This window comes from Solea senegalensis, linkage group LG20 (genome assembly GCF_019176455.1).
Source record: "Solea senegalensis isolate Sse05_10M linkage group LG20, IFAPA_SoseM_1, whole genome shotgun sequence".
NCBI classification, from domain to species: Eukaryota; Metazoa; Chordata; class Actinopteri; order Pleuronectiformes; family Soleidae; genus Solea; species Solea senegalensis.
The window spans coordinates 14586943-14651098 of NC_058039.1; the positions used below are offsets into that span (position 1 = coordinate 14586943).

Consider the following 64156-nt stretch of genomic DNA (forward strand, 5'->3'; position numbering starts at 1 on the left):
TGTCCCGAGCTCCAAACAATCGCGGTTGTTCCGTGTGAGGTGGAGAGGTGGAGCTGTAAATAGTAGAATTTCGGAGCTAGTTATGGCATTAGAGTTCAAAGTTTTATTGAAAACGCAGATGAGAGGAAATGTTGGTGGTTTGCGCTGGCAGAGTGCGCACACGCACGCAGTGACTGCTTGAAGAGCGCTCTTTTCTTCAGCCAGGGCCTCGTCTAGTTTTACACAGGGACGGCTTCGCAGCAGCGGACTCATTACTCATTTAAATCCCCAGATGCAACGACGGGGAACGTCAGGGTCTCACTGTAAGTAAAGTTCTGTGTTTTTTCCCCCAGCATTGGACAGAAAAGCTTTTACCTACAGACTTTAAAACATCTGCAGTCATTCGGTAATGAGCTTTGAACTCGGCCTACACTGTCAGGATTACTTGATCAAAGGCTGCACATCCAATCAGAACCATCAGAGTAGTAAAAAGACATATGAACTCATCTTTTCTGGTAGAAACCACCTCACCATGGGGACCAAAGCCCTGTCCTAATAAGGCAGAACCTGGTTTTGAGTAGGCATGCAGGCTGAAGTGACTCATATCCATTTTTCATTCTGTTGATGTGACTCAGATCTGATTGTTTTCAGGCTCACAGAAACCCGATTGCCAATTCAGATATTCAGATTTGTGTCACGTCAGTGTGTTTGTTCACTCACTTAACCCTAAGTTGCTCCTGACGGACTGGGCCGGCCGAGCGGGAATAATATAAAGTATAAAGTATATGAGTCTAAACCATAATACAAGACCCTGACCTGAGCTGAACACTCAGATCTGGAGTATGGAGCCAGACCACAAGGTTGTTCCTCACTCATTTGAAAAATTGAAATCATTGAGTAAAGACAGCCTGTCCATGCTGTGTGCCTTCACTCAGATCCAGTTATTTGAAGTATGAAATATAGCACTTTAGATGCTAAAGTCAAATTATTATGACCCCGACGTGATTTGAACACGCAGCCTTCTGATCTGGAGTCAGACGCGCTACCATTGCGCCACAAGGTCCTTGTTGGAGTACTCCTCGAATCAGGCATGAGGGTATGAGATATACTAAATAGCTTCACGAGGGCATTTCTTTTTAATGTTTTAGATATGGCCAGTTGGTGTAACAGAGGAGGACACAAGGGATAGGACAAGATGGAGGGAGATGAAAGAAGAAGAAGCCTTCAGAAGATCTGGAGTAGATCTGCACTACCATTGCTCCACAAGGTCTTGATAGCCAGGTCTTACTCAGTTTCTGAGTTCAAATAATTTGTTAAGGATGGCTTCTCTGAACTACCCAAGTATTAGAATATACTATGAAGCTTCACAAGGGACCTGCTCTTTGAAGTAAGAGGACACGAGGGACAGGACGTGATCTGCTGTGTCGACCCATAAAGGGGGACGCTGAAAGAGTTTCTCTAAACAGTATCACTTTTTGAAGTATTAGATATATAATATGTTTCTGTAGTAAAGGACTTATATGACTAATGTGGACGTCAGGTCTTTGGAAGTTCTGCTTGGTTCTTGTTGCTGGATATGACTCAGTTGCAATATTTAAGTATCAGAATGATCCAACATTAGGTGTTAATGCATGACATATCTATCAATCTGGCATGGGAAGGATTACATGTGTTTAAAGTCAGTCAGTCAGTCAGTCATCATCTAACCGCTTTATCCTCCACCAGAGGGTCGCGGGGGGTGCTGTGCCAATCTCAGCTACATCGGGCGATAGGCGGGGTACACCCTGGACAGTTCGCCAGTCCATCGCAGGGCCACACACAACTAGAGAAAAACAACCATTCACTCTCACACTTATGGTCAATTTAGAGTGTCCAATTCACCTAATCCCCACATTGCATGTTTTTGGACTGTGGGAGGAAGCCGGAGAACCCGGAGAGAACCCACGCACACACGGGCAGAACATGCAAACTCCATGCAGAAAGGCCCTTGTTCCAACCGGGTCTCGAACCCGGGTCTTCTTGCTGCAAGGCGAGAGTGCTAACCACTACACCACCGTGTAGTACAAAATTGTGGTACAAATTGTGGCATTTTTTGAAAACATATGCAAACATGTATATGCATGAATTAGATACTCTGACCCTGCATGTTTCAGAGGTTCCAACACACCTGATTCATGTGGCCTGCTCGTCATCGAGCTCTGATAACGAGCCATTGGTTTGAATCAGGTGCGGTGTAGAGGGCCAACTCAATCTAAAACATGCAGGGCTCGGGGTTCCTGAGGACGGGGATTGGGGAAACGCTGACTGAGATATACTAATGTTGCTTAAATTCAGGATTTACACGACCCTTCCCTGACGTGATTTAAACGCTTGTTCTTGGTCGCTGGTTTCTCACGAGAGGAATCGACCTTGAGAGAATGATTAGAACGTCCATAGGTTCACCAATGTTCTGCGTTGTTGTCAAATTTAAGAATTCAATGAACCCTATAATGTTCTTTTGTACCTACACCTGCCTGGATGTATGTGTGTATTTATATATATATATACACACACACACACACACACATATATACATATGATGACCCATTTCCTGCATCTGTAATCACCATCATTTCCCCACCTCCTGCACGAACAGCACTGTTGTGTGCAGTGTGAGGCGCACACGCGGTAACTACTCGGGGACTACAGCGGTTCGTGGGCATGTGAGGAGGACTGCGCTCATCATGTTTCCGGTGTAACGGTGGCAGCTTGACGCAGCGTTTTCCTGAGCCCCGGGGTGCCACTCCTCCGCGGCTCCGCGGTGCTGCCTCCTCGCCTTGGCCGACCCCCTCCGGCAGCCCGACGCGACGATGCGCTGTTGCCGCTGCAGGTGATAACATTGCCGGCGACATCCACACCAGCTGAGGCGGATGGAAAGACGCGACGCCTGTCAGCGGAGAAGCGGTGCAGAGCCACTGTCGCGCTCCCAGGTGCTGTAAAACTTGCTCACCCTGAAAACTGCTCCATGATGTGGTGCTGTGTCATGTTCTGCTGGGTCTTACTGTACAAATGCAAGTGGTGCAGTGCTTTTGAAGGCAGCCAACAGAATGATCTACCTCAGGCAGGGGGAATAGATCTTTTTTTTTCTTTTTTTTAAATAAACAAACAAAAAACACGATATAAATACACACGCATAATATAATTATGCCTTAAAGCTGCGTCAGATTTTCTTGTCAATATTGTGTTATTTGGCTTAGGAGCATACACTTAGTAGTGAATGCATATTTTATTAATGTTCCACAGCTTAATGATCCAGGGAGGACTTGTTGTTCTAAACTTTGAACCAAATTCCATTAAAAATGTTGCTAAAAGTAATTTGAATTGCCTTTTTAGCAAACTCCACAGAAGAATACAATGTCAAACACTTGCATTTAAGTATGATATATGTGTTCTGGTGAATTCGGCGCAGTTTTGATAACAGTGGTTTATGTGTTTCCCCCACAGATGCTGTCATATCAGTGTTGACATGGTGTTGTGTGATTGTGGGGCATCACAGTGAGCTTTAATGGCCGTGTATGAGTGCACACACAAGGCTTTAGACTCTGGGTTTGATGATAAATGCAGATGATAAATGCTGAGTTGTCGTCCACTCACAGTTTGGACAGATCTCCATCATATCCAGCATATCCCTCCCTTCCCTTCCCTTCCCCTCCCCTCCCCTCCCACCCTGCACCTCCATGATCTGTGTCTGCAGACCCAGAGCCTGGCGTTTGTGTGGCTTGTGCAGATGTAAGCACTGCAGACATCACAAGTGGAAAATCTGTAGCCCCGAGACTCAGCAGAAATTATTTTTATTGTCGGTGATTGTGACCGAAAGAAAAAACTGGGTGCTGATTACGTTATTTGCAAAGACTTGAGTTCCACTCGCTGTGCTGCTGCTGCTGCTGGTGGTGCACAGTAAACACACAAGTCATCTGAATTAAGATGTGTCCCAGTTAGAGCCTCGCTCCGTTGACGTACACACTGAAATGAGAAGGTGTGGCCTACGACCTCACTGTCAACTTAGAATAAGACACTAACAATGTGTCCTGAATAGGTCTCAATACAGAAAATGACAGATACAGGTCGTCGATGTACTCTTCACCAAGCTGTGCGTCCCATGTCTGACCCGACTAACTTCCTATATCGTATGAATACATTTGCCACTTTACCTCACCAGGAGACAGCTAATGTTTTATGATTATGTGTGTTTGTGTTACTTTGTAGACCCAAGTCAGGAGAGACATTCGACTGCTGCCTCTATCACTAATTTCGAACGTGTTACTTTGTCATTTTGTTGTTTTTAAAATCCAATTTTTTGGGCATTGTTGAGGTAAAAAAACGTTTTGATGCGGGAGAATGAGTGGATTACAAACTTCAGTTTCCAGTCATTAAAGATTTTCTAATGGGGACATAAAGTTAAATTCGGCGAGTCTTTAAAATCTGTTATAATACGTGTCCCCACTGGTTTTCCACTGAGAGCGAGTCTGTCTTATGTCTCACAGCAGCGGGGACAAACACTTTTTGACACTTTAGCAATGATCATGATGTAACTCCAATAACAGTGGCTCTATGTTGGGTATGAGCAGCATTGTTATGGCATTGTTTGTCCATTAGGGGACACTGTGAGTCCAGTGGCAGCGCACATGCAGCTGAGCTGACTGCTGCAGAGCAGAATGCAGCAAGCGTTCATGGATCTGTGGCTTTTAGATCATCCGCCGCGGCTGAAACTGAGGTGAAGCCAGTCGATAACTTTATGTTTTATTAAACGCGTTTGATTGTAATCAAAGTTGTGTCAGTTTGGCCCGAGACGCTGTCGTTTCAGACCCTTGTGATGTCCAGTTAAAAATGTATTTCTGGTTCATTTATTGCATCACTTCTTGTTTTTATTTTGTTGGGAGTAGAGAGTAAAATAATGAAAGCAGACTTCAGATGCTGTACTGACCATGTGTGTTTGATTTAATCTCTTCATGCTCCACAACCTGGACCCACGCCTGTCCTCTGAACTTTGGTTCTACTGTGACGTCACATCACGGTGAGTCTATCTCTCTCTCTGTGTGCTTGGGAGTTTGCCGGTGTGTGTGTGTGTGTGGCCTGCATGTGTGCATGTGTCCACCAGAGCGCAGCAGAGAGCAGAGCAGCGGAAACGAACGAACAGGTGGTCGATGACTCAGGGCGGATTATCATCATCATCATCATCATCATCCAGCATCCAGGATCCAGAAGAGAGAGTGTTTTGCTCTCATCCACATGTGAAACACAGTCGTGATGGACGTTGTTTGTGTCACAGAGGAGAAGATGACGTCTTTTATGAGCTCACAGTCGTCTACAGCATCTTCTCCTTTATGGTACACACACATAATGTGGATGTGTCTTTCCAGTTCTCCAGAGGAAGCCAATGCAGAAGTAAAAATATATTCAATTGCCACTGGGGGGCGACCTCTTTAAATGGAAGTCTAATGCTGTGTTTCCATCATGGTACAGTTGAGTTTGATAGAGTACGATATGGTTTGGAATGGTAAAGTCCTGGTTCAGGCTTGCGTTTGGACTGACAGCAGTACCTTTACTCTGTAGACGACAACGGACAACAGCAAACCTGTCTCAACGAGACGTCACGCTGACTGTAGTGGTGGAGCCGGGCTAGCTTTAGCCATGAGAATAAAGTCATCATTTCACAAGAATAAAAGTCATAATTTTTTACGAGAATAAAGTAGTAATTTTATGAGAATAAAGTTGGAATTTTACAAGAATAAAGTCATAATTTACAAGAATAAAAGTCATAATTTTACGAGACTTAAGTCATAATTTTATAAGAATAAAAGTCATAATTTTACGAGAATAAAGTAGTAATTTTATGAGAATAAAGTTGGAATTTTACAAGAATAAAGTCATAATTTTACGAGAATAAAGTAGTAATTTTACACGAATAAAGTCAGAATTTTACAAGAATAATGTTGGAATTTTATGAGAATAAATTCGAAATTTAACAAGAATAAAGTTGGAATTTTAGGAGAATAAAGTCATAATTTTATTCTTTCACAATCTTTTCAAACTCCTGACGATAAAGATAATGTGGTGCTGATGTGACAAATAGATGAAGTATTTCTTTATTTGTAACTTCACAAAATGCTCTTATCTTGATGCAGGTTTGTAGCTGATTAATTGAGATTTTGTTTGAATACTAATTACGGCTTTATTCTCATAATATTACGACTTTATTCTTCGGGTTTGGCCCTAATACTCGTAATTGTACCGAAGAGTGGAATGGAAATGGAAAAAAGTATGTACTGTACTGTACCAAACCAAACTAAACCATTCCACTTGAAACGCGACATTAGAGAAAATTATTTGGGGCTTTTCAGTCTGATATAAAGGGCACACATGTTGGTGCAGTGGGTAGTATTGCTGCCTAACAGCGAAAAAGGTTGTCGGATCTGGGGTTTGACGAACGGCCTTTTTTGTGTGTGTGTGTGTATGTGTGTGTGGTGTGTGTGGAGTTGGCACATATTTCCCATGTGTGCTTGGGTTCTCTTCAGGTACTCTGGGTTCCTCCCACAGTCCCATGTCATCCACATGAGGGTCACAGGGGGGCAATAGGCGGGGTCACACCATCCACTCCAATTTACCTAATGCCCATATTACATGTTTTTGGACTGTGGGAGGAAACCGGAAAACCCGGAGAAAACCCCAAAACATACCAATTATGGATTGTCCTGTGATGGACTGGTGAACTGTCAGGATGTCCCCTGAGGACAAAGTTGTTAATAAATGACTGAATGAATGAATTTTTTTTAGCCGATGTTCCGTCTGACGCAACAAAATGAGTGACCGAATCGGGGGTATTATGGCTTATGTAATGAGGTCATGGCACATTTAATTAAGATTTGACATTTTTTAATATTTTTTAGCGACACGCGACTTTAACGTGACAGCGATTTCGATCAAATAAAGCATCAATCTGTCCCAATACGAGCTGTGTCATAATGAAAGTCTCATTTCTGGATTATAGGTGAATGATAAAAGCCTCTGAGGTGATTTGTCTTCACAGAAACACACCGGCAGAGCTTGTTGTGCCCGCGGTGTTGTGACCGGGTTGGTGACCATTGTTACTTTGGCACTGAGGTAATTGAGTGGAAGTCAAGGAGGCAATTAGAGAGCACATGCTCAGCTGGAGGCCACAGAGCAGATGTCAGTCAGAAAGAAGGAGAGAGAGAGAATGCGATAGAGCCGTGTCTTTGTTCACTTTACATTCATCTCGGTTACGAGGGAAAAACCTGGCGGCACAGTCACGGTAATTGACAAAAAAAAACATCATTTCACATATAATTTGCTCAGATAAAACACTTGAATGCCGAGAACCTGGACTCCAAAATCTTTTACTAGGTTATGAATTTGGAGATCAAGTGTCAGACAGCTACTGAAAACCTAAACATGTTCTTTTTCACTTCAGTTTGAACAAATCGCATAAAAGTGAAGTTAATCTAGAAGGAATTTTGACCGTGAGGTGAAACTTCCTCCTATTTCATGTCAAAAAATGTCTGCTGTGGAAATATGGAGTGGAAGGAAAAGAAAAAAAATCTCAAAACCAGATGAGACGTTTTCAGAGACTCTGGGAGAGTCCACAACCAAGGAACGGAGTGGTTTTTGTGTTCCTGTATTTTCTGACTGTTTCTTAATAAAGAGACGGAATATCTTTGCTTGAAGACTTCTGTCGTCATGTTCACTCTCTCATTATTTATATATGAGGCGTTTTGTCTGAACACAGGTGGTAAACTTCAGGGAGGGACGCACAGTGCTCACGTGGTCGTGTTAGTTTTGGATCGCGCTGTTCCCTCTGCTCCTCTCTGGGGGGGGGCGGGGGGGTGTAGAGCCTCCACGCCGTGTCTTCACCTCAGCAGACAGTCTGGCTCAGCACCTGCTCCTCACACTGGGGGGAGGGGGCGCCCTCTGTTAGTGATAGTGTGATGGAGAGAGGAGGGGAGGGGAAGGGGGAGGGGGGCCGTGTGAGGGCAAAGGGCGGCCTTTTGTGTAGTGATGGAAGGGGGGAGTGTGTGAGTGACTGTACAGGGAGCGCTGTGCCGAGCACACCCCTCCCAACACACAAAAGCTCTCAAAAGTGGCTTAGATATGCCGATTATAACCATGATGACGCTGTATTCATGGAGAACCACGCGATGTAGCTGCGGGTTCAGACTAACTGTAGAAGATTCTCTGGCGGTGTTTTGTTTTCCACTGAATAGAAAAACTCAGAGACGTAGAGAGACGGAGCTGTGCCTCAGTCACTGCACGACGAACCGTTAAAACGCTTATTAACACATTTAAGACGTACTTTCTGCATGCGCTTCTTATCCAAACATGTCCATGTGGGGACCTTTGTGGACAAACGGGAGGACGCCGACAGTTTGAGTCGACGTGGACCATAAACACTTTCCCCTTCAAGTCGGTCATGTTTTGGTCAAAAGAGGCAACGAGGAAGACGAGCACCAATCAACAGCAGGACATTAGGGTTATGGACAGTAGGACTTAGGGGTTATGGACAGTAGGACATTGCGGTTATGAACAGTAGGACTTAGGGGTTATGGACTTAGGGGTTATGGACAGTAGGACGGGGGACGATAGGACAGGGTTATGGACAGAGGGTTATGGACAGTAGGTGGACTAGTAGGACTGGGGTTATGGACAGTAGGACTTAGGGGGTTGGGACGGTAGGTGGGGTTTGGACTTAGGTTATGGCTATGAACAGTAGGACTTAGGGTTATGGACAGTAGGACACAGGGTGGACAGTAGGACTTAGGGGTTAACAGTAGGACTTAGGGGGTATGGACAGTAGGACATTGGTTATTGGACAGTAGGACATTGGGGTTATGGACAGTAGGACATTGGGTTATGGACAGTGGGACTTAGGGGTTATGAACAGTAGGACTTAGGGGTTGGTGGACAGTAGGACATTAGGGTTATGGACAGTAGGACTTGGTTATGGACAGGGGTTATGGACAGTAGGTTAGGTAGGACAGGACTTAGGGTTATGGACAGTAGGACTTAGGGGTTATGGACAGACATTAGGGTTATGGACAGTAGGACAGGGGTTATAGTGGACTTAGGGGTTAAGACAGTAGGACTTAGGGTTATGGACAGTTATGGACATAGGGGTTATGGGTTAGGACAGTAGGACATTATGGACAGTAGGACATTAGGGGTTATGACAGTAGGACGGACAGTAGACTTAGGGGTTATGGACAGTAGGACATAGGGTTATGAACAGTAGGACTTAGGGGTTATGGACAGTAGGACATTAGGGTTATGGACAGTAGGACATTGGGGTTATGAACAGTAGGACTTAGGGTTATGGACAGTAGGATTAGGGTTATGGACAGTAGGACATAGGGGTTATGGACAGTAGGACTTAGGGGTTATGTGAGGAGGTCCACTGATACAGAAACAAAGAGACAATGAAGAAGACAATGATCACCATGGACAGTAGGACATTGAGGTTATGGACAGTAGGACATGTGTGCATGAAGAAAGCATTTGCAGAAACTATGTTGTATTTATGGAGCTTTTACACTCACTTTTACTGTGATTTCCAACACAAAAACATGGAGAACTTTCTCAAAACGACAAGGAAAAACTATTATTTACGTTTCCTTGCGTGTGTGGATAGTAGCCTCAGGAAAGAGAAACCCGTTTACACCAGCGTGTCTTCAGGTGTGTTAGTACAGAGGCAGATTACGTCTACACACGTGCATCTGCACGCAGGTCGTACTGTATGTGTATGAAAATAACACACTGGCTGTTTGTCGTGTTTGTGTGAGCGTGTTATTCATGTTCTCACACTCAGCTCGTCACCTGTTGTCCTGTAGCTGACATCCACAGCACCTTTACTACATTATTGTTGTCCCTTATCCTCCGTGTTATTGGTGTTCATTGTTAAAATGTTGTTGTTGCCAGATCTGGTCACACAGAAGCCTCTTTCACAGGCACTTGTGTGGACGTGTGACTACTACACTATTATGTAAGATGGTGTTGGGTGATTGTCTCTCATAGTCATTCTCATATAAAAAGAAACTGTATTATTACATAAAAACACGGAGCTGAGGCTCGTGTCGGTGTATGTGAATTCAAATAAATCCATTCTCCATCTTTTTTTCTCTCATGCACTGTTTTGCAATCGCTGTGTAAAAAATGGAGGCATTGATTTTCTTTTTCCTTTTTTATGGCACAGGGAACCTTGGTTACTGATTGTGGAGGTTTGCCACGAGCAGCAGCTTTGAGGGCTGTGATTGGACGAGGCTGCTGCCTCCACTGCTCCCATTGGTCACTGCCACAAAATACACTTGCCTTATTACATACAAGGCTCCACCCTGCTGTACAAAGAAGGGGGAGCCATGGGGGAGGAAAGGAGGACGCCTGAACCCTACGTGTTGTCTTACAGGCTGTGTATGTTCAGCCTTGCTGGTTTTTCAATTTAAGTTTGTTGTTGTCTGGAATATATATGGAAGAGGATTAGGGCCACATGTAAAAAAAAGAGATGGCATGAATTCTGAGATTAAAGTCAGAATTTGGAAAATGTAAAACATTTAAATATAAATGTTAAATCTAAATACAGAAATTGAAAAAAGTCAGAATTCTGAGATTAAAGAAAAAGTCAGAAATCTGAGATTAATCTCAGAATTATGAGGGGAGAAAACTGAATTTTGAGCTTAAAGACCACATTTTGAGATTAAAAATCAGAATTCTGGAAAAAAAAGTATTTTTCTTTAATCTCTCAATTCTGATTTTTTTTATTTCACTATTCTGACTATTATACTCTCACAATTCTGATCTTTTCAAATCATAATTCTGACTTGTTTCCTTCTGAGATTAATCTCACAATTCTGTATTTTGTTTTCTATTTTTCCTTAGAGTTCTTGTCTTTAATCACAATTCTTGTTTTTAATCCCCTCAGATTTTTCCCCCTCAGAATTCTGAGATCCAAATTAGAATTCTGATGTTTTTTCTGTCTTTAGATTTAACAAATATTGCAAGACCTTTTTCAAACCGCTAGTGTTTGAAGATAAATGTGGCAAAAAGTACCTCAAACATTTATATTTTGTTTCCAAAAATGTGCACATGTGGCCCTAATCCTCTTCAGTAGCTTTACACGCTTTTGCGCCAGCATCATTGCGCACACGACGCAGCCACCTTCACTGCGCCTCCGCTGTCTGCCTGTCAGACCGCGCGGAGGGCGCACAGATCCCCGCACGCTCTCCTGGTTTTTGCTCCTGGTACCTAAACACATTGTTAACGTTCGGCCGCCGGAGCTCGCGCTCATCAATGACTGTGTGAGCGGATGGTGTCGGTGAGCAGCGGAGAGCGGACAATTATCTGACCCTTGTTTCTTCCGCTGGATGATTTGAGGTGGAGCAGGTGAGTGAGTGAGTGAGTGAAAGAGTGAATGAGTGAGTCACACGTGAAACTGTGTCCACTGGTGTTGACACTTTCACATTCAGCGCCATTTGCAGACAGGTACACCTACCGCCCCTTTATTGTCCCCGCTGGATTCTTCTTTTTTATCATTACTAGTAGTATTAGTAGTAGTAGTAGGCTTGTTATTATCATTATTATCATCATTTTTATTCTTCTTATTGTTATTGTTCTTGTTGTGGAATAAATGGCTCAGGAAAATCTACATTTTGAGTGTTTACATGAGTAAAAATAAAAATGTGAGCTGTGATGATGAGAGACAGAGCAGATCTTCTCTGTAAACAGCGCCACATTGTGTATTTGTGATCATATTATGGTCGAATAATCGGTCGCAGAATCCTCTGTCAATATTAGTGATGATCACCGTCTTCATGTCTCCAGCTGTTGTGTCATCATCATCCACGGGCAGCAGGCTCTAGTCTCTGTGTGTGTGTGTGTGTGTTTGCGCGCGCGTGTGTGTACATTTGATTTCTTACATCTTTTTGGACCTGACACTGACAGTCCTCATGAGAACCTAGACCTGGTCCTAATTGGACAGAACCTTCTCTCTGAGGCTCTGTCTGGTCTAAGTTTGGTGAAACGTGAGTTTTGGTGAGGTTAAGGTTTAAGGTCTATGTCTATGTGTTATAATAATAGTGTATATGTCTTTTTAAATCCAAACTTTTAACATATTCATTCAGAGGGGCTTTTAATACGTTTATAATCGGTACTTTCATGCTTTGATTTATGTTTCATGAATGCGTCTGTTTTTTAATGCTGTGTGTCTGTCGTGCTTTTATTTTGTAAAGCACTTTGGTCACCTGTGGGCTATATAAATAAAGTACGTTACATTACATACATTACAGTTTTGCCTCGGGCGTCCATTCATAATCTGGGGTTTCATGATGGCAGCAGATTCCTATTTTTTCACTCCCTCTAAGGTCCTTTTAGGACACTTCCCTTTACTGTAGTTGTAGTGGCTCTAGCAGTCATTGCTCTTTTTGTCTTTTTTCCCCTTGTGGTGATGTTGTGCGACATGTGTCATGTGTCCCCCTGAGGTGAGCGTGAAAGTGATCTGATGTGATTCTTCCTCCCGACTGAGCGCAGAGATATGACGCGGATGTGAACTGAACGGCAGCATCTTTGACCCGATTGTAGACTAGCGAGTGTCAAAAAGGTCCAGTATGTGACATTTATTATGTTTATGGGAAGTAAGTTTGTTTCTGTAAGTGTATAATGGCTTTAAAATAAAAGTAGTTTGATTCAGAATAAGTCGTACTGATGTACTGTAGGCAAGGCCCATGCAGGACACAGGCCGCCATGTTTCTACGGCAGCCCAAATGGACAAACCATCCAGAATTTGTATATTTTAAAAAGATTGACATACTTTGTGGTATACTAAAGCCACTGTGATATATGTGCAAACTTGTGGCTGAAATTTCAAACTTGTACCTTTTTAAAAACATGATATTAAGCCTAGAAGTGCATCATACTGTCTGAAGTAATCACGTTATGCTCCATCAGAGGGTGCTGTGAGCACAACTTGGTCTCAGATCCACCTTGAATGCCCGGTTTGGGTAGGGGTGGGTCAGAATATTGATTCGGTGACAGATCGTCGTTCTTCCTCGTGCAATAATCTTTATATTTTAGTTAACAAATTAGAGTTTAGAGAATGAGTTTACAGTGAGATAATGGTGGAGAAAGCTACGTTAATAGATGCCCCATCCACTTGCAATACCTTAGGCACTTACTTTGTTCCCTTGGAAGGACGTTTTCACGTGTTCGTCGTGTTTGTTCTTTCTGGTCTTGGGAAAAAAAAAACACCTGTTCACCTCCTCTTGTCTTGTCAACTTGAATAAACATTGACATAAAAGATGTGGAGGAAGAAGAATCAGTGACGTAATAATAACTGGAAAGTAAAGGAAAAAATTGTGACTTATTCTTACCTGCAGTTAAAACCACAGTGTGAAAGAATTCGTGACATCTCATGATGAGACTCTAGATTCAGGGAACTATGGTTGCTGTAGAAACATGGCCGCACAAGATGGCTGCCTTCGTAAAGCAAGACCCTTGTCTAAAGGACACATGAGTGGATATTAACCCTTAGGATCGCCTTCAAAAAAGTTACGTTAACACACTTAGAGCACCAAAATGTGTTCATAAAAAATATATAGTTTAAATTTTTTTACATACATTTTTTTTTTTACAATCAGTCCTTTCCTTATCATATATTAACAATTTCTTTTAATTTTCAACCCCAAAGTTTTTGTCACACACAGTGGTTGCGTTTTCTTTCATAGGTGAAAAATATCGATGAAAATAGTGATTTGAACGGGTTTCAATGTGCACATTTATGTACTTAGGTGTGTTAGTGTGAGTATTTTAATTAATGTTGTTTACAATAGACTAAAATATAAATAAGAAATACATCTTGAACTCTGGTTTATTCATGACCAAAAATCAATATTACATTTTAAATATTCAAATATATATTTTAATGAAGAAACCTGTTTTTTATTCTTTATGGACAGGAAACAATTCTTAAACGGAGAAACATTTCATACACTTTGAGGCAAAATATTGAAAATAACGATAATCGTCATACGTTTAACCTTTGTTATATGGATAATGAAGAATATTATATCACTGTGTATAATGTTATTGCATTATTGCTCAGCCTTACTCAAAAGTCCATTTGCAATCACTTGAAGGAGCTCAAACATCTCCAGTTCGTCTTCTGTGACATTTGCACAGTTTACAAACACATTGTTAATTTTTTATTTAGTTTTCACAGCATCTTAAATGTGATTATTTCATCACCGTCTCTGATTCCATGTCTTTACCCTTCGGGTGTTGTTGGCAGAATGACCCTTTACTGCCCTCTTGCCCCCGCACAGATTCTCTGATATGTGTTATTTTTTTCCCTTTAAATATAATTAAATATTCGCCTTCATGTGGGTCAGGCCAATTCTCACTCTCTGGGTAGTTGTCGGAAAAACTTGTGCTAGCAGAGCAGCTGTGTGTGTCCGTGTGTCCAGCAGTGACTGACTGACATCCGGCTTCCTCTGCACAGCAGCACACAGCAGCTTTTAATCCCACACAGGGCCCCGATTAAATTTAAAGCCGCTTTCGAATCCTTAAGCTCACTTTCAGCACAACTGACACAAGACACCACGTAGTCACAAACACAAAATATGCTAAAGTGTGTTTTTTTGTTGTTGTATTCCACTCTTAAACTTTTGAACCAGTTCTCAACCTGAACCTTCAAACTGCTCAGGCGTGATTTTTGGTTTTTCTATCACAAATGCCAATCTTTTAGAAATCGGGGCAGTGTATGACAATATTAGTGCTGGACAATGAATAATTTACTAAATATGAAAGAGCACATTTTATCAAATTGCAAAGGTGGTGATTTAACCTTTAGAACTCAGAGAATTAAGGCTGCTTTTCCTGTTACCAAGTTTAAACTTATATGATTGTTAGTATACAGTTATATAACCAGCTGTTTTCTGCTGAGGACAGAAATCCAGATGCAGATGATTGAGAAAGGATAAATAATATTATATTCAGGTTTGCACACTGTATACAGTCATGGCACATGCCAGATGTTCATGTAGCAGCTGGGTAAGACTGTGACCTTTGACCTCATAGCAGCTCAATGGGGAAATAACATTCTGACCTGTAGAGAATCGTGCAGAGTGAAGCAGCAGAGCTGTGTGTTCTGTTTGGACGGTAAAAATGACAAATGATTTGTGTTCAGCATCAGCAGAATCTACTCTATGTGGATGTCTTCACACTGTCAATGGATTTATGGTATGGAGCAATGATGTATAGAAGATGATTATTTATGATTATGGATAATAATAATAATACATTTTATTTGTAAGTGCCTTTCAAGGTCACTTCGAAATAAACAGACAAAAGTTAAGATAAACCTGTCCTTCATTTCTTTTCATTCACCTGGGTCCTCATTCATCATTCACCTGTCCTCATCATTCATTCATCATTCATTGTTCTCACCTCATCATTCATCTGTCCTCATCATTCACCTGTCCTCATCATTCACCTGTCCTCATTCATTATTCAACTGTCCTCATTCATCATTCACCTGTCCTCATCATGTCCTCATCGTTCACCTGTCGTCATCGTTTACCTGTCCTCATCATTCACCTGTCCCTCATCATTCACCTGCCCTCATCGTTCACCTGTCCTCGTTGTTCACCTGTCTCGTTGTTCACCTGCCCTGTTTCACCTCGTTGTTCACCTGCCCTCGTTGTCAGCTGTCCTCTTCGTTCACCTGTCCTCTTCGTTCACCTGTCCTCTTCGTTCACCTGTCCTCGTCGTTCTGCCCTCGTCGCTCACCTGTCCTCGTTGTTCACCTGTCCTCGTCGCTCACCTGTCCTCATAATTTTAAGGTTATGATATTGTTTTTATATCAGTCTGATCTTTACTTCTGAAGCATAAACATCTCATTCAGCTGACGAGCAAACCTCCAGCTCAGAGCGGTGCTGCTCGTATGGAGTGAAAAGCTGCAGACGCTGGTGTTATTTGTGACACCTGCTTCAAACTGCTGCTCAGAAACATACGGCCACTCAACAATCAGCCACAGGAATGTGAACCACTTTTTTGTGTGTGTGTGAGCTGTGGATTTAAAAAAGAAAAAGAAAAAAAGAAGTACACCTGGAGCTGTGGAGCCCACGCGTTCACTTTCCCCTGCCCTGTCAGCACTAATGCCGCTGTGCCAGCATCCACGCTGAACCACAGGCTGCCAGTAGCTGTTGGAACTTCACATGGCGGCAAGCTGTCCACCCTTCAACCTGCCAGCTCACCTGAAAATGTTGTCGTAGGAGACAAACAGTGAAAAAGTGCTTCGAGAAACTTAATTACACCCTGTCACCTTTTCACCGTTTGCTCTGGAGCAGATTGTTAAAGTTTCTTAAACCCCTGAAATATCATGAAGACATAAGTGCAGTCATCTCCCATCTAACGCAAGTTACGTGACCCGAAGGTCGCGTGCGTCACACCTCTATGCTTCTATGCAGTAAAGTTTACAGAGAGTTTGATGACACTACAGTGTATTGTGATGAAGTTACTGAACGTTTTTTGATATCATTTTTCGGGTGTTGCACTTCGTAGACGGTCCCTTCACTCCGGGCCCTGAGTGGAAGGAATGATGCACAGATTGACTGGGTTTACTTTAGGACTCTGGTTATGTCGAACAAGGACCATCACAGAATAAACCAAGTCACACTGTACTGTGTACACACACACACTTCATGATCTGTAGGTATGCAGTCATTGTCTTGTTAGAAGCTGAACCTGAAGGTCTGAAGTTCAAAGGCCCATGGATTCAAAGTTGTCTATCTTGTAGGACCAGAACCTGAACCTGAAAACCCCACGGATGTGAAGTGGAAGCTTTTTGTTGTTGTAGTAATGTCAGAGTCCCAGAACCTTTTCTTTATTTTTTTTTGTTGAAATAATAGAGCAGCTCAGGACACAATTGACTGTTGTCTGTTTGTCTAATCTCACCTCTGACTGACCATCTGTTGTCATGCTGTCCATGCATCACTCAGACAAACAGTCAGACGTGAGACAAAACTTTCTGTTCCTGCTTGAGTGTAAACAAGATGTCAGTGAAGTTTATTTAGCTCTTAAAACACAAATATGACTACTTCTGGATCCGGGATCCAAACTGGATGAATTCTGTTTTTCCTCTTAGCTTATTATTTTTGCATCCACCTGTAATTTCTTTTAACGATACTTTAATCCTTTAACACCTAAGCCTCACAATGTCCCCGGGACAGAAAATGTCCTGTGAGTTAAGTTCTTTTGCCCATTTTTCCCAGAATGAGTGTTTTAACAATTTATTAACTGTAGTTGTACACAAACACCAGATTGTGTGTGTTAACTTTGAAATTTGAACAGTGTAAAACATATTTTAAATAACATTTGTTTGAGTCTTAACCATATATGACTTTGACGTGCAATTTCTCAGCTTTCAGAAACTGTTGGAATTTTTACGATAGCACAAACCGTGTTTTTTTCAGGTTTTAATTGTCATTTGTATTGGTCTTCAGGTTGTTTATAACACAATTTATAAAACAGCGGTCTGAGTACACTGCCTTGTGGGATCCCACAATCAATTTCCCTCACAAAAGATATTGTCCCACCCAGATAAAACTAATTCAATTATGTGTGAGATCATTTTTGTGTCACATGACGTCATTGTTACAAAGGCTCTACAGCCCGTGTATTAATCATATGGACAGTAGGTTAATTAGAAGATCAGCGGGTTCAGTGTCCGCTCCTCATGTCCAAGTGTCCTCCTGAACCTTAAATTACCCAGACAGATCTGCCATTAGTGCGTGAGTGGGACATGATAAAGGAGCTCTATTTATATCCACGAGTGACTGTGACTCAGAGTGTAAAGTGCGTCGAGTAGTTGTTAAGACGAGAAGAGAGCTTTTGAAAATCCGGTTCACTCCTATGTTATCTTTACTCGGGGCATGGTTTTTCATTTTTTCATCATTACTTCTTAATTTTTGTTTAAATGGAATTGTTTAACTTTACAGAATCGAAGGAATAAATACTTTTAATATTTGAACTTTGGAGAATAATTTCAACCGGTGTGGCAAAACACTTGACCTTGAATCTGCAAAGTAATCAAACTTGAAGGAGATATACGATATACAGTTACGATTCAGCAGTTACGGGGGGGGGAGCTGCTTATTGTTGCATAGATTTTCCCCACGCTGCCGTCTCGCTTTTCCTTAATCTTCCCCGCTGACGTGGTTGTTGTTACCGCGGCAACAAGATGTCCGACTGATGTGGCGTTCCAGGTGCCAGCTGATGCAGCTGATGCAGCTCGTGCAGCCACCCACCTTTGCTGCTGCTACTGTGATGTAGTGAGTGACTGTGTGCAGCAGGCGTGAGGCTGTAAATATCATCAGTCTGCTGCTGCTGCTGCTGCTGCTGCAGGGTGAGGGGCCGCGATGAAGAACAAATGACTCTGACACACAGAAAACATGATGCATGTGTGAGACCAGCGAGAATCACAGCGGGCTCAGCTGATAAATGTTGCCATCAGCACCTCGTCTCACTGAGACAGTGGTGTTTAACCGTGTGGCAGTAAAGACACAAGGGAGGCACTAAAGTGTGAATATCTGGCTTGTGCAGCTCAGGCTGCCGTTTAAAGGTACAATAGGCAGGATTTTTTGAAAAAAAAAAAAAATAGAATTGCAGGCAAAGGTCCTCCTCATATGTGATCTCTGTCTGTTTTTATAACTTGATCCTGTCCTCTTACCTCCACAGCTGTTGCCATGACAACAGACGAGGCAGAGAGTCACCAGAAGAAGCCGAGGCAGCAGGAGGAAGCCGGCCAGGACGCCCGGCCGCCCTCACCAGAGGAGGAGCAGCAGCCGCAGCCGCAGCCGCAGCTCAGGCCTCGCAACCGCAACTCTGCCAGCCGCGGCCTCTCGCGCCTCTTCTCCTCCTTCCTGAAGAGGCGCTCGCAGTGTGAGAGCGAGGGGGGCGAGAGGGAGGACAAGCAGGACGAAGAGGAGGCCAAAGCGCCCATCGCCGACCCGGAGCCTGAACTGAGGACGGAGGGCGAGGTGGCCCTGGATCAGCACTCAGTAAGCAGTGCTGAGGCTCAGGTCAGCCTGTATGCTCTGTGTCTGTGGGCAAAAGCACTTTATCTGGTTCCCTTTCTAATGTTCTACGCTGTATATACGCTAAAAATCTGGCAGTGAGCTTTTTCTTCTGGGTTCAATCCCTGGATGAGCCCCCCCCCCAAAAAAAAAAAAACGATGCCTGCAGAGCAGAGCACACCGGGCTCAGCACCTGGTGCAGTAAAGCCCGGGACACACCGCCAAGATGGTCAGCGTGAATTGTCATGTGTTGAGGCAAAAAAAAAGAAGTTGCTTTTGCACACACACACACACACGGCACGTACGGTTTAAAGCTGTCTGTGAAGCTGCTGTCGATGCTGCTCAGTGCCTGCACACACCAGCACCAGCTGACCCTCGAGGCCGTGTGTCACCGGCCTAAAACTCACTATCATCTGTTCTCTGTTCATAAACTTCAGCACAGTTTAATATACACACAAAGAAAAGTGCATGATGTTTTTGAAATGTGGTTTTATCAGGCACTCAAACACTGATACAGACAACTTTAAACTTTGAGGTCAAGTAAGTGTAGTAGAATTTTCTTACATCCAGCAGCTCCCTGCACTTTCTGGAGGAGAGAGGCAGACACGTGCTCAGGGGAAATAGACATCAGGAAAAACTGATTTAACCACCTTTTTCCAACAGGAAACTGAAGTTTGTGTGATGCTGCCTCCGTCAGTTTTCTGCGACAGACCAGGAACTCCAGCGTGTGACACTTATTTTCCTCAATGGACTTTGTGGCAGAAACAAACTTCTGTTTCCTGTTGGAAAAGGGAGATTTTTTTATGGAGAGCAAGATCACAAACATTCTTACGATACAATTATACTCAAAGGTGGTGAAAAACCCCCGTAAAGTGCTGCTTTTGATCGTTACTCGAGTAAAAATCACAATAAATGTATGTTGGAAACAAAGTCTTCATGGTTTCTTGGTTTATCTCTCCAAGATGCTTACACATGCATTACCCAGAATTCTCCCACGACAGTGAAATATGTGGTTCTTTAAGGTCAGGTGTGTGTGTAATAACAGCTGATGAATTTGAACTAAAAATAACCATGTTGCTTCCTTCCCTGTCGCGTATGAAGGCACTGGAGGAACAAACACAGCGTTTACCTGATCCCAGATTATTATTGCAAACCGCAGCGTAATCTGTGTGATTGTGACGTGTGATTGCACTGTCTCCGTCAGGCTGTCCAGGTAGAGAGGAAAGAAGCCGAGGAGCAGGAGGAGGAGGAGGAGGAGGAGGAGGAAGAGGAGGAGGAGGAGGAACAAGAGAAGGATAAGGAGGAAGGAGAAGAGGCTATCCTGGAGAACGTGGAGGACAAGGAGAAGGAGGGGGAGAGGGAGGAGAAGGAGGAGAAGGAGGAGAAGGAGTCGGGTCCTGAAGGAGGCGGTGAGGCAGAGAAGAAGGAGAAGATCACAGAGGAGGAGGCCAAAGCTCCCAAAGCACCACGTCGACCCAAGACCATGCAGATCAAAGTCACCCTGCTGGACGACACTCTGTTTGAGTGTGAGCTGGACGTAAGAGCACTCTTCACCTCACGTGTCATGTTCACTGAAGTTAACTTAACTTAACAAATCCTCTACTTCTTCTTCTTCTTCTTCTTCTACTTTTGGATATTCACTTTATACAAATACAAATGTACATAAGTGACTATTAAATGTTTTATTATACTCACCATGTCATGTCGTCCCTGTCCATGGATCAGAAACATGCCACAGGTCAGGACCTGTTCGCCAAGGTGTGCGACCACCTCAACCTGCTGGAGAAGGACTATTATGGTCTGGCCATCTGTGAGACGCCTGCTGTGAAGGTGAGCTGGGTTCGCGTTGGGTTCATGGACAACACTGTGTGATTGACAGGTAGCACCGTCCGACACAGGGGTGTCAAACTCAAATGAACCTGCGGGCTGATGAGCGTCTAGTCTGGAGGGGGCGGGTCTAGAGAAACCTACCACGTTATCCTCCACATGAGGGTCCATCGCAGGGACACGCAGACACAACCAACCGTCCACTCTCTCACATTTACACCTACGGTCATTTTTTAGAGCATGTTTTTGGACTGTGGTCCACGAACCCTGGTCTTTTTGCTGCACGGGCAACAGCGCGGACCAGCACACCTACCGTGTGGCCCCCGGGTGCAACTCGAGACCTAGAATTATTCAATTATAATGTGATATTCCATCATGGTGTCTTCATATTTCACAAAATTTCAAAGTAAAAGTGTTTGTTTTGATACGAAATGATGTAAACTTCACAATAAATCTGCTTATATAAAAAAAACAGAGAAATAAATCTAAAACTAAGTAATTATATCGACAATTGTAATTAAAACACCAAAAAACCTTTTATATACAGTATATATGTAATTTGTTACCAGTTACTATGATAAAATCATTGCTCTCTATTCTACCACCACATGTGTTTAAATGAAGAGGAGGTCGCGGCCCATGTTTTCTTTTAACATCATATTAAATGGTGGGTTGCATGTAATCGACTGGGGGGCCACATTCGGCCCGTGGGCCACCAGTTTGACACCTCTGGAGGTGCATGGTTGTAGGTGCATCAAATATGAAAAAAAATGGAAAGGAAATAGGAGTTTGGAAACTTGTTGAGTTAATTGGTCTCTCACTCTCTCGATCAGACTTGGTTGGACTTGAATAAAGAAATCCGCCGGCAGGTACAAGGTGAGCTTCACTTCTCCCACAAACACACGCTCTCAAGTATTTTTGAACACTTATTTCCTCTCACGCTGTTTCCTTCCTTCAGGTGTCAGCTATAACTTCACCTTCAACGTGAAGTTCTATCCGCCGGACCCAGCGCAGCTGTCTGAGGACATAACAAGGTAGAAAAAAAGAAAAGAGTCTTTTCTGAGGGCAAGCACTCTCCCTGATGTGGAAAGCCTACATGTGACCCCTGTTTGTGCATTGAAGGTACTACCTGTGTCTCCAGCTGCGGAAGGACATCCTGCAGGGTCTGCTTCCCTGCTCCTTCGTCACGCTGGCGCTGCTGGGCTCCTACGCCCTGCAGTCGGAGCTGGGCGAGTACGACCCCGAGGTGCACGGCAGCGAGTACGGCAAGGACATGAAAATGGTCCAGGGTCAGACCAAGGAGCTGGAGGACAAGATGATGGAGCTGCATCACACGTACAAGTGAGGGCCGAGACGTTTACTTTCAAAAGACAGACGCCGACTATCGCTTTATATGGACCTAGAGTGTATCGCATCACCGTAATTCAAAGTCAATACGTGGTTATTGCGATAATTTCACGTGCGTGGTCGCAGGAAGACGCAAATCAGCGCCTTTGTTGCCATTTTTTGGCCTGTTTTTCAAATTTAACACGCAAAATCTGGCGTTCGTGTACAACTACAGTGCTTTTGTCTAAATTAAATGTTAAGACGCTTTTTTAACATGGAGTAAATTGTAAATAACTGCCAGATATTGAACGTTTATCTGGAAAAAAGGACAAAAACACGTACAAGATGGTTTCTGGGCCCTTTTACGGTTAAATGTTTTTAACTTGTTTGTTCAGGAACAAACTTAAAATGAAGGATTATTTGTGGAGCAAAAGTCCTGTACTGTATTGTTCCTCAGTGTCTGAAATGATATCAGCGATTTATTTTCTTCCAATGTCCACTTAATATTTCCATCTCCAACATTTAAACAAATCGAAAATGTTCAGTCAGCAACACCTGAGTTTAAGGACAGGTGACCTCAAATAACCCAGCATGACCCCGGGCCCTGGGGCATCACCCTCAGGCAGAATATAAGAAATAAAACACAACCCCCTAGTGGTTGGGGGTAAAATCTCACAAATAAAACGAGACATGGCTCCTACAATTCTATTTTTTTTTTTTTCAATAATTGTCGTGGAATTAAAATTGTGAGCGTAAAGTTAACACTAACCGGCCAAGTACGAGAATATGAAAATAACTGATGATTCAGGGTCAGGAAAAAGAAAGCGTAAGAGAAAGAGAGAGCTGCTCTTCCTCTGCACTCTCTCTTAAATCTGCCGCAGTAACTGCAGCTTCTCTTTTGGTTCCTCCTGTGGTGTCGTCGCAGGTCAATGAGTCCGGCCCAGGCAGACATGATGTTCCTGGAGAACGCCAAGAAACTGTCGATGTACGGCGTGGATCTCCACCAGGCCAAGGTGACGACAAGAGCTCCTTTTTTATCTGCTATCTACTTATTAAACTGCATTTTAAACGCTAAACATTCAGAAAACCTGAAGTTAACTAACTGTGTCCATGGCAGGGGCAGGTTACATCGGTGATAGTTGTTTCCTGATGTCTTGTGAGGCAGAATGTTGCCTTCAATTCTTCCAAAAATGTTTTGGTGTTTTGTATTTTGTGCTTGTGTGTGTGTTTTCATGTGTGCAGCAGGAAGGAGACATGTGACATGTCAGAAATCAGGTCAATCTGTTTATATCAGAGGAAGGATTTAGAGCCACGGTGTTAGAGGACTGTGCTGCCACCTGGTGGAGGATTGTGAGCAGTACAAGGAAGCTTGAGCTGCCGTTTTCTCACAGTATAGCTCCTCCTGACAGATTAAGAGACATGTTCAGACATCAACACATCTTTAGAGTTGTTTTAAAATGATAAATAATACACATTTCATTTTCTTTCTTCTCTTCTTTGGACCATTTCACATCTACGTCCAGGTTTCCTGCAGGTTGTGGTCACTTTTGATGGAAGCCTTTGTTTCTCTCTAACAGGATCTGGATGGTGTTGACATCATGTTGGGCGTTTGCTCCAGTGGTCTGATGGTCTACAAAGACAAACTGAGGATCAACCGCTTCCCCTGGCCCAAAGTCCTCAAGGTCTCCTACAAGCGCAGCAGCTTCTTTGTCAAAATAAGGCCCTCGGAGGTAAATGAGAGGATTTTTTTTCATATCAACCCGACGTTCAGCCTCCTCTGAAACTCTGTGGTGGAATATTGAGCTCAGGCCGACATGTGGTTTAATTCATCCATTCTTCTCAACAGGTAGAACAGTATGAGAGCGCCATTGGCTTCAAACTACCCAATTACAAGGCGGCCAAGAAGCTGTGGAAAGTGTGTGTGGAACATCACACCTTCTTCAGGTGGGCTGTCATGTTCACACACCACATACAAGTGTTTGTGCGCGTCTCGTTGTAGTTTCCACACATGCACACACAGCCCCACATTCATGTGCAGTCGACGCACATATTTGGACGTGGTGACGTCAGTTTGTTCTTGAACCTTTGGAGGGTGAAGATGTACAGAAGATGCTTCCAGGATGTTCGGTGAAGGTTCACAGTCATCCGCACTCTTCTTCAGTAGTTAGCTGTGGGCCACTGGACTTGTTGAAGAAGAAATGAAGAAGAACTGAAGAAGAACTGAAGAAGAACTGAAGAGTCAAGTCCAGTCGCCCACAGCGAACTACTGAAGAAGAAATGCTTCCAGGATGCATCTCAATGCCAGGTGTTAACAGTCATATTCAAGGCGGTTCACTTAAAACCGGGTCTCCCAGGATGGATGGTTAAGGACCATGTCTGAACGGGGCCTTTCTCGCGCGGTGCCCTGAGAAAACCAAAAGTAGAAGGTTTAATGAGTCTTGATGAGAGAATGGCTGGGGAGTTGAGTTAATGCTTCAGCATTCAGCCACATGGGAGTCGAGGATCAGTACCGGTGTGTTTTTTGTGTACAGGTTGACCTCCACTGAGATGGCCACCACTCCCAGGAAGTTCCTGGCGCTGGGCTCCAAGTTTCGCTACAGCGGTCGCACTCAGGCTCAGACCAAACAGGCCAGTTCTCTGATCGACAGACCGGCTCCTCTGTTCCAGCGCTCGTCCAGCAAGAGGAACTCACGCAGCTTGGATGGAGGTAATCGACGTGTGTGTGTGTGTGTGTATTTACATTTAACTTTTATCCAAAGCCACTTACAAAAGAGGACTAAGCTCCATAGAAGTCTCGGAAAGAACTCCACTGGATAGGAACAGTAGCCTGACAGAGGGTACGAGTGCAGAAGTGGATCCAAGTGCAGAAAGAAAAGAGCCTGGAAGAGTATTCGTTACATCTTTAGGACTTTTTTCTGCCATAATCACTGACCTTCTCAGGACCAGTAGACCTCATGTAGACCAAGAGGAGGAGAACTATGCTAGGAGACCAATTTAACAAAGATGCAGCGAGGAGCTTTAGCGATGTCTTTTGAAAGGGTCAGATTGTGACCAGTTACGTGAAATTGTGAATCTTAGAATCTGATGGTGTGACGTCTGGCGGCTGCAGTGTCCACCTGTATGCAGTCTTCTTGTGGACGTGCTGTGATTGGACTCCACACAGTCACATAAAGTGAACCTAAGAGAGAGAGAGAGAGAGACAGTTAGTGCGAGTTAGAGCTCATTTAGAACGATTTGGTTGAAAATGAGGTAATTAGGATTTTTCACATATTGCAACTGCAATTTGATGTCAAGGTCAAGGACATCAGACTCAGGGATTAGGTCGATGTGCATTATTTCCAAAAAAGAGACTTTTATTCACTCAAACTATATAATAATTCTGTGCTCCATAATCTCAAACTGCTCATTAATTAATGTGCAAAAAGTCTTATTCCTGTTCGTTTTATTCTCGGCTTCAGCCGTGTGTTTTCGACTGTAGCCTGTACGTAGGTATTGTGCGTCCATGCAGAGACCGCCCAGTCATTAAAGCTCTGTAAAGGGAGAATTGTCATCATCACCAGCGATGATGGAAGCTCTTTGTGCAGCTGAGAGCAGCAGAAAAATCACTCTTCTTGGTGCTTCTTGTGTAACAAGAGATGGCGTTTGCAAAATTGCACAACTGTGTGGTTTTCAGTCCTCGAGCAGCAGCAGCGCCAGCGACTCGGTGTCGATGTCTGTCTGAGTAATTGGGTCATCGCACCGGAGCAGCTCAGTAAAGGTGTTCTTTTACCGTCAGCGCGAGCAGAATAACAGTTATTAGGAGCTCTCTTTGTGTCCTCGTGTGGCCTGAAAAATCTATCCTTCAAAAAAACACTTGAACTGACGTGAAACAAATCACTTCTCTCTCTCTCTCTGTCTGCTTCAGCCATGGCGTCCACACCCGACAACAAATCCACCCGCCCGGTCAGCGCTCCGGTCATGTCGCCGGCGTCCCCAGGGGAAGCGTTGCCGTCGCCGCTGCTGACGATCCTGCCGCGCTCTGACCGCCGCGACGGCAGCACGCCGAAGAGCCACCGCTCCGCTGACAGGAAGTCCGAGTTGAAGAAGGAAAGCCGCGCGGGCGAGCACGCCAGGAGCCACAGCCCGAGACCAGACTCCACTCCTGAAATCAAGGTAGCGGACGCACACGCGCGCGTCATCACGTCACTGCATGTGTTTTTAATGTCGCAAACAGAGGATGTGACATCAGAGACACTGGTGTTATCATTATGTCCTGAGTGTCCAGACTCCAAATATGTCCTGAATGCGTCTCTAGATCCTGTCACAGAAACCACATTGGTCTGGGATGCAGGAGGTCACATGCCCTGTTGTTTCAAATAGAAATTGAAGTCCCTGCAACAAGAGACGCATCCAGAACATCGGACACTTGTTGGACAGATGTTAGGACTTTGTCTTTAGCGCCTTGTGCTCTGTGGAAGTTTCTTTTAATCCCTTGGATCTGATCCTGACGCGTGAGCTTTGTCTGTGCTGCCGCAGACAGTAGCGAGGCGAGAGCGGAGACACTCCCCCTCTGTGTCCACTGCCAACGGGGAAAGAGAGAAAAAGAGCCAGGTTTGTTTTGCCTGATGCATGATCACACCGGAGTAAACCAGTCAATACACACAATTCTGTGTGTTTTATGTTTATATAGATATATATATATAACCAAACCAACTATCTACAGATACTGGTATCAGTCTGATACAGGTTTTTAAGCTTGATGAAGTTACTGTAACCAGCCATTTTAAACTTTATAATTCTGCTTCTATAAAGGCAGAGAGAAACTGCAGCTTCTTTTCATATTCATGTTCCTCTTCAACAACATTATACGTCGAATACTACACAACTCCTTATATGGACATCGTGGGGGGCGTGTTTTATAGGTCACATCCTGAGGCTTCCTGAGGCTTTAGACTTACTGAAGGAGGAGACGAGACACATGAGAGCAAAACATGGAGCTGCGCGCATCTTGAGGTTGTGTTTACCCACAATGCATTTCTGCATTTGGCTCACTTGAAGCCCAACCGAGAGTACCTCCAGTACGTCAGAGCAGATGAACTAGGGTTCGATTGAGAAGGGCTGGCGCGATTGCACCCTTAGCCACCAGGGGGCGACTCCACTCTTTGCAAAAGAACTCGGTTGTAGTGAGATGACTCGATGCCACGCTTTTTTGATACTGTTATCAGAAGGATTTTTATATGCGATGATGCTGTAACTATGACCAGAGAATCTAGTTTTTTTCTGACTTGATTTTTTTATTTAGAGGAAAATAGATAATGAACGAGTGGACACCAGCTGTGAGGGAAAGTTAATATCATCTCAACAGGCGCCTGTTTTCTGTCAGATTTCCCTTTTTCTAAGTGACTTTGAGTCAGACTGATACCAAGTATTGACCCATGAATCTCACGAGTGTGAACCTGAGCACACCCTAACTGTGTCCCTTTCCTTTGACCGGGGCGGGGGGGGAGCAGCACTCTCCTCAGGACAAAACAAAGGCGGAGGTTGCACGAGTAAGAAAGGTTAGCATGTCCCTGAGCCGCCGTCCCTCCTCCACGTCATGAGACTTTTCCCTCTTCTCTGTTGCCTGACGGCCGCTGCTTGTCTCCACGCAGACACCGAGTGCTTCTCCTGAATGCTCTGTGCTGGGTTTTTGTTTTTCTGTTTCCTTTCCCCATCAGCTGCACGAGAACTCGCTGTCGGGACGACGGAGAAATCAGTTTTATTTTTTTGTGAAAATGTGGTTTCTCCTTCTCCAGACGCGGACGTTCAGTTGCACTGGTTTGTTTGACAGTGACAGAATGTGTCCCTCCAGGATGCTGATTGCTGCTTATTTATGATGATTGGATTTATTTTTTTCTTGCATGTGAATCAGTTTAAGAGGCACAAATAAATCGGGGAACAAATCGGGGAACTGAAGAAAACAAGCCTCTAGCCGGTGTAGGTACAGTACATTTATGGACTATAAGTTTCAGTTTATTCCACATTTAAAACCTTGAGATTAAAAACAAGTTCATCTGCACTAAGAATAAACAAAAAAATTTGCCGTGTTTTCAGAGAGAATGAGCCTCTTAACAAAAACACTTAAAAACAAACCCTTAAATATGTGGAACACCAATGACTCTAATGACACGCTGTGTCTGAGACAGTAAATAGACACATTTCACTTGTGTGTTTTTGTTTGTATTGTGTATTTCAAGCCGAGCAGTTGTGTGTATTTGTAAGTTTTGTCGCACAAAATCACCGTGTTAAGGGTTCGTGCTAAACTAAAGGTGGTTTCGAAACTAAAACTCACGTAGAGTCACTTTTAAAATGTCGAGAAGTTTATGTTTCCATGCAGACAGGATAGGTTGTCATTTGTTTTGGAAATACCTGAAGTGGCTTTTCAAGCTCCACTGCACTGCAGCAGCCTCTGCATGCACAGCATGTACAGTAATATCTGCCTGGCTTCTCTTATGCTACGTGTGTGTGTGTGTGTGTGTGTGTGTGTGTGTGTGTGGCAGCTGCAACCCCTGTCATCTTTGGCGCTCTGTCGTCGCTGACGGCCGACGCCGTTTCCACTGCTAATCAGATATTAAGAATGTTTGGATGAGTTGTTGCTTCTGCTCGCCTCCAACCAACTCCAACTCTCCCTCCTTCCTTTTTTTTCCTGCCTTTTTCACAGAAGAGAGCAAAGAAACTTGAGGGAGAAAGTATTTATATCAGACATAGCAATTTAATGTTGGAGGTTTGTATCTTTTTTGAGTTTTTTTTAAACGTCTCTTCTGGCTGTTGTCGTCATCATCTCCTTCTTTTTCTTGCATGCCGTTTCATTGTCTTTCTTTCTTTCTTTTTTTATTTCCTGCCTTGTTTTCAGCGTAACCCTAAAGGCTTCGCATGCACCATGTTCCTCTCTGATTCTCATGCAAGTAGACGCACTTTACTTTGACATTGTCTCTTTGCCCCTTTTTTTCGTATTTTCCTTTTATGAAACACGATTGGGAGCGGTTTCATAGAAATGACGGCAGATATAAGCGATATAACAATATATTAAAGATGTTTTTATATATTTTTTGTCGTTTAAAAATGCACCTGCCGTTAATGTACTGGAAACACGTGGTATTTATTCTGTAGGGACAAAACATGTAAACATCTATTTACAGCCCTGTTTGGGAACAAATAAATAATAATAATTAAATAAATTAAAAACAATTAAATACAGACAATATTACCATAATTATGTTTACCACAATAAACATACACAGCATTAAAAATATGAACAACAATGTCTAAAGAAGCAGCAGTTTGTGCCTTTTGTTGAAGCCAGAGTTTTACCGTAGATATAAAAGCTTTCAAATTTAGCATTGAGCCATGGTGGCTCAGTGGTAGGGCGAGTTGTCTTTCAATTGGAAGGTTGTGGGTTCAATTCTTGGCTCTGTTAGTCTATAATGTGTCCTTGAGCACTTTAAGACACTTAATCCCATGTTGCAGCGTGTGCTTGGCTGAGTAGAGAGTGGAAAAGCTCTGTTTAAATACAGACCATAATGCCAACTCTTCTTCTTCTGATTTTATTTGCTAGTAACGAGTCACAAAGAGAGTTAGAGGAAATAAAGTCGAGTAAAAGTACAAGAAATACAAATAAAATACACATATGTGAATTTTGTACTTAAGTACAGTAACGAAGTATTTGTATTTTATAGCTCATCTTCGACATGACCTTTAATTAACCTTCAATGGGGGCAAACTCTAAACCAGAGGTGCCAAACTCGCGGCCCGTGGTCCACATGCGGCCCGCCACTTTAATATCAAGTTATAATGACTTATGCCCGTCTACAGATTCACTTTTGCACCATAAATAAGTGTTTTATCGTGAACTTTATGTATCAAACAAACACATTTATGTGAAATATCATCAACCTTTGACCTTGATGCTCATTGGCTCTTCCAAACCCCTGCAGTAAATTATGGTTTCACTATCTGTCAGTATAGGATCATTTAAGTTGCCTTAAATTGATCATAGCAAACTAATTAGATCCAGGACTGGTTAGAGTATAATGAAGGAGAGTCAGTGACAGTTTGGTGAAGTTTCAGTCGAAACTTGGCCAAAAAAAACAACAACCTTCTTCCCTGCAGACATTTTGATTGACTTGTCAGTGCCTCAGGATATTTTATTCACACTGATTCGACGTCTGTGATGTTGAGTTCAGGAGTTTCCAGGAGTTTAGAAACGCTCATGGCATCATTTTAGTCCCCCAAAAAAACACAGCCTCCAGTTTTGTTTTCGCCTGAACAAACAGAAAGTGAGACTCTCACTTTTCCTAATTGGTTCTCATCATCAGTCACGGCTCGATCGACAGCAGCGTGAGTGTTCCTGGTGTTAGATTCTGCGTGTGAATATGCACAATGTGAAGATTTCACTCTCCAAAAACACACCGATGTATACCATATTCATAAAGTCTCAAAGTGCTGCACAAGCAGATTTAACAACAAGCATCGAAACAGACATTCAAGAAAGTCGTAACGCTTTTGAGTCCACACTCTGTGGTGTGAAGACTCCGACTCCTCATTAACACATTCAGTTAAAAGAAAAATGATCAAAACAAGGATGATGATGATGATGATGGTGGACGATCAGCGCTGCATCTTCCTCACAGCAACTTTGCTGCTCACAAACAAAGAGGAGAAGAAAAGTGTCTCCTTCACCACCTGCTTCACGAGCTTTGTCTGATCGATGGAGGTTCGACGTTTATTTCAGAGACGACGAAAAGACCACTTGGAAATGCTGAGATATTTATTTTTATTGAAGTATTAGGGCCAAACTGAAGGGTAAAATAATGATTTAATCTATCGAGAATAAAGTCACAATATTCTGAGAAAAAATGTCATCATTTTAACCCTTTAACACCTAAGCCTCAAAATGACCATGTGGCGTAAGTGTTTTTGCCCAATTTTCCAGAACATTTTTCAATATCTGGCAGTTATTTTCAGTTAAAGTAGCGTATTTACAATTTAAAATGAAGAAAAACAAAAAAAACCACTAGATTTTGCATGTTAAATTGTTAAATAATAAGTTGAACAGTGTAAAACATATTTAAAATAACATTTGTTTGAGTCTTTGTCTCAATGAGCAAAAACAGGCCAACAAAATGGAAACTATGTACTCTTTGCAACAGCGTGAGTGAAATTATCGTAATAACCACACGCCGGCTTTAATGTGCAACTTCTCCACTTTAAGAAACCACTGACTTTTTTTCCAAATAGCTCACACCGTCGCGTAATTGCGGTAATGCACAAAGTGCGCTTCGATGCGCTCGGTGTTAAAGGACTAAGAGAACAAAGTCGTAATATTATCAGGTTATGAGACGATTTCCTCCAAGTCTGTGTGTGATTCTTTCCTCAAAACACACTCAGTTTCTTGCACAGTCTTCTCAAAAAGAAAGGGAACTTGGCTCGTAACCGGAGGGTTGCCGGTTCGAGTCCCCACCAGGTCAAAGGGTTGGGGTACCTATGAGCAATGTACCTAACCTCCACTGCTCCTTCTACAGGAAGGTTCCTAGTGGAGGCGGAGAAAGAATGGACCCAAGGGGATTAACTGCATTTAGTATATAAAATAAATACAAATAAAAAAGATAATGTGGTGCTAATGAGCCAAAGGATTACATATTTCCCCATATATGAGAAGCCCAAAACTTCACAAGATGCTCGGCATTTCTCATGATGTAAAAAAATAAATATGGCTTTATTCCCGTAATATTATGACTTTATTCTCGAAAGATTTTTAAAAAATGTCTTCAGTTCGTCCTCTTATACTCTGTCGTAGTGTCCATGGAAAATAACATATTTGGATGCACAAACAAGTCTTTTAAAGCTCCTTATAGTGTTTGAAGTGAATGTCTGAATTTTACCTCATACAACATGAATTGTCTCTATGTTTTGTCAGTATGTGTATATATATGTATATATGTATATATATACATATATATATAAATGACACGCAGCCATAACTGCTGTCATTAATTCTATGTCAAAAAGTCAAATGTCTGCTGTGAACAGAGTTGATTAACACAGATTATTTAAAAAGAAAAAGCTTATTTGCATTATTTTTCTCCCCCCAGTTGTGTCACTCACTCTCATTCCAAACGCTGCTGCTGCTGCTGCTGCTGCTGTTTGTTTGTTTGTTTGTTTGTTTGTTTGTTTGTTTGTTTGTCATGGATCCTCGTGGCTTCTGATGACGTCATGAAACCAAATCACCCGTGCTGTGTTTAAGTGTCTGTCTGTGATTGTGTGTTTTGTGTCGTCTCTGTGTGTGTGTTGTGACTCACTAAATGATTTCAGAAGCGTGGAAACGGTGACGTGTAGATTCAATACGGAAAGGTTAAGCTGTATAATTTGCCATTTTATGTGCTAAATCCAAAAAAAAACACGTTCATTTTCTACCGCTTTATCCTCCACATGAGGGTCGCGGGGTCACACCCTGCACAGATCCCCTGTGTGAGTAAGCCGGAGAACCTGGAGAACAACCCATAATGAGACAAAAAAAAAACATCAATACACCATGGTGACCTTCACGTTCTCTGTCAGGTCAACAGCACTGTCTGTAAAGATCAGGAGATCCAGGAGATTCCAAAATATCACAGATCGTCCAAAAAAACCTGCTCACGTGTATCACTAAAATGTTTAAATTAAGTGTTTAAATAACACTTAAAGAGTCTAATTTGACTCAGTCTAAATGGAAATTGGTGTTAAATTGACTTTTGTTGTGTTTTTGACATCACTTTCCATGATCATGACTAATCTTCTATATCTGGTCGTTTATATTGTGACGCCAATGTCAGCGTCAGAAATTTGGATCCCAGTTTGAATTTCTTCCTCCCTGACCGACCTCAGCATGTCATGGAGGACACACTTTATTCTTCTTTTCCATGCTTTTGAAATCATTTCCAGTCTGGCTGATTGATTGTGTTTTGGCCCTTTCGTCTCCTCCCTGTCATGTAAACGTCAAACTGTCTCTCTGTCTCTCTGTCTCTCTCTCTCTCCTCACTGTCGCTGCGTGCGTCTCTGACTCTGACTGCGCTCTCGTTTAAAGGACGTGGACAAGACCCAGACGGAGATCATGCGCCACCACACGAGCATCAGCGAGCTGAAGAGGAGCTTCATGGAGTCGGTGCCGGAGCCTCGGCCCAGCGAGTGGGACAAGCGTCTGTCCACCAACTCGCCGTTCCGCACGGCGAGCATCAACGGCAAGCTCCAGCCAGCGGTGAGTCCCCCTTTGAACCCCCCCCCGACGGAGAAGCAGCAACGCGACTCTCACGAGTCGACGTCATCCCATCCATTGTAGTGGCTGTCAGTGAGCGAAGCTTCCGAATAAGCAGAGAGGTGTTGTCGTGTCCCTGTTGTAGTGTGTTTGCTGGCAGCTTCCCACGACTCCATCAGTCTGAGACGTGCTGAGCGTCACACTTACCTGTTAAAATGTGCCACGTTTAATTTACTGCAACACACACACACACACACAGGGAAGACTCTTGGTTTATATGACAGGGAAACAATTAGTTTATGGGACAGTTCCTTTCTATTTCAAACCGTAGCGCATGGTTTTCAAACATAAACAAATGTCTTATTACACTCTTAACACATTTAGTTCATCACAACGTCCTCTGTGTATCTTCCTCTGTCTTGTGACATTTCCACATCTTTATAATAAGAAGTGAAAGTGAAAACAGGTGAAAACATAAAGAAATGCCCACAAATAAAAGTTCTACCCCCCAGAAAACACACTTATTTTAATGTGATAAATAAACCCTGTGCTGCTGCTGCTGCTGTTGTATACACACAAACACTCCCACCGTCAGGTCTGATAGTATTGCCAGACAGAGTCAGAATAATAATACTAACATCAATCACAACATAAATCACCAAAGGTTACACACGTTTAAGTTTTCTGCGTCTATAAATGTCTTGGCTGTGACCTTGGAGGCGCCGTGACGCGCGGCAGCTGTTTCTCCTCGAGTCCTTCACACGATTTTGATGGAAACGCTTTCATAAAGTGAAACACTGTTTATTTTACTGCTCCGTCAGTTCTGTGTCCTTTTCAAGTCCTCTAAGAAACTCATATTTAACTGTCAGCGTGACTGAGCAGAAGTAAACACAGCCAGACTATTTTAACATTTGGAAAATGAGCTCTTGTTTTCGACTGCAGCCCAGATCACGTTCACATTCTGCCGCTTTATCCTCCACATGAGGGCAGCTTGGCCAGTCCATCGCAGGGCCACATACGTAAACAAACAACGAGTGCTGTCAGTTAAACGCGTTATTAACGGCGTCAACGCAAACCCAATTTAATTTTTATCGCTCTTTTTGGCCCTGGCTAGACCGAAAACAAAACAACAGGCACACTGCGAGCCGTAGGCTAATGCTACGCCTTAAATGGATGGCGAGCGTCTCCAAGCGGACTCTCCGTATCCAACGCAGCCTGGATCATTTCTCCACGCACTCCCCACGTCCAAGTAATGATGTACGCAGTGTTACCAACCAAGCTGGCAGACCCCCGAAGACCGCTAGCTCCTTTAGCTCGGATTAGCTCTTTACGGCAACAACACATTAAACCTCTCTTATTATTGTGCGGCTCTCACAATAAGAGGAATAACTGAAACTATGCAGGGTGACAGAGATATTGTCTCAATAAAGCAAGCCGATCCACTTTTCTATGTTGATAAGAGCATTAAAATGAGAAAAAATAACGTGACAAAAAGAAATTAAGGGACGTTTACAAGAGATAAAAAATGTGCGATTAATGGAGACTTAACTATGACATTAATGCGAGTAATCGCGATTAAATATTTTAATGGTTTGACAGCACTACAAACAACCCACACATGCTCGGTCAATTCACAGTGTCCAGTTTACCTAATGCCCCATATTGCATGTTTTTGGATTGTGGGAGGAAAACCTGGAGAAAACCCACGCACACACACGGAGAGAACATGCAGCCTTAGAGGTTGCGTGTTATTAACGGTCATTTCCTGAACAATCCATTAACACTTTCTCTCAAACAATCCAGAACTCCAGTTGTGTGATAAAGCCATGTTTTAAAATGAAAATGTCGCAGTAATGTTGACGTGACAGCGACGATTAAACCCACTGTGATCTATGTCCACTGTCACTTCTTAATTATCGGAGTTTGATCGCTATTATATCATTTATGCAGATACAGACGCCGAGGGCTCTGTGTTTGAGAGAGGAAAAAAGAAAAAGAGAGAAACAGAGTCGTGACTTTAATTTGAGAAAAGCTCAGCAAGAAATCAAGTGGAGACAGTTTTATTCACATGGGCTAGAACCTCATAATTCTTTACAGTGTGTTTCACTGACGACAATCAATCAATCAATCAATCAATCAATCAAACAGCAGCAGCACAGGGAAGTAGAAACACTAATGTTATTAATGCCATGCATGTTGGCTGAATCCCTCTCGGTTTGTGTGTGTAAAGCAATGCTCTTATAACAGGGTTTCCTAACCGCCCCCCCAGGCCACAGACTAGTATTTTCTATATATATATTTTTACTTTGTGTGTGTGTGAAATTTTATTTTCATTTTCAATAATCTCTGACAAGGGAATTTGATAATTTACCAAAAGAAATCAAGGCTCTGCCGCAGCGCTCACTCCTACACATACTGTAGTACCACATATATATATATATATATATAAAACATGCTCAGGGCTCACACTGATGCTGAGATAAAGCTGTAGTGCGTAAGTTTTCGGCGAATGGCGCTTGCAGACGCAGAAATGACTCGCCGTACCTTTTCATTTGCTTTGTGTGTTTTAACAGTGTTTAAGGCAGAATTATGCTAATACTATTCATTATAGTGGTAAATAAGGCGCCTTTCCACCGGCTCGACTCGCATCGCCTCGGCACGGTTATTTTGTGTTTCCACTATCGATGGTACCTGATACTGTTTTTTTAGTACCTGCTCTGTCGAGGCTGAGGTGACACTATGCGTGACGTCGCCAGACTGACGGCCACGGATTGGTCAGAGAGTGTCGTCACAGGAAGAGTCACGAGCGCGACATAAGAACTGTTGATCAGTTAAACAGACTTAAAAATCCTAAAAAAACCTGGGTTAATCCTCATGTGGAGGATAAAGCGGGAGAAAATGGACGTGTCTATATTATGTTTGTTTGTTTTTGGATTTAGCACATAAAAATTGCAAATTATACAGCTTAACCTTTCCGTATTGAATCTACACGTCATTGTTGAACTCATTTGGTTGTATTTTATGTTTCCATGCTTCTGAAATCATTTAGTGAGTCACAACACACACACATTAAATGTCTAAAATCTCCATATTTAACAGAGGAGTCTAGTGTGTTTATTACCGCTGTATTTCAGTCCAGTGACTGTGTCAGAACTGAACAAAAATGTCGAATCACTTGATTCTAACGATTCAGAAGTCACTCGTGTGTGTGTGTGTGTGTGTCTGTAAAACGAAGTCACGGCAGTTTCATGCAGCCGTGCAGTGATGACTCCGCCCACGTTGAGGAGGTACTATTTTGTAATGGAAACACGATCGAAACCGTGCCGAGGCGAGTCGAGCTGGAACCATAGGTGAAAAAAAGTGACTTTGGTAGTCGTCCGGTCCTTGTTTTCGCTGCACTGTAACTTCCTGTTTTCCACCCTGTGCTGACTCGGTTCACTGACTTCACGAGTACATAATGCATGAAGCGTCGTCGTTGCTAATCAGAGCGCACCGGTCTCCCGTTCTCTGTGGAGAAATATCGTGCGTCTATTGCATTTTAACAACAGTGATGAAATATTAATAACGCTTCTAAACACCCTGGTGACACAAATGTAACCCGCAATCAAACGAGACTTTAAAAGCCATTAAACGTGGATTTCATCACAAGGGTCACACTTAAAAAGACAGATTGAGTCGCTGAAGAGGTTCTGTGACACCGTTGTCGTCTAAAAACCAAAGTGTTTGATTGAGGACTGTACACCGATCGTCCATGTGGTGGTGCTGTTGCCTCTCTCCATATCATTCCACTGCTTTAGCATGAGGATACGACTAAAGCTGCAGTGACAGACGGCGGAGAGAGAGAAAGAGAGAGAGAGACCTATGGAACTGTTTTCATTGTTGTTTATTTTGTGAAGATGAAGGCATGTGTGTTTGTGTGTGTGTGTGCAGGGGAAGATGTCCTCCGTTGTGCCTGCACACAGAGTAGTTGATGGCGTGTATGAGGTAAAGGTGCTCTGATCATCTCCTGCTGCAGGTCCACGCTCACCGGCCTTTTTTCCTCCATGGGCAGTGTAACGAATGGCGCCTGGAGGCTACTGTGGCCTTTCACCCCTGTTGTTTACGAGCAGCTTTTCCGACTTTTGAACAGATTGCGCGCTCTGCTGCAACATTAAGGGCTCAGTATGCTTCAAACCTGCCAGTTTAAACAGCACAAGCGCTGCCAGAGAGAACACGCCCGAGGGCAGAGGCGTTTGTCCTCGGTGGTGACAAACTCGTCATCATCATCGTCGCCGGAGACGGGGCGCGATGATTTTCATGAAAGTGGAGACAAGGGAGGACACTTGGGGGCTCTGGTGCTGTATTTCACACAACGGGTGGCAAAAAAAAAAAAAAAGAAAAAAAAGAGGGCACAGTGAAGTTGGTTTTGAGGAAAGTTTCAAAAACTGTAAAGAAAAAAAAGAAAGAAAGAAAATAACGCAGCCCCCGTGAGATGAAGCCGGGGGAAGTGTAGGTGGAAGGAAGGAAGGTAGGGTTCTTGAGGTGCTGACACTTTGTTTTGAAGCATACTTGTCCCAGATCCTACCTCCTTCAGCGCTTGACGATTAACCCCTTGTCACTGCTGCCTTCTTGCTCTGTGAATGGCTACTGCGAGCTTCTCTCATGCTGCTTGATCAACCGCATGGCGAAGGTCAATAAAACAAACAACCCACGACGATGTACCTGCATGATGTCTGACTCGTGTCTGCCTGATGTAACCAATGATGAGCAAAATGAACTCACAGGGGGAAAAAAAAAGAAAAGAAGAACGATGAGTCGTCAGATGACTGACACCCACCCTCCTCCCCCCCCTGTCTCACCCTCCACTCCTCTTCCCTGTATCCACCCAAACCAAACCTGAATGTCTTTATGTGTTTTTTTTGTCTCTGTGTATCTCTGCCCCTCCCCTCTCCTCCTCTCCTCCCTCTGTCTCTTTCTCTCTGAAGTGTGGGGCTGGTTGTGCCGCACCGGCACCATCACCATCACCATCACCGTCCTTCCCCATGCACTCGCACAATGACAAAGAAGGTCAAAGAGTCACTCAGTCCCCCGCCCTGTCGGCGTCTCCCCCCGGGTCCTGGGTCTCGTCCACTCATGACTTAAAGACACAGTTTCTGTCCCAGACTCTGGGTCCTGTACAATAATAAACTTACAAATACAGCCATGATAGCACCTCCCCTTGCTGAAAGCCTGGAGCACAGTTTTGGTTACTCACAGATTCTCCCTGAAGTGTGAGACATCTGCCCCCACCACTGACTGCAGTGCAGATCTGTCTCTCCCAGACTCGCTGTCATTCTCCAGCTGACGGACTGATGGTGCGTTTATTTTTAAAGCAAATGACACGACGATGGCGTCGCCAGGCCGTCCCAGTCCATATGTGTGTCTGTGTGTGTGTATTTTTTTATTCTCCCTGTTGGCATTTAGACAACTTTGCACTGCCAAGATAGTTTGCACTAGCCAGCATTTTAGCTGTCAGAGGAAGCCCCGTCCACGGAGGAGATATTAACGAGCCTCCGTCCTGTCCTCTGGAAACCAGATTAGACCACCTCACTGTCCCTATACCGTTATTTTTAGAGGACGTAGTGCTCATACTTTAGAACAATGGCTGGGTTTAAAAGTGTTTGAAATGTACATTTTTACAAACAACATATCTGTGGTTTTACTTGTAATGGCAGAAAAAAAAAAAAAACCCTGATAGTAATTCCCTTTATTCAGCCCCAACGTCGCGTGTTTACCGTGACGTGGCTGTCGGTCTTTTCTCACTCGACAGAGTCACTACCTTTTATGATTCCAGCTGCATTAAAAAAAAGAAGACTGTAGTTACCGCGTAGAATTAGCTCCCGATAACGTGTGGAAAAACCTTTTCAATGTTCTTTGCCTGACTTAATAAATAAATAAATAAATAAATAAATAAATATCAAAATAAGGACTTAATCAAAGCTTATTCAATGTGCGTTTGTTCTTTTCTTGGTTTCACCTCAAAAAGCTCCTCTTATCAGCCACGTCTGATGATCAATGCATGTTCTTCTATTTGTTGTCAGACTCTGTACTAATGAGCTGTCGTTCTGAGTCCAGGTGATTTTGAGGAGTACAGTGTTGCAATAAATATCTTCAAAGGTGAATTTCAGGGTTGGTATAGATTCTTACGTACGTGTTCAGGCTAAAATAAGTCAAATTCTGAGTTACAGACAGGCTTTGACGTCTGCCGTCGCTATTTTAACCACAAAGGAGTAAGAAGCCAGATTTAGATCTTACTGGAGCTTATTATTGTAATTGTCTAAATTACAGTAATGGTTCCCCAAAGCTTGCAAAAGATGGTCAAATCCACCTCAGTCCCCAACCTGCACAACATCCAGAGCCTCTCGTCGTCCACCTTCTTCCTTCCAGCATCTGCCTCCTTCATTTCTTTACCTCCTTCCTCTATCTCTCCCCCCCTCCCCCCTCCTCCCTTGTGTTGTCAGTTGACCATATTCCACTTCTTTGTTCATTGTTCTCTGTCTCTCTTGGTCTGCTGCTGCTGCTGAGCACAGCGAGGGAGGCAGTCGCGGTTCGGACCAAAGGTAAGAGCCTATAGTTTGTCCCCAGTGCCAGGGAGACCGCCGCTGTACAGACAGGCCTGCCTCCTGGAGCAAGACGAGGAGGACACTGACGTTGCTTGGGTTGATGAGGATGATGAGGAGGAGGAGGAGGAGGAGGACGAAGGCGAGGAAGAACTAGGTCACGGTCGCACTCTGAAGGTAGATATTGACGTCGTGCCGACTGTGGGGAGGAGCTTGGTTAACCCGTGCAAGCTAAACCCGGCGAGGCTGAAGCCGTCGCGGATGTCCTTCTTCCTGTCGGGACTGCTGCTGATGGCGCTGACTATGCTGTGGCTGGCTTTTATTTGAAAGAAAAAGAAAAGACGACACAAAAAAAAACCCAAAACGTGCGGAGCTTCTTGAACATTAAAGACTTCCCCGTGGAGAGACTGAGAGACTCGTCACTTTTACATTCTCGAAACTTTTACCGGCACCGTTTCCTTCCCTGTGACTAATTCCAGCCAAAAGTGGCTAAACTTTAAAAACACAACCACTCTTTACTCTTTACACTTTTTGCTAAACAGTAACCGCACACAGCAGTCGCCCGCCACGACGCGCTCCACCCTTTTGCTAATTTGATTTGTTGCTATGCTGTGCCTGTCAACATGGAAAAAAAGTGAATGAATCACAGCCTTTGTCATTTTGTGACCTTAAATGTTAACTGTTATGTCACTTTTAATCTGAAATCTCTTTTGAATCGCATCACGACTTGATCTTAGAACCTTAAAACCAAAAAAGTGATGTTACGCTCCAGTATTTGGAAGAATCTCTGGTTCTAAACCATAGATGACAAAGTAGCATTATGTTTAAAGGTGTAGCGCGTCACCATTTTAGTTAAAAATGACGGCCCGATCAAAAACTCACTACAAAGACCACGGTGTGACGGGCAGACTTGATGGCGGACTCATCAGCTGTACCTCAAGTGCTCAGTGTCTGTGATCTGTCACGTGCTGCCATGATGTGTGCGTTTCTGCAAAATCAGATCACGTTCTCTGATCCAGAAGGACATTTTACACTTATTTAACGTGTCCGTTGACCTGTTGTACCAGAGTGCGTCCTCTTCAGCTTGCAGTCTCCCGTGTTGCGCCGCCATCTTTGTCCTGAGAGGTATTCAGTTCATTGAAAGATGCAACGTCACCCACCCACTCAATCTTAAGCCCCTTTTGTCCACCTGTGGTCCCGACTCGCCTCGCCTCAGCTCACCTCGGCACCGCACGGTTGAGGTTGGTTTTCCACTACAAAATCGTACCTACTCAGTGTGGGCGGAGTCATCACTGCTCGGCTGCATGAAACTGCCGTGACTTTGTTCCACGCGACACAAACGAGTGACTCGTGACTTGGAAAGCCGTTGTTCTCAGTCGAACTGAATCATTAGAATCAGTTCATTAAAAAGATTTGTTGAGTACTTCCTCCATGACCGGAGCACAGACTCCGTCTGACGCGGTCACACCAGACTCCTCTGTTAAATATTGAGATTTTACACATTTCCCTGCTAATTGTTGGAGGTTAACCCACGTTGTGAGGATTGTGAAGTCTTTTTAACTGATCTGTTCGGCTTGATCTTCCTGTGACGGTACTCTGACCAGGCAGTCAGGCGACGTCACGCATAGTACCGCCTCATCTCGCTTGTAACCTCCCCTAAATAAAAGGACCAGGTACTATCGCTAGTGGAAACACAAAATAACCGCGCCGTGCCGAGGCGAGACGAGTCAAGGTCGAGGCGCTGGACACACGCCATTACACAATGAACTGTTTTTGGGCACATTTGATGTGAGCAAACAATGGTGATGTTGATGATGATGGTGATGATGATGATAGTGGGGTTTATTGGACCTTGTTAGGGCTTGGGGGGGGAAGAAGAGCATGTCTTTCCCTCATCGTGTCAACATTCTCGTCATAAAAACACACCGGAGTCCCCTCACCATCGCTTCTCCTGCCCTGTTTAAGGTGTTGAACTGTGGTCTGCTGCTTGGAGATGTGAGGATGTTTTTGCCCATTTTAGTGGCGTGTTCACTCTGTTCCTGCTTTCTGCTCAAAGTGAAGACCTAAAAGATCTAGGCAGCCTTTTGTTTTGGACTCACTTTTTATTAGGGCTATTTCTGTAGCTTTTACTAGGGTTTTAATGAGCTTTTATTGAGGATGTTAAGTGTTTTGATCCACAGCATAGAGTCAGGAACACTGTAAGGAATACCTTGAGAAAAAAACATTTTGGCACACACACACAAGGCTTTTCCAGGGTGACTGAAGTGCAAACATCGAATATCCTTTAAGCTGCAGGACAGAGACAGACGGAGGCATCGTCACGTCTGGGACCAGCTCTCATAACTGAACAGTAATGTTCTGCACCCTACGCTTTATGCTCTTGTGTTTCTGGATGAAAAAAAAAAAAACCAAACAAACACAAGAAAGCGAAGTGTGTGCTTCATCATGTGAAGTGTAAAGGTTAAGAGACCTGCCTCCGGAGAGTTACAGCAAATATTAACGTACTACAGATATGTCGTGGAGGGGTTGCTGATAATGACACTTTCAAGAGTCTCATACCAGACCGAGTGAGTCTGAAGCAGCAGCATTCTTCAGTTCAGGAGGGGTTTTTTACTGCCGAGGATTTATGTTTTGTTGTTAGAGAACGAAGAGCTTTTTTCCTATTTTAGAATTTACATTCTCCCGCTCCAAGAGTCGGCCAAACAGCATTTGCTGCGCGTTCTCGTAAATAACGCAGAGACACACTTATACACTGCGGTTTTTAAAATGTCCTTAGATTATTATTAGCCCCGTGTTCATTCTCCAAGGACCAAGTATCCAAAGACAATCAGGCTACGTGAGATTTCGTGAGTGGAGTTACTCAGGAATGCAACACAGGACTTTTCTACTTTTACACGCAAATACCGCTCCTGACCTAAAGTGTGTCGACGGCAACAATGAAGACGCGGCAGCGACGCGGCGCAAGCATGAAGCTTCGGTGTAACATAACTATAGAATCAATGTAGAGCCGCAGTCTTTCATGCGTAGACGCAAACCAACAAGTAACTGAGCTGCTTTGTGAGTGCAGCACCGACGCCGGACAGTTCTACAATAACGTCATAAGAAACATGTATTCAAGTCATTTAAATATCTGTAGCATGTAATAATCATCAACACTAAATCGAAATCTATAATGGACCGTGTGCTCATGTACCTTCCAATGCCTTAAACTGAAGCAGATGCACTTCTTAGGTGTGCTTGTTTACATCACCTCTGGGTATAAAAAAAAATGACTGCTGATGGCATCGGTTTCTATGTTTAGCCGCGATATGCAACGACAACGCTCGTTAAGTAAGATGCGGGAGTCATCTTGATGAGTCGTACGCCACCGTTTGAAAAATGTTCTGCCCTGAAGGCCAACGACGGCAACTATGAGAGCACGTTCTTTGAATGTGGCGGAGAATTGCTGCGCTCAGAACATCACCGTTAGTAGAGCAAAGTGCCGGTGATAGACGTAAACCCAAAGTTCTGGAGGTCCAGGAGGTCCTAACTCTCCCTATGACACACCTTCACGGTGCTCTGGGGGTTCTGGACCTCCCAGAACTGGACGATGGAAGCTGTTCACGACATAAGTCCTCTGCCTCATCCTCTGGTCATCCGGTTCTCCCATGAGAACACTTCCTCGTTCTATGTTCATGAAGACGCACCATCACGTGTGTGACCATAGAAATCTCCCTAAAGACACCTCTTCTTGGGTGTCAGTCTTTGACAGGAATGATTGACACGTAGTGACAATTTGATGGAGTTGGAACCACAGCATTGAGTAGTAATGGCCCCTCATTAGTGAGAAGTGAGTGAAAGATGTTGGATTTTGGAGAAGCCTCCTGTTAATGTGAAACCAGCCACTGCAAAATAATACGGGAAGTTGCTTTTTTTGTTTTGAAGTTAGTGCTTGGCAATTATAATATATTCCAAGTCTGCACTCCAGCTCCAGACAGTATATGTATATACAATATATATACAGTACCATATGCCGGTACTAATCAGACTGTGGCTCTTTTCTTACTACATCGTCTTCTTCTTCAAAAACGGAAGCAATTACAACCTTTACAAGTCGAGTATTGTGTAAAAAAACACACATCTGACTCGAACGACATGAACCTGCCGCTTAAACCGTCCGACGTATGAAGGAGTGTGACGTGTCTCCGCCTCCTTCGCCAATCAACGATTCAGATACTGCCTTCTTGTGCTCATCGGGGTTCTGTAGATACACATATTTGACCGATCTGGAACCCGTCTCAGCTGTCAATCACGGCATTGCCACTATTTGTAGCACTAAATAACAAATTAAAGCCAAACTTGTGAGAGAAATTAGCACTCGGAACATTCATCAGAGTGATGAGAAATACGTGAGTGGACAGAAACGATCTTTAGGCGTGTGTGACTCATAAAATTGAGCCTAAGTTTCGTCCAGTCAGACGGAAATATTACTTTTTTGGTGACCTTGACATGTGTGGAACCACTTCCTATCTCACACCTGGGACGCTGTCCCCAACGGGACAAACCTGTATAAGACAGGAAGCAAGACACGTCACAGGAGTGTGTCAAGGTCATCAAGAATCCTTGTTGACTGAACGTAACTTAGGCTCAATGAAGACGGCATGAAACGTTTTGGACGTAACTTGGGGTGGTTACATCCCAGGGATGGCACGATACCACACATACACGTCTTTTTAGAACTTTTTAAACGATTTAAGTTGCTTTCAAAGTGATTTCAAAGACACAATTCTCTAACTGTGTCACACATATTCGAAGAAATAAACAGCACACAACATGACTCGGCTAAAATGCTGATTATTATTTACATTCTTACAGTCTGTGCATAGTGAAGCATGTAGTATTTTAAATTATTTAACCATCTGATAACCGATCTGACCGGTATCACATCAGCTCATCCCTGTAATCCGTCAGACAGCGTTGGAGAGCTTGTGATTTTAAGACGTGGAGCCGGATCAGCGACCGTACAAAAAGATGGAGACAAAGCAAACAACACGAGCCGCAGACAAAACACGGGGGAAGGAGAGGAGGCGGCAACGCTGCTGTGATTAAGGGAAGAGTAAACAATGCATTTGTGGCTAATGCGACACAGGCGAGAGCAGTGAAGCCGGGCGCTTGTAATCAGGCCGGTGGGAGTGGACCCATGACAGGAAGTCATCAGATCTGTAACGGGAGACGACCGTGCGTTCAAAGAAAAACAGGAAATGAAACAGATGTTGAAATAATGACATTGAGTCAGGCCCGAGAAGCGTAGTACCATCTCTGCTCATTATACTTCCATGCCTTTACTTTTGTCTCCCGACAGGATTTGACACGTTTTATTTGAAGCCCCTTAATTTATAGTCGCGTTAAATGTTAAAGTAAAGAAAAGGACTGTTGTCTTCACAGTTTAGAGTCTGCATTATAAATGTACATTTAAGACAAACATTGGGGAAGTGTCCTGTTTACTCTTTGAATGATGTTGATATTGTTACTAAACACGCTCTAAGTTGTCTTTACTACTTTTACAACACTGTACAACAATTAAATAAATACACTTAGTGTAATTGATAATACTGCGTATGCCTCTCACCGGGTGTTTGTACATCTGTTCGACCTGCTAATCATTTAACGTCATCCAATGACTCTGCCTGTACTTTTCACTGTGTCGCTAAAAATAAATGAAAACAACACTTTTCCCACGACTCTCGATGATTGTCAACGACGGACTTTGTTGTTGTTTTTTTCCTCGATGTTCTGATGTGAAATGTCCTTGTTTTGTCCACAAAAACCAAAATAATTCAGTTTTAATGATTTCTTTGTGACGTGGAGCAAAGAAACCTGAAAATATTCACATTTAAGGAGCTGAAAAAGCACAACGGTTGTTGTAAATATAGATTAAACACGTCCACAAAGTAAAGAAAAGCTCCTTTTTTCCCCCCCAGACGTTCACCACAAACAAACTGAGCACACTGTTAGAGTGGAGTTTGTGATAATTGACAATCTGTCAGTTCAGCACAAACACTAATATAATATATAGGCTTTTGTTTCTGCTCTGGGTGTTTTAATGTTTTCATTTCCACTGTGTTTCATATTTTTTTCAAAAAGTTTCACCACCACAAACAAGAGGTCTCCTATTTTGATAAAAGTCTATTTCCAGTGTGTGTTTGCTCAGTGGAGACTTCATGTAATCCCCGTTTACATACGTACGAAATGTCTGTCTGCACTTTTAGACTTATTTTAACCATAAAAGGGCCAGAAAATGTCGTGTAACTTTTGTGCTTTTGCCCATTTTTCCAGAAAAACTATAAATATCTGTCAGTTATTCACAATTTACTGCATGTTAAAGTAGTGTATTAACAGTTTAAAACGTTTTATTTAGAAAAGAAACACTGCAGTTGTACACAAACATCAGATTTGAACAGTATAAAACACATTTAAGAGAACATTTTGTTTGTAACCCTCCAAAAAGCTACGGAAACTATGTACAGGCACTTTTTCCAACTCTCTCCTCTGGTGACAAAGTCGCTGATTCGCCGGCTTCCTGCTAAAGCGCGTGCACAAAATTACCGTAATAACCACACGTTGGCTTTGAATTTTTCCGTTGCATAATTGCGTTAATGCAAAGTGTGTCTGCGATACTCTCTGTGTCAAAGGGTTCCATTTGACATCTCCTCCTAAGTGAAAGTCAAACAACCTAAAACAGAGGATGTTTGACTCACGCACTTCAAACGTCAATAAAAGCTTCATTTTTCTTGTGAATGACTTCAATAATTAAATAGGACCAGACCCCACGTCTCATTTAAACTACATAGGAACTGTATCATAGCAAAGTCGACCCACACAATGAACCCTGTTTTTGTTTTTTTGTCATCACGAAGCCCTTGGAGAGTTTGTCACTGATTCTTTTCTGTCTTCACTCCAGTCTCCCGTGCTGAAGACCCAGACAATCACCATCTCCGACGTCACCAACTCCCTGAGAGGAACCGTGACCTACAAGGACATCCCCTTGGTCCACACTGAGACCAAGACCATTATGTATGAGTCGGCACAGGTGAGGGGAATTCTGGGAATCGTATGACATGATGCTGAGGTTTAGCGTTTTGGAACGGGACATCGCTGCGGCACCAAACACAGTAATCCAATAACAATACACACGCGACACACGTCTGCAGCAACGATAGCTCAATCCTCCGTTTCTAATGTAATGTGCAGATTTTGGAATAAATATTTGAGTGTCGCACTCAAGTCGGACAACATTTGCATCTGCTCTTGTCTTTGCATCGATATTGTCGATCATCTCATTGCTTGAAAGTCGCTGTAGAGTCATGATGCCCATCTTCTTAACCGACCTCAGGTCGTACTCGAGAGCAGCGGTGTCCAAACGAGGGCCAGATTTGATAATGTGACGGTTTTAACACTAAAGGTTACACACAAATGCACTGTTTTATGTTAAATGTATGTTCATTGTCACCACTTTCATTTTTAAATGGCAACGTGACCAAATCTGAGCCACGCAGGAGTGAAATAATGAAGAACCCAAAATAGACGATTTCGTAATTCAAAAATATTTTGTATTTGTATTTTTGTATTTCATTGTTTGAAAATACACACTTGTTCCAGACGGATATGGCCTCCAAGCCCGCGGCGAATTCCGGTCCATTGAGGTGTCGCTCCAAAATTCATCAGCCAATCAGCAGGCAGCTTCCTAAGGCCCGCCCACAAACAAAAAAACACAAAGAAGTGTATTTTCAAACAGTAAAAAACAATATTTTCGAATGATTAAATTGATATTTTAGCAGTTTCGTGAAAAGTGTTGCTTGAAAATATTCCCACAAATGTAAATGCCATAAATAATAGATTATAAAACCAAAGCTACGGGCTGTACCACATCTGACTGAGGGCCATGACTTTAGACATGCCTGCTCTAGAGGATAAAGCATGAACTACATCGTTTTTAATTTACTTTTGCTGCTAACTCACTCACCCACTTGACCACCACTGCTGTCTGTCTCTTGGAGGTCTTGAGGTACAAGTGTCTGGTTCTGGTTCTGCTATAAACCCATCTACAGTTGTCAGTGAAGTCATGTTGAGAGAAAGTGTTCACATCACGAGTGCAGCATGAGAGAAAGTACCTTATTATAAATGGATCACCTTATTTTACAGAGGGAAAGCACTGGCCCAGATCACGGCCCCCTGTCTGCTTCTGCCAATTAGCGGAAATCCACTCAAATAGAAGTTAATTATCTGGTTATTACAGCCTTTGCAGTTCAGGACCAAATCCTGCTCACGTCAAATTGCCCTTGGTCACAGCTCATGCTTCCAAATTGCTTCTAATGATCAGGAAAAGTCTTTGCATGGCTGCTCGCGGCCATCAGTGTAAATCTGTGATTTTGGAAAGCAGTTCATTTGCCAGTTTACATCAAACATGGACGGCGTTCTGTATCTTGGATGCTGGGGTCACGGGGCAGTTCCTTTTGCCCTGTGAAAGCTCTATTTTTAACATTTAGGTAAGGTTTACGGTAACGGTAACGGTATCTAAAGGTTTAACGTTAAAGTTTAAAGACATACTGTAAAGAATGATAGTGAAGATAAAGTATCAAATTCACATTTCCACTACAGCATGATGTAAAAGTCCTCCACTTGCACAGATTTAGGATTCTACAGTATCTTCAAAGTGGATTCATGTCAGATTGTTGTCTAACACCTCAAAGGTGTCTCTCCCACAGCCGGTGGACAGCCTGGCAGAGAGGGACTCAGGAGTGCTGCTGAGTGCCCAAACCATCACCTCGGAGACCATCAGCACCACCACCACCACCCAGATCACCAAGGTCTGCTTGCTGCACTGACACGCGGTCGATGCGACGTCAATACGCTCATTTGCCGCTATACGCCGTGATGGATAGAAACTTGTGATATTGACTCGCTGCTTAAGTGCCTGCAGGACGGGAACTGATGTTCCCCTCCAGCCGTGTGTCACCTCAGATACTGACTTTTTAATGCAACTACAACCTACCAGCGTGTGGAATATACAGTAGTGCAGGGCTGCTTGATCATGGGAAACATTCACTCATTGACTTGAACCTGAAACAAATTGAGGAATTGGCTTTAACCCTTTAACACCTAATCCTCAAAATGTCTGGCCTTTTTGTTTTTTTTTGCTTATTTTAACCATTAAAGGGCCAGAAAATGCCTTTATTTTGAAAAAACAAACACTGTAGTTGTACATGAATAAGAGATTTTGCATTTTAATTTTGCAATTTGAACCGTATAAAACATATTTACCATAGAATATTTCGAGTATTTGTCTAAAAATGTGATATTTGATCAAATGTGCTGCATCTTCACCGCTGTGATGCGGATTTGTTCGGCTTCCTTGCATCGGCGTCAATGCAAAGAGCACGCGTGCCCAAATGTGGCACTCGGGATACGCTCGGTGTTAAAGGGTTGAATTGATCTTTTGAATTTATTTATTTATCTATAGCTTTGTTGTTTAATCCAGCGATTCCACTGAATACCTGGGCGACAGGAAGTCAAACACCAGTACAACATTAAAAGCGTTAAAACATTTTCTAAGAATCCTTTTGTTTCAATTGTTTTGTTTTTCCACGTCGGTCGGGGCCATGACTGTAATCACACAGCCCTGCAGTTCATTATCGCTAAAGATATAAAGGCCGTCCTCTTGTTGCCAGTGTTTTTTTTTGTCGGACTAAGAGTCTCTTGCTTCGATTTTGGCAGCGGCCGACGCTCTCCTGCTAATTTCCGTCGGCCTTTTCCAGCAGCACCGAGCGAGCGCCCGGCAAATGACAGCTGTTAAAGTAATACGTATCATTAAAGTGACAGAGAAACTCAATCAGAATACTGGCATAGATCAAAATCAACAGAAGCCAACGGAGGTTGCCAGTTCTAACTGTCGAACACACAGACTCTTGTTATTTGTTCATATATATATATCCATATATATATATATATGTTCACTGTCAAATATGTCATAAAACATTAGTGTATCAAGTATGAGAGTCGTGTGTTCAACTTCTTTAATCAACAGTTTTTTAACAGAGTGAATCTCGTCTGTGTTGTAGACGGTGAAAGGAGGAATCTCTGAGACTCGCATTGAAAAGAGAATCGTCATCACCGGCGACACGGAGATCGATCATGACAAGGTGAGGGAACGCCATGTTCGTACTTTCTCCCCCAAAAGCAGTTGAAGAAATCTGCCCCGTGCACCAGTTGGAATTATTTGTAGATCTAATTTGCCTCGTCGAGGAGCAGTTATCGACAGAATAAATCTGTGCCGCGGGTGCAGTCGCTTTAATTAAACCCGTAAATTTTGTCCTCCTTAACAACCCTGTGTCGATGACCGGCGTTCATGTTCTCAGGCTCTGGCTCAGGCCATTAAGGAGGCAAAGGAGCAGCACCCGGATATGTCGGTTACCAAAGTGGTCGTGCACCAGGAAACGGAGATCGCACCGGAGTAACACGGACTAATCCTCAGCGAGGTGAGTGTCCGCCCATTCCTAACCATCGTAACAAGATAACATGCTTTACTTTACCACAAACAGGATCATGTGACCAAGGTATTTTGACAAAGAAATTGCATGTGCCACCATTCCTGCAGTGGCAGCTGGTCACAGTGGCTCACTACCTGCTGCTGCCAAAGCACGGAGAGGTGGATTATTGAGGTTCGGCACTGGATCCCTTATACGTTATAGAGGTTACATTATGAATGTCAATCATATCATTCAAATCTTCACTCAACTGTAAGGACAATAGAGAATACAGAGACAATTATACTTATTATAAGGGGAAACCTGTTCAAATGCATGGTTGTATGTACATACATATATATATATATATGTATATATATATATATATATATATATACATACATATATATATACATATTTTATCCTTTATTTATCCAGGTTAGTCTCATTGAGATTAAAGTCTCTTTTACAAGAGAGACCTGGCCATATAGATACATATAAATATATATATATATAGACACTTAAATGAAGTAAAGGTTTCTATAATTAAGTCAATTTTTTGTTCTAAGTTAATTTTAAAACACCTTTTGGAACAAAAATGCAAGAACCTTGAAAGACATGGGTCATTGAAAGTGCTTGAAGTTTGTGCAAGAAAGGAGTGAAGTGGATATTTAGGTAAACCTTCTGTTTCATGCCCTGTGTTGTTTGTGGTGCGTCGACTAGGCCTACACACGACAAACGTCGAGTCGTAATAACTAGCGATGTTGTGGATTCCATGCAGAACAAAGATTGACTTTGACCAAGATCCCAAGGACTATGACTTTTCCAGACGCAGATATGTGCTGTAAATCAGTAAAAGTGGACGCCACCGTGGGCGAAGAGGGTCTTACAAGCTGTGTCAGCACATTAGGCCCTTGAATTTGAGGGTATTGGTCCTGGAAAGTCCTTGAAAAGTCTGTGAATTTGATGTAAACCAAGGCCTGTGTAGAGCTTAGCCAACTCCTGATTGAAAAATCTGAAAGGCTGATTCTGGGGCAATGAAAGACAAAGATTGATGCAGTCAGTGAACATATAAACGTACGACGTATAAAAGTGGCTTTAATTCATGAAAGTAAAATTCAACACTTGCCAGAAGAACTGCAAAAAGCTACAGACAATATTGCAAAGTATTATGGATTTTTGCAATGTTTGGTTTGACTTTTTAAGGACAGTCTTGAATTGTAATTCCCAAGGAACATCACAGTGTTTCAATATCTTCCAAATATCGTTCTATTCTCTTCCCATTCATCTTTGAAATGAGCCGTGCAGTGATCAATACCTGTGGACAATCACTTTTGATGTGGCTTTATGAGTCGATCAGTGAATGAGCTGCCGCGGATGTTGGATGCAATTTGTAATTTGATGTCTTTCAGAGTGAATAAGAAGCTTTTCCGTTGAATCCACTGTAAATAAAACACAGCAGACACAACATGGGTGCAGCCCGTCAGCAGAGCGCTGCACGGGCATCCAGTGAGGCCTTCAAAGAGGCAGAGAATGTTCACAGCAAAGCTGATGTGCACTGTCACCTGCAGTTCTCCAAGGTTTCACCTCCACAGCACTTTCCCGTGACTGTATACATAAGCTGACTTAGCCTGTGTGCTTTTCTGCAGCAGGCAGTTTGCAGTTTGTCCACATACCACGTTATTGCCGGGGGAATATCATCAAACATGAAGAGACTCTGTCTTTGTTACCCCGACTCTCTGCATACAGAGTCTATTTTGTGCACAAATACATTATTTTAAATAGAGATCTGTCATAGCCAAAAAAAAATTATCTAATCTACTATTATCTAATCGATTATTTTCATCATCGATCAATCTGTCGATCATTTTCTCGATTAGTTGTTATTGTAGTGTTTTCCAAACCTGGAAATGATGATGTTCTCTAATGATTTCTTTGGGAAACTGGAAAATATTCACACTTAAGAAGCTGAAAACGTCCTTAATTCTTTTGAAAAAACACTCAAACAGATGAACCGACTATCAACATAGTTGACGATTCATTAGGCGATCGATTATTGATCAAATCGTTGAGAGCAATTTGATTTGTGATGGTAAAGTCTCACATCTTTTGACACTCAAACTGGTCTTCGTTCACTCTGAAACAACCTTTGAACGTCCATCTCGGATGAATCAGTTGGTGAAGAAGAGGATTCTGAGAGGAATGAAAATCTAGTGGGACGTTTAATCCTTCGTCTTGGTTTTTGATTAGACTCTAAGTTGAATGTGTAAGTAGCCGTGTCTCAACTGAGGGTCTGGATCCTGTGAAGTGTGGATTCCTTCTCATGCGGCCGACATTTGCCAGTTTTTGAAGGAAACAGAGAACTAATAAACTGGTACATCACAAAAAAATCACTAAATTCTACTTCTATTATTACTTCTACAACTGTGTTCAAACATGGCTGCACACTTGGGAGGATCCAGACCCCGACTAATGGCTTTAGTGAGGCTGCAGCAACTCCAGTCGTCTCAGCAGCGCCCAGGTTTTGGTTGCTTAGTAACAACAGACCCGACAGAAGCGTAGCCGCACGTGCGCTCTAGTTAAAAAAACGCCTCTGGGTTCGTCCATCCACATGTGTTAATGCTACACGTGAGTGCTCCCTCATTTTCTCCCTCAGGTGGCCGTTGAACAACATGGCGTCGACTTAACTGCGGCACGTAATCAGTGTCTGTTTTATGAGCCCGCTGTGGTGTGAATGAGTGAACTCTCGCTGCTGAGCTGCACTTGTGAGCTGCGTGATGGAGGGCGGTGTCAGCCACAGTCCAGGACCTGGCTCCGTATTGAGCTGCTGCCGCTGTCGGAGTAAATCACCGTTAAATACGTGCGTGCATCGCAGTTGCCAAGTCATCAGAAAGTTGCAGTGCACAGTCGCTCAGTGCTCCGTCACCCCACCCCCACCCCCAGCAAATTTGACCCTGACAGCTTTGCTATAGAAAACGCCTACAGGCAAGAATGCACTGTGATAAATAAAACCTAATCTATAATGAAGCCACGGGACATAATTACACAAGTGCTGTAATTACACCATTGCTAGTGACATGATAATGGTTATCATTAGACACTGCATATACACGCATTGGCTGTGGCGTCACTTTAATAAGCTTATGGAGTGTATTCTGTGGATTTCAGTCCACAGCTGATATCACCACAACCTTGTGTTGATGACTGGAGCGTCCGTCCTCCAACACATCCCAAAGATTCTTTGTGGGGTCTTTGTGGGGAGAGTTCAGATTTCTGAGCATTAAGTTGTATGACACAGACCCTGGGGCCACACGGTTGGCGTAGCGGTTAGCACTCTTGCCTTTGCAGCAAGAAGACCCAGGTTTTGGAACAAGGGCCTTTCTGCATGGAGTTTGCATGAGTGTGTGTTGGTTTTCTTCGTGTAGAGTGGATGCAGTGTTGTTAAATCATTTTCAGCTTGGAGCCGAGAAAAGTAGTTCCGAAAGAGAGCTTGGGTCACATTACTAACCCCTTAGTTAGACTAGTAGTTAGTTAGTTAGTTAGACTAGTATAACTAACCATAGCGCTGTATCACTACCGTATCGCGCTTCAAATTTGGGGCTCATTTTTGGTCCGTATCACTACTGATACAGACCAGAAATTAGTGTCGAACTTATAGCTCGATCTGACATACTGATGGGCAGCGGTTTTATTGTTGTTAGCATACAGTATGAATGCATGTTTGTGGTTTAAAACCCGTTATTATTTATGTGACCCAGGCTCTCTCCCAGAACCGGAGGCTCGTTAATTGCTTTAACAATGTTGGATCCACCCTACTCCGAACTTCGAACTATCCCTATAAGGTCCACGACTCTGCGATGACCAATCTGAGTGTGAAAAATGATGAGTCATGCTCCCTGAACCACCATTTCACAAGTTTGAGTCCAAGGAGTCTGGACATCCTTGGCAGCCCATGGCCAAAGAGGAAAGGAATTGGGAGGGTGCTGGTTCAAATCCCGGGAAGGGCCAAGATCAGAGCAAGACTGAGCAAGACGCCCAATCAAATTCACTATTTGTGATATTGGAAATGAGTGTATGACCTTTTTAGACTCTGAGTCTACATTATATTATCACATAAGTTCCATACAAATGCTAAAATGTATGAAACTCTGGAAGTGGAGCGGGGATGTTTAGTATCAGTTTGGTTGAAATGACTTCAACGTGAAACCAGATGCCTCCGCAGCGTGAGGTATGTTCAAATAATGGTGCCCATGAGGCTTTCATCGTGCCCTTGTTTATGTGATACACAGGGTCCAGACTGGGAATCTGGTGCTGTTTAGCCAACTGACAGCCTGGTATGTAAACACTGCTCTCCTACCTCCCAGTCTTTCCATGCAGTTGTGAGGTGGGGGCAGAACTGAAGCGAGCCCTCAGTCATGTCTGCCAGGCCGCAGAAGTCTTTGCTTTCCTGTCGAGGTCCAACATCCAACATTGTCGTTGTGCCAGTTTGATCTCGCTAAGATTTGGGAGGTGACATATTGAGTATTGAAGGTTTGATACTACCAAAAGAAAAAGTGTATAACCTTTGAATAGACTTTAATATGTCATTTAGGCAAAGATCTTGTGTCTCCATGTGTCCACAGCAGCCACAACAGACAAATCAGCAATGAACCAATAAAGAAAGGGGAGGAAATAGCAGAGAGAGTGGGGAATTGGATGCAAAGAACACCATAGTTCCCTTGTTGCACTGGACACTGGACCTAGTAGTAGTGCTTTTGTTTTTGTCGTGTAGTGTTGGCAATTTGTTTCTCAAACACTCGCCTTAATAGCTGTTTAAAGCTGTGTTTGTATCGTCTCTTCTTCGGTGGTTGTTGTGCTTTAAATCACTGAAACAGAGACAGCGGGAAGCGAATCACAGAAAAAAAAATGGTAGAGAAGGGGGCGTCCTGTGTTGTTGGAGGCGGAGCTTTGACCAAAGACTTGGCAGGAGGGCGTGGTATGTGTAGCCTGATTGTTTCCAAACTTACATATCCTAGCTTTAATACAAATATCTCAGCCTTATCCTTCAACTGTTATCCTTTTTATTTTTTAATCTACTGTTATGTAACCAAATATAGTTAATACAGTTTTTGGCTTAGAGCTGAACAATCTGGGTAAAATATTTTTTTTGGGGGGGACAGTGATTCTGACAGATATTGCAATTGCAATTTGATTTGAAGATAGTTTTTTTTTTTTAGGTCAAGCATCAGTTCAGTATTTATTTAATAATAATAATTGGTTTAAAAATGTGACTGAGCCACATTCACCACATGACACCATCAAAACAATAACTACTTTGTATTCTAACGCAAGGCTGAGATGGTGAAGATACCATTGTTCCCAACATGTGTTGTTATGGACAGAGAATCCAGAACAGACGGGGCTGTTAATCAGGAGTGATTGGCTCCACCTGTGTTGTTGGAACACAGCTGAGGGTAATCAGCCTGGCTCGGAGGTTATTTATACAGGCTGGAGATGCCGTGCTCACTTGGTTTGGTGTCACCAGAGGGTCAACGCCCTCTGTTGACCTCCTCTTTTGAAGGATTTACTTAGATTGTTGTGTTTTTGATGATGTGTTTCCTGCTCTGGGTCATTTATTTTGTTTCTCCCCCTCAGATGACTCCTATTTCACCTATAGTTTTGGACCCAGTTTTTATTTTCATCTATCATCTTGATAGAATAAGTGGGCAGCTGTGGGACGTTTTATTCCCACTGCCATATTTTAGAAAACCCAACAGCCCACTTTTTCTTTTTACTGTGTTCTGTTATTTTGTTGGCTCCCAAAATTGCAAAATCTGACCGTCAGGTTTTGTTTTCTCAGGCAACTCAACTGCATTTAGTCCATTTATTTCAAATTATGGTTGATCTTTGCATGCGCTGTAAAGAGGAAGCCGTCATTTTAGCTTATTAACAAAATTGTGAAGCATTACTTGTTAGCAGTGGATATTAGCAGGCCGCAGTAAAGTAAACACAGCTTGGAATATAATTTGTTGTTCATGGCGTCCTGTTTCTGATCAGATCCTCTCGTGTATGAGAGCAGAGCAGAGCCTGTGAGACCTCGCCGAGGGCCTTAACTTCCCCCGTATACATCTGCTTAACTGACATATTCATTCAACTTCAGTGTGTTTAAATATCAGAGTGGCGCCTGAGAGCAGCCATCATCTCCCAACCGTAAATACTACATCTTTTATCAGAGAGCGCCGTGTTGCATGTTTGTACATGAGTGGAAATCAGAGCCTGTACTCTTCATTTCTAATAATTCCGGTGAACCTAAATAGAAGCTGCTGTGACAGGACGCCGTCCCGGTTTTCATAAACACAGAGTAGACTCTGTTGTTGGACTGTAACGTCTCTGCCCTGCTCATGCCTACGGCTCAGCTGAAGTCAGATGGAATGTTAGTGTTGTGTGTCTGTGTTCGTACCATATTAAAACTATATTAAATCATGATCATAGCTTGAGATGTCTGACAAAGCTGTCGTTTCTCTTACATTCAATTCTACCATCAGTCCGGATTTAAATTTACACTTTTACACAATTATGCTCTGAATCAGCCGTTCGTGGGGTTGTATGTGAGATTCCTCTACATGTGGCTTGTTTCCACCGAGTGGAACGGTTCGGTACGATACAGTGCGTTTATTTTTTTTGAGTTTCCATTAGTACCAAAATAACCGGCGCCAACCATTCCATATCTTGGTACCCTTCCCTTGGAGTACCAAAGTAATGGTGCGGTATGGTACGGGTGGAGCTAGATCCAGGACAGCCAGCTGATTGGGCGACAGAAAAGCGCCACTCCCTTACTCAACTCATACAAAGTTCGATGTTGTTGTTCATTGTCGTCACACCGGTACAACGTCACGCTACGTAATCTTGCTTACATACACAGTGCACACCCTGCCAGTACTGTTGCCTGGCTGATCGAGGGGCTTTACCATTCCAAACCTAACTGTGCCATGATGGAAACACGGCTAGAATCACCTCACACCAGTGAGTCCATTGGGAAGAAAAGTGCATTTTATCCTCGTAGGACACGTCCTTGTTGGGCTACGGCTGACCAATCAGAATAAAGCTGTGTAATAATGTTTCTTATTTAATTTGTGGTGTGTGGGTTGTTTTCTGGCCTTTCTGCATGAAGTTTGGAGTCCAAAAACATGCAGATTAGGGGATTAGGCATATCGGACACTGTAAATTGGTAGTGGTAGAAGCTGGATGGATCAGTGAGTTCTATTCCCATGTGTGTGTGTTTTTTTTTATCTGAAGTTTTATCCAAGTTTGGCTATTAAAACTTTAACTTTCTCTTTTGTTCCCCCTTCTCTGTCCAAATCTCTTTCCACCCTTCAGACCTCTCACCTGCCCCCCTTTCTCCCACCCCCCCTTTCCTTGTGTCTCCATCACACCGTGTTACCTCAGCACCCCTCCCCCCCCACACACAAGCCATTGCACCCAAATGCACTGCCTTTCCGACGTGAAGCTCCAGACGACATCAGAGGGAACGAGCGTCAGCGATGAACGAAGAACTTTTAAGCTCCACAAGTATGGAGTTCGGCCTGAAGGAGACAGAAAATTCCCAAGAACCAATCGCAGTATTCCCCACAATCCCCAACTTGTTCCACTCACTGCCAAAAGTTCAACCACTGGACTGACAAAAAAAAATCTTTTTTAAAGAGGAAAAAGAAAGTAAAGTACAGCATTTGTGGACTTTTCCCTCTCCGTTTTGTCTGGAGATTTTAAGCAAATTTTCATGGGCATTTGGTCTTTTAATCTTGAGATTACTGGTACTTTATTTTTCTACACTTTTTCTTACCATCAGAATTGGTTTCCGACAACCTGGAAGTGAAGTGTTTTATAAACCGTGTTCCAGAAAAAAAAAAGCGTCAGCAAAAAGGGATTGTGGGTGATCTTTCTTGGGATTGTACACAATTTACGAGTTGATGAGGATCCCTCTCGAATTTGAGCACGAGTTTGGTGTCATTTCTTGTACAGAAAATATTTATTTTCCCTCTCAATGTGAAAAAAATATTTTTTCAATTCATGTATAAAAAAAAAAAGAAGATTGATTTTACCAAACCGGGGCGGGGGGGCAACTACTCCTTTCACCATATTTAAAGCTCTGACCTGATCATGTGTGGAGTAATTTTGACATCTTTTTGATTGTTTTAGTTGTTGTTATTGTTGTAGTGCTTGTGTCACTAGAACAGGGCTTAATCAGGACTAAGGAGACAGCAGTGTAATGAAATGATCTTTTCTATATTTATTCCCATCCCCTGTCTTCTTTTTGTGTGTTTTTGCATTTTAGATAATACTCATCAGCACAGTCGTATGTAGCCTCAAGCTTTTTGTACCAAGCGTTCCGGTCACCACATACAGTTTTAGTCATTTATACTCACTGATATCAGCATCTACAGTGTTTCTGCATCAAGTTTGACTTTCTACTTTTCTACTACATGGGCAGTGTGCTATCGGCCAGAGGGGGATTCAAGTGGCTATTGTGATTTCATGACAATCGGACAGAGGCAGTACTTGTAATTAATGTGTATCATGTCATTACGCTCATTAATGACACCAGTTTCTAATGTAGTGCAATCAAGTGAACTTAAGGTTTTTTTGCTCATGCTTCAAGGGGAATTCCACGTTTAAAAATGGGTCTGATGATGCTTTCAAATGGGATTCTATAATTGTGTTTGTGATGTTTGGCATCCAAAACACCAGAGGTTACATTAAAGTGCAGAGGAAATACTAGTCCATTAAGAAATCTTTCTTAATCTAAATGAAATAATGCCAGACTCTATACAACTAAAGTAATATGATCAGATCTGGGAACATTATGACGTCAGAAAACGTCAGTATTATAACAAAGCTCATGCAGCTGACCCACGTTTAGTATATTTGAACAGTGCTGTTCAATAATGATAAAATGGGGGTTGTTTTATATTGCTTTATAAAAAAATCAGACAAAATACTTTAAAAAGATAAAAATCCAAGGTTCAGATACATTTGGGATGTAATATTCCAATTGATAATGCTGGAATAAGTGTCTGTTTACATTGATTCTATTTCGCTGATGTTTACAAGTAAACAGTTTACTGGGGTCTTCCTGAATGCAAAGAATGACCCCACACAATGAAAATCATGAGCAATAGTTGTAAACTCAACCCATATTTTAATAACCTGTCCAGATAAATGGTCTCAGAACAGTTTTTGTATTTTGCGATAAGTAAAATAATTTATTAATAATAATCAATTTTGATGATAACTTACCTCAGGAATGTGCACACAATTAAGATTTCACTTTTCACACCCGTGTGGATATCATGGGTTAAACCGACGAACACAAACAACCTCAGCTCTGCTTTTTTAATTCGTGGTGTTGGTCTTTGGGGAATTCATATGTTGTTTTTTAGTTAGTAAACAGTGGCATAATAGTATCTTATTATCTGCATAAAAGTACATTTTAATGTGGAGTGAAAGATGGTGATGTTATTTTTATACATAGTTAATGCTAGAGGGCCGAGGATATAACCTTGTGGAACCCCTGTACCTTAAGAACGCCTGACTGCACGGCACTGCTCAAATTAATGAACCGTAGTTCTTTACAGAAATGTTTCTTTTAATGTTTTATGTGTTTAATACATGTGTAACATCATTTTCAAACTATCATGTTAACCTGTTTTAGTCTAAGAATCAGCTCACAGGTGTATTTAGATGACAAATGTGTCCAGATTCACCCTCCTGCTTGATACACACTGCTCATTCCAGACACTTTTTATGACACATGTAATTAACATGTTTTGTCCATTATTATTCTTAAATGCAACGCTTTTTTAGACCATGACATTTTGTACAGTCGTCCAAAAATGTTATAGTTCCATGCTGTTGTATTCACTGTGGCTCTCCCTTCTCTTGTTGGACACATGCAAGCCAACATTTCACAGTTGTTGAATGTGAAACCCTTGTTTTACTGTCACAAGAAGACATGTAATAAAAGAGCACCACACACAGAAAAGAAAACAAATGTAGACATTGTCTTTTTAATTATGGTTTCATTGTTTCCTTCTGTAATAATCATTCAGGTCGGCTGAGGAGAAATCAGTCTCCGAACACATCTAGTGACCAATTAGCCTCTGGGGGCAGTGGCCATTATTTTAGGGCTTCCAGTGGAGACTGCAGATAGCTCTCTGTTTTCTATTAACGTTAACAGTCTGAGCAACATGAGACAGGAAATTGGAGTTGCAGCTGAGATCTATCTATGAATAGATTTTCTCTTTTCCCCCCCAAATAGTGAGTTTAGTGAGAAGTTGAGATGAAAAGCTAAAAGCCGACGTGGTCAAGATGTTTCACTTCTTTTGCTCTCCATGTTTTACCATGTTTACCTGTGAGCAAACATGAGGGGTCAAAGGTGCCAAAGCCTTAAACATCCTTCTTGTTTCCTACGGATGATGTACGTTTATATAAAGAATCTGTTTATAGAGTTTAAGGTGCAATCTGACAGAAATTGCTAGGCCAGCAACTCAAAGAGAGGAAAGTCAAAAACACATGCACATGATACCACCCTAACTTAGAACTGCTGTATTTATTTCTTATCTAGCTGCTGAACCTAAAAAGCTTCTTTCACTGTCGGTGGATATTAAACATATTTAATAGCTTTATGTTCTGTTACTGTTGCCTTGTTGTCTCCTCTCATGTGATAAATCTCTAAAAAGGAGAAACACATTCACCTTAAATCCCCACCTGTCACCGACCCGTGAAAATGAACGAAATGCATTCAGTGTTTCTCAAAAAAAAATCATGTAAATGTGGATTGTAACGGTTTTAAGCACATAATGTTTCACCCTTTCTCACTGCAGTGTTTTGAGGTGGGTATCAACCATCAAACAACCATTATATCTATTAACTGGAAATAGCCACAGTCTGCCATGATTGGAAAAGTTGTGTCGAGAGTTGCATTAAAATATTTAAAGTACGTCGCAGTGATCAGACAGCTGGATCGTCTTGAACCTTGTGTCAGACGCTGAAATTGCATTGTGATGCAGCGTGATGTTATTCTGTCCTTGAATAGCTTATAAAGTGATGCTAATAATTTCTGGGGGAAGTCTTCCAAGGCCAAACGGAGGACAGATAACCTCGTATTTTCATGTGTGGAGAGCAAGGGAGTAAATTGAATTAAACCAGGAAAATATCACTTTCACCAGGTTCAGACCGAGACAGAATAAATACACGTCGGTCACATGGACGCGCGCATGAACAGATACCGCGTATATTCAGTATTAAAGTAAAAGAAAAGGGAATAATGAGCTTCAAGATGTTCATGTGCAGCAGCCGCACAGGATGGCTTAACGATTTCCTGCTTTTATGTTCCAGTAACCTCATTACAGCACATTATTGTCACTATCACGATCTGTCACTACACTGACATTCGGCCAAAAGCTCAATTAAAGAATCCTTAAAAGATTCTGATGTGAATCGAATTGTTGAGGGATGTTTGGGGGTTTAGGGAGATAGGATGGTTGTTTGCATGGTTATAGCTTTTTGTCCATTTTCTGTAGCTGTCCTGAGTGACATTAGTATTCAGCAGAGTAAAGAATCACTAACCCTTCAGTGAGGCCAGATGGATGTTCAGCTCATTCAGCTCGCTTTCACATTCTGCTCATGATTAACCTCGACTGGAGGAGCATTCTGAGTTTAGGAGGTTTAGTTCAGCCCTGGGATTTTTCCTGAGATCAAAATCTTAGAATGGGGTATTAAAACCAAAAGAACTGAGTCTGATATTCATCTCTGTAAAAAAAGATTGCATAATAAATCTGACCAAACCAAAAGCAACAGAGGAGCCATTATGCACTGTTATTTTTAAAGTGTGTGTAACGCAGACTGTTTCCCTCTTCACACGTTAAATACACTATATGCAAAAAAAGAAAAAAAAAAAGAAAAAAAGCACCAAAGTATTCAGACGCAAAATGTTTTCGGCCGTCGCCCTCAACACCGAAGTCTCGCGGGACGAGATTTCACGAGAAAAATTGGATGTCCTGAGACGAGACTTTGCGCTTGTATGAGAGTAGCAATTGTACCTTTGCGAAAACCTGTAATAGAAACACGCTCACCGACAGAGACAGGGGGCGATAGAGAGCAGCAGTATGTCATTAAACTGCGGCCAAAATGGTGGAAATGTCACTTCTCTACATGTTTGTTGAACAAGTGGTTTATTTCCTGTACAAACACCAACGTTCACCTGCTTTGGTCCCCACTAAGATGTGTGCGTGGCTCCTCCAGCATGTCAAAAGAATTTTACATGATTTAAAACTTTTAGCAAATCTTTATGTATCTTCATCGATGACATTAAGTACATTCAGTGAAACGTATAAGTGTCTGTGGAAGGTAAAATATCACAAGTTTGGGCTTGTGGTAGAGAACACAAACAAGTTGAATCACATTCTGGCAATTGTTCTCTTTGTGTGCTCAAAGAAAAATGGAAAAGAAAACTAAATTATAGTTGCAGTTCAGTGTGTGGTCACCCAGTGTGACATGAGCAGCAAACCAAGCTGTAAAAACATTGACTTCAAACTCTGATATTCATTGTCTTTTATGGCAATCTAAGAAAATAAGAGCTTATTCTGATGCTTTATTATAAGCACATCAATACTTCAATAACAAGGTAGAGAGCCTCAGTGAGAACCCCACTAAACAGGGGAAGTAAAGCACGTCAGATAAATCAGACCTGTTGACTCGACGTGACAGTCGATAAGTTTTATCTACACAAATGGTTACACAGAGCTCATTAACACGAACGCAGAGAGACAAAGTGCTTTGTTTCTTCTCCTCTCTGTGTGTTTATTTCTCAGCTGAAAGGGCCGTTCACTCTGATCTCATTAAAATTGATGAAGTGAGAAATTAGCTTTTCTGCGCGCCAAAGTTTTTGCAGAATCTTCAAACTGTACTTTCAGACGCGGTGGACGTTCGCATCCCAAAAGCAGTCGGCGTGTCTCAGGCAGTCACTTTACTGCTTTGTCATTGAGGGCTGATCAATGATCATGGACTTCTTTGTCTTTCATGTGTGAAGAACGTAGTGGGAGAATGTTTGGGTGAGGAAGAGTCACAACAGCAGGAAAATATCTGGAATATTCAGAGACACATTTATGATATTTATCCTTGACTTAGCCAGGAAGTGTCCCACTGAGATACAAGATCTCTTCTTCCAGGGAGTCCTGGTCAAGATCAGCAGCATAGATGCTACAAATAGTTGCAGAAACTAGACAATTTCAGATATACAACTCACAAAAAAAGAGAGATATAATAAAGTAAAGTGCAGAAGTATTCAAGATTCTTAATCCAAACCCCTCAAAGAGGTTTGGCCACTCATTGCTCCTGAAGCCAACCTGGAAATAAGAAGATATTGAATAGCCACTATAGGAGGCTGGAGATCTATGGTACAATTAGACCATTACCCTGAAGAGTTAATAGTCTCTAATAGACACTAAGTTCAGGTCTTCTTCAATAGCAATGTGACTGTTTCAAATACAAAAACAGTCCATACACTGTACAAGGCCACAATTTGGTGTGTGTGTGTGTGTGTGTGTTGTG

General features: G+C 42.7%; 1 protein-coding gene and 1 non-coding gene across 14 annotated transcripts; one reads left to right on the forward strand and one right to left on the reverse strand.

Annotated features, from left to right (window-relative positions):
* Positions 1 to 970: 970 nt before the first annotated feature.
* On the reverse strand, positions 971 to 1042 carry trnaw-cca. Its single transcript has one exon. It is a non-coding gene; the product is annotated as a tRNA-Trp (tRNA).
* A 10133-nt stretch (positions 1043 to 11175) lies between these two features.
* epb41a (erythrocyte membrane protein band 4.1a) lies at positions 11176 to 60592 on the forward strand. 13 transcript variants are annotated; one of them, XM_044052035.1, is made up of 21 exons: positions 11195 to 11403; positions 18751 to 19094; positions 20293 to 20625; positions 20814 to 20918; positions 21749 to 21791; positions 21874 to 21949; positions 22038 to 22256; positions 23167 to 23254; positions 23819 to 23971; positions 24088 to 24185; positions 24773 to 24948; positions 26146 to 26393; positions 26757 to 26831; positions 27731 to 27778; positions 28921 to 28983; positions 33322 to 33492; positions 47008 to 47136; positions 48812 to 48913; positions 50165 to 50245; positions 50462 to 50581; positions 57926 to 60592. In XM_044052035.1, the coding sequence occupies exons 2-20, from the start codon at positions 18759 to 18761 to the stop codon at positions 50558 to 50560; spliced, it is 2643 nt and encodes an 880-aa protein (XP_043907970.1). In that variant the 5' UTR covers positions 11195 to 11403; positions 18751 to 18758; the 3' UTR covers positions 50561 to 50581; positions 57926 to 60592. The 13 variants fall into 13 exon arrangements, with proteins under 13 accessions (XP_043907980.1, XP_043907970.1, XP_043907968.1 ...); XM_044052033.1 differs by having other exon boundaries at positions 11196 to 11403; positions 48797 to 48913; XM_044052034.1 differs by having other exon boundaries at positions 11196 to 11403; positions 28924 to 28983; positions 48797 to 48913.
* Positions 60593 to 64156: the final 3564 nt, after the last annotated feature.

What these genes read in the sequence shown, in the direction of transcription:
- epb41a (XM_044052033.1), top strand. Translation starts at nt 18,759, where the DNA reads ATGACAACAGACGAGGCAGAGAGTCACCAGAAGAAGCCGAGGCAGCAG. An exon ending in TGTTTGAGTGTGAGCTGGAC is followed by an intron (nt 20,626 to 20,813) that starts GTAAGAGCACTC and finishes TCCATGGATCAG; the next exon opens with AAACATGCCACAGGTCAGGA. An exon ending in GTGAGACGCCTGCTGTGAAG is followed by an intron (nt 20,919 to 21,748) that starts GTGAGCTGGGTT and finishes TCTCTCGATCAG; the next exon opens with ACTTGGTTGGACTTGAATAA.